The sequence below is a fragment of the Oreochromis niloticus genome, linkage group LG1, assembly GCF_001858045.2.
Source record: "Oreochromis niloticus isolate F11D_XX linkage group LG1, O_niloticus_UMD_NMBU, whole genome shotgun sequence".
NCBI lineage: Eukaryota > Metazoa > Chordata > Actinopteri > Cichliformes > Cichlidae > Oreochromis > Oreochromis niloticus.
Genome location: NC_031965.2, coordinates 39,163,991 through 39,236,079, shown reverse-complemented (window position 1 = coordinate 39,236,079; position 72,089 = coordinate 39,163,991). Strand labels below are relative to the sequence as shown.

The window sequence follows — 72,089 nt, the reverse complement described above, 5'->3', positions numbered from 1 at the left end:
GGCATTTGAGGAACTGCAGGTGTCCCCACATCAGCGGTGGCTTCATTTTCAGCCTCAGAGGTTGGTGCTTGACTGAAATAATTCTCTTTATCAAATTCGAATATTTTTCATAAATAGAAAAAGGGCTTCAAAAACAGCATGAATGATGAAACAATAAAAACAACTGAAGACCAAAAAACAATCAGAGGAGCTGCAAAACATCCACACAGAACTCATCAATGCACGTCAGCTGCAGACGCTAGAGAGCTCCTCACAAACCAGAGCTAAACCCAAAGAGAGCTGCTGCTCCCACAGTGACACTGCTCCACACACACACAGGGCACAGTGGGTAGCACTAACTCCTTGGCAACTGCTGCTGTCTGGTGAGGGCTTTCAAAGTTCAAGGCTACTGAGGGACGTGCCTTTATTCGGACTGCATGTAGGAAGGAAGGAAAGAAGGAATCTAGGAAGGAAAAAAGGATGGAGGAAGAGGGTGTTGGCCAGCGAACACCATCTGTCCGCGCTGTGATGGACCACTGAGCTGTCCACAGATATTAGACACCTGCTGTCAAACACAAACAGGTGGAGAGGAGGATCGAAGGAGAGGTTTGTTTTACACAACATACAGACCAAAGGCACCGCGCGCACACACACACACACACACACACACACACACACACACACACACACACGGCTGATTAACCTGTCCGTGTTCGGATCATCATCGCCGTTCTGGACCAAAGACAATCAGAGGCTGTAATTGGTGGTTAAGCTGCCGTCTCTCCGTCACTTTTTACGAGTTTCCACTAAAACAAAAACACGCGAATCATCAGTGACGTCCACATCGATTCTGACACGAGGCCAGCAGTCACACTCTCCCGCTTTCTTTATTTCCCTTCACCTCAATGGCTGCTTTATTGGCACCAGATGAGGGCTTCATAAATTAGCAGAGTGGGGAGGAGACTAAATCAATGGTTCTAAACCATCAGGCGCTGAAGGGACGGCTGGAGTTGAAGTACTTTTCCTTTAATGTTGACCTCCAAGTTCTCCAGGCATCTGCTGGATAATGAAGCTTTCTATCAAGAGTATCATGAAACAAATCAAACGTCTAACCTGCTTCAGCTCTCTCAGAAAAAGCATGGATGGCTTCTTGGGTGTGCAGCAGCTCGGTACCGTCAACATGGAATTTCACATTTCAAATGCAAACTGGTTCAGGTGGAGCTCCATGCAGATAGGAGTTCAAATGATTTTTTAGTCTATCAATTACATCGTTTTGCTGTCATAACTGGGATAATGATGACACTGTGGGAGTGGGGGTCACATGGAAGCTGCCACCGTATCACGTCTCACCTGAGCAGGAGTGGTCCACACGCATGTATTCAAACTCTGAAAGTAGTGAAAGACATCTGTAATAAACACCACCAACCTACATGCTGCAGCTGATCCTCACCTGTGACTCACTGATATGCTGATGAATCCAAACAATAAAGCTTTTTTAAGGGTTATAATGGCGACAAATGCACTGAAAGACTCTAATTATTCTGCATGTCTGCAGAGTTTAACACAAGACAAATCTGTTAGAGCAAGAAACTGAAAGGAGCATTTTATCTTCAGTGGTTCTTAAAGAACTGAAGACGATGGAAATTCAATGAATTCAATACAGATCAAAGTCTTTTACCTACATTATCCCACTGATCTCTAAATATGAAGCCCAAACCGAGCGCTCTGCACACTTTGTTTTGTTTCGTGTTTGACAGATTTTAGCTGCTGTCGTCACGGTGATATTCGCCCGCTACAGTGGCCAAACTAGACCTGCGAGACGGCCATGAATCTGAAGATCAGAAGTTCTGTCATCACTCTGAATCCAGCAGATACGGAGCCACAGACAGGAAGAGATACTGCAAAGTGTTTCTGCTACATCAACTTTGAAGTGCGTCAGTGTCACCGCAGGAAGCTCTACGGCACAGGCAAACGACATCTGCAACAATACTTTGCTTTTATTTTCTTCTATGAAAAGTAACCATTGAAACACAATGTGAGATTTAAAGAAACAACAACAACAAAATGACAGAGTCGTAATTTTGCCGCCGTCAGGCTGCTCTGAGCTGTGAAGCCTCGTGTGGCCCAAACTGAGGCTCTGTGAGGGACGCATGCTACAATAAATTCAAGCATTTCAATAAACCACACATGTCTGGCCTGTTTCACAGTCTGAAACCTACAAATACGCGATTACAGCCGGTCACTTTCTGTCATCATACGCAGGAACTTCACAGTTTCACCTCAGTTTCAGTCTTTGTGCCAAACCAACGTACACAGGTGCCGTTATAGAGACGAGACAGTTATTAATCTTCTGATCTGACTGCAGAATTTAAAAAAACAAACTTGCATATTTTCCCAAATGTCTGAACATTGCTTTCCATTCTTTCCTTATCTGCAGTCACGCTCCAGGAGAGACTCAGACACTCAGGCAGCAGCTGCTTTATCGGCTCATCAGCACCACGTGTGCAGAAAAATAACGACTCGATTATGCTGCGACCGCAGTTTGTGCGAGTCCACGCCGCGTTAATGTAATAATCAACGACTGCTTCGCTCCAAAACACAACCACCAGAAGCAGATCACTGCCAGGAAAACCGCCCAGAGACTCCAACGCGAGCACGCAGCCCACACCCGGCGCTCTCATCCCCGCTGTCAGAGTGTGACAGGTCGTGACTCAGCAGCACCGACGGTAATCGCACACGTCAGCCACAGAAACACGACAGAGCACGGGTGAACAGCTGCAGCATCGTTGCCCTCTTTCATTCATCTTTGTGCTGCAGAGCAGACAGCAACCACCAAAGCAGTTCTATGGACACGCAGCGTGTAACCACCAAAACATCAGACATCATAGACTTACTTATACTTATATAGTGCTTTCCTACTCAAAGCGCTTTATACTACGAGTCTCGTTCACCCAATCATCCAAGCAGCTCATCTAACATTCACATACTGTGATGCATTGTGGGCAGCTCAGTGTCTTATCCAATGGTACGTTCTGATTGGTAGAGAACCTACTACATGCACCAAAGCACTGAGACCTGCTCAGACACGAAGCTCCTGGTGCTCACAGTCTGTGCGGATGATAATGGCTCGGAGCTCCGCAGTCGTCGACCGTTACACACCGGCACCTCAGTACTCGGCGTCTCTGTAATGAGCTTCAGTCTCAATCATGGCTTCATGACTGAGCTGCAGTGATTCATCCGCCTGCATGTCAACGAGAGCAACTAACGATCCCCTGGCAACCTTTGGTCACTAGGGAAAGGTACGTATCCCACGACAGGTAATCAGTGATCACATAAGGACATTTTCAAATCAAAAGTCTCAGACGTGAAGCGTCATTTCATAAACTCCCTCTCATTGGCTCACATTGATTCATTTCAGGTTTCAGGCAGGTGCAGATGAAATATACATCACACTGCTGCTCTGTTGACTCGCTATCAAAAACAAAAAGAATGATTTATTATCAGCTGAGTTCTCTCTGTGGAGACTGTCACATGCAGGCTGATACAACGCCAGCCAATCAGAAATCAGTTTGACACCGAAGACAGACAGCCAGGAACCTTCCATCCATCACTGGGAGGAGTGTCTGAGCAGCAAATCACCACACACACACACACACACACACACACACACACACACACACACACAATGACCTGCTTTAAAGTGATGCTCTCTGAGGAGGAGGTTGAAGAATGAAATGAGTAAACTCACAAAACAACATATGAGGACTTTTTTGTCCCGCCGTGACCTCTGAGGCCGTCTCGAAGGACGAGTGTGATTCTGCTCTCTCCTTCCTGTCAGCTGTTCTATGAGAAGACCCAAACCAGCAGCTCATGCCTGCTTCTTTCAGGACAGGGACTCACTCAAGCATCCTTTTGGATTTTACATTCAAATACATTTAAATGTACTCTATTAGCACACATCACAGTCTGACTGATGCAGAAAAACACCAGCCAGGATGTAAAACTGATGAAACAGACAAAACCACCTCCATCCATCCATCCATCCATCCATCCGGGGCCCACTCACAGGGGCATCAGCCCAAGCAGAGAACCCAGTCCTCCCTCTCACCAGCCACCTCCTGCTGCTTATCTGAGGGAGGACTGAAACATTCCCAGACCAGCTGAGAGACTCCATTGAGTCCTGGGTCTGCCCCAGGGCCTCCTCCCAGGAGGGCATGCCCAGAATACCTCACCTAGGAGGCATCCTAGTCAGATGCCCAAACTACCTCAGCTAGAGAGGCTGCTATGACCCCTCTTAAATGACTGAACTCCTCACCATGTGTCTAAGGAGAGGCCAGCCACCCACAGGAGAGGATGTAGGCAAATGGACAGCTTTGCTTCAGCTTTCTGTTCACCACGATGGACCGGTGCAGCGTCTGCATCATTGCAGCCATGGCCCGAATCTGTCAATTTCCTCACTTGTGAACAAGACCCTGAGATACTGGGCACTCCACCCATTACTGGCTGAAGGCCATAGATTCAGACATGGAGGCACTGCTTCTCATGCTGAAGGCCACCACCTGACGAAGCCAACAGAACCACATCATCTGCAAAGATGAGATCCTTCTACCTTGACTATGCTAGAAATTCTGGAAATCCTGACCATAAAATTTATGAACAGAGTTTGTGACAAAGGGCAGCTTTAGTTTCTGTCCTGGAGAAACTAAAGCGAAAGCTTCCTGTCACATGTGTTCAGCTGTGTTAATGCACCGGCGAGGTCAAAAGTATTCAACCTGAGGACACCTGCTGGAACTAAACAACCTTCTGTGATGGGAAGCAAATGAGAGGAAGCAGGAACAGTTGGTGCGTTGACGAGCTAGTACATGAAAGGTGTGATGAACAAAAAGTGCCTTCATGTGACAGAACAATCAGGAGACGAGCTGACGACACGTCAGGTGACTTTTTTCTGCAGATATGAATTCAGCTGAACTTTGAAACTTTGCCTCGCTGCTCGGCTCACCTTGGGCACGAGATGTTTAAAAGTTCTGATGGTAAACGACACCGCTTGCCTTCTAATGTACGCTCAGCCTTAATGAACCAAAGAGAGAAGAGAAGCCCGAGATGTGAGCACATCAGTCTGCTGTTTCACCTTCAAAGAAGAATCAAATCTACTGCTGAATTTATACAAACGCCTGCGTTTAGGGACAGCTGACAGGATGATTTCAGTTGACTTGGAGTTCATGCAGATGAAGCCAAACTTATTTCTTTATTTATGTGGACGTCGGTAAAGGCAGGAGAGGAAAGTCTGCAGATACTCGACACCGTCCAGCAATAAAAACAGGAATCAAGGCACCGATGAGCTGTTTCCACTGATCTGAGATCAGCTGCAGTCTGATGTTTACGGCTCTTTCCAAAACCTTTGTGACTTTTTAAAAATGCATCTCACAAAGATGGAAATGTGTGTCGGAGCTGCTTAAGGACGGCGCTGCGGCGCACCTGTGATACAGCCACCTGTTTAAATGTTATCAGCCCATTACATGGCGGTTATCAGGTGTTATCACTCCACAGAAATGATTAGCAGGCAGCTTCCTCCTCCGACTAGCAGGCTCAGCGGGCTGTTGTCACCTCATTTACTGGAGATGGAGACATGCAGGAGCTGTGGTGGACTGGCCGCCGAGACCAAGGCGCAGCACTCCCTACCTGCTCCTGCACGTTAGACAGAGGGGTGGAGGAGAGCGCATTAAGAATGCTGGTTACAGAGCACCAAGGACATTTGTGTTGTTGTTGCTTGTGTCCAGTTGATCTGAATGACTGTTTTGTGTGTTGGTATCCTGTGATGTGGACTCCTCGTGTGGAGGAAATCTGTGAATGCTCTGAGCTCGGTCCTCCGCTGGGGCTACAAATACACTTGTGTAAAAGTTTGACACAGTGTTCGGGTCGACTGAGGCACAAACTGCATGATGTGAAGATGTTTGTCTGGTTGAATAAATCAGTTTTATGGTGTTAGCCACATTGAGAAAGCTTGTTTTGGGATTATAAACCTGGCTCAGCTGTAGCTGTTGTGTTATCAGACTGGGTTACGCTCACCTTTTGGCCTGGTAGGTGCATTTTTATGCGTATTAATCATACCTGTGAGCATGATAAAATTTATTACTGATAAAAAGCCATTTAATGCTCTAATCAAGGCAGCTAATGCAGCTGCACGCAGGTGAAAGATGAGGAATAAAAAACACTTTTGTCTCACTTTCTGTGATGATTTCTGTAAACGACACACTTTCGTAAGCATACAGATGGAGTATAGTTAATACACTGCACAGAAAACACAACACAGACACATGAAGAAGAAGCTGTAACATGGGATCGAGTGACGGCAGCTGCTTCGTGCACAAAAACTAGCTGCACGGTAAATTCACAGCTTAATAAGAAGAAGGGATTTGTGTCAGTGGGGGAGGAAGAGGAGGAGAGAGAGGAGTGAAGCACTTATCTGTCCTCTGGAGGTTTACACACTGAAACAACTGGAGGGCGAGAGACACTGACAGACAGAGAGAGCGAGAGAGAGAGACACTCTGTCATTTACAGATGTGGAATGTGGCAGTTGTTTGGCCTTGAGCACTAATTACAGACTCTCTCTCTCTCTCTCTCTCTCTCTCCGTCAAGGCCAGTCAACCAGAAGCTGAGTGCACCCACAATCCTTTGCAGTAAAAACACAGAGAGCTCTCTCTGCTCCACTTGTACTGATAGTCAGCCATTCTACAAATGCACCGCTGCTTTCACTTAAATAAGTCGCTCGTCTCGTTTATTTGAGGAGGAAACAGAAAGAAAACAAGCAGGCGGTGAGAGGACGGGGGCACGAAAGGGCAAAGAAAGGAGGATGTAAGGTTCGAGGTTTCGTGAACACCTCCCCACACGGAAATCTTTGAAGGATTATTCTAGTTTATTACAACTTTGCTCTCATTGTGACCCAGAACTTTCTGGGAGCGTCTCGGGATCCTGCAGGAGGAGGCGGAAAATCTTGCCTGGAAAAGCACATCTGGACTAGCCGCTTAGCCTGCTGCCACCATCTTCAGGTTTACAGAGGAGGATGGATGGATCATGTTCACAGTGTTGGGTGTCCACGCCACCGCCCACCTGCACGGTGGCGTGAGGACAATACCCAATCAGCCTTTCAGGGCTAAGAGATAAAAAAAAGAAAAGAAAAGAGGATACCTAATAATATATATATATATAATAAAATAATCAAAGGACTAAACCAAGAGACCAAAACTCATCAGCATGATCAAAACTCTGTTTGAAATGAGCTAAAGAACCTCCGTGAACTAGAAATCCCATCACGGCTACAATCAAACCTTTACATGAACAGGTGGGGGGCTGAACTCTGTGTTTCACCTTTGTGCCTTTTGGAGATCAGTTCATGATCAGCTCAGCTCCAGACTCCAGAGCACCATCATGAGGTTTCTCGTCAGTATGTGGAACCCTGTATGAGTCACTGATCATCATGTTTCAGGTTAGATCCCTTTAAAAACGAACGTGATGCCACAGTGACGTTTGATTCCACAGCACGGAGCACAGACCAGTCTGAGAAAACTCTCCAGGGTGGACGGTGTAACCACACTGCTGTGACAGCTGACATATGCACCCATAGGGTGCTACACGATGACATACTACCCCCCGTCCCACAGCTATCAGTCACAGCAATGTCATTCCCTCACCTCCTCCATCTCTCCTAAGCGTTTACCCTCCACCTCCTATCATCCATCTGCTGCTCCGCGTCTAACAAAACCTGTGCTGCTGCTCCTCAGCTGAAACTCCACTGCACCATAAATGTCTTTCACATGCAAAATGAGGGAAGAAACACCAAATATCACATGTCTTTGTTCAAACATGACATCTGGCAGCAACTAATTTGGCTGTGAAAAGCTTGCGGTCAGAAAGACTCGACATCCACGAGCACTGAGGGAAAACAAAGAGATGCTGAGGGCCAAAATAAGACAATTATTCCAAAACGAGCTAAATTTTGATTTTTCCCTCAAATATGTTGGTTTAATAATTGCTGGAAGCCAAAATGGAATCTGAAGTTAATGTTCGATAAATTGAACAGCTGATGTTATAAACCTGCAGGGAGCTCGGTGTTCAGGATGTCTGCAGGTTTTCATGACTTTTTTTTGCATATTTCTCACAAGTAAGAACATTGTTTGGTTTCAGTTTGGACTAATCAATAGAAGGATGACCCCCCCATGCTGAACAGGGGGGAGTTCTGGTTGAAGAACAGCTCCAAAATAAAAGTTGTCAGATGTGTAATCTCCAGCTCTGCTCGACAACAATTGTTTATCTGATCTTTTATTGATTACAATAAAATGAAACAAAAGACTCTGGGAGAAGCTAAACCACAGGAAAAACATCCTGATGTTGTGACTTCTTGGTCTGAAGAGTTAGAGCGAGAAGTCCACCTGGCTTTGGAAGAGACGGCTGGACTTCACCACCGTGATCCATTTGAAATGGACAGCGAGCATCTTCTGCACAAACTTCCTCCTAGTCAACATTAGTTATTCCAGTGTTACTCAGAATGTTTGCTGGACACACGTATTTGTGCTCATCTCACTGTACAAAGTGCTCAAGTAAAGATTTCTGATGGAAGACGGTGGAGCGATAACAGCTTCAGACTAAAGCCACAGCACGCTTATGTGCACGTGCACAAATGTGCATGCGTGCTTACACAAGTCTGGCAGACGTCATAAAGCAGAGGTCCATCTGAAGCCTAATAATCAGTCTGCCGGCACCCGAAAAAGGCTGTAATAAGCTGAAATGATAGCGTGCAGGACGAGACAAACACACACCTGTAATGTATCATCAGACAGGTGACACACGGGGCTCTGCAGCGAGTCAAACAGCTTCCACCAGCAGAGTGTTTTTAGGATGTGGCTGTCAGGTTTCATTTGTTATATGAAGACATTCCATAGTTATGCTGTTACACTGCTGCAAACACCAAAAACAACAATATCTCCGTTCACCTCACAAACTTTAATATTTCATGTCACTGCCTTTGGCTCCCACTGTCAGGAAAAGCAGTTTGACTCACTTTAAAATTCACACACCATGCAGGTCATTAACAGCACTAACCTTACCAACAAGTCTGAATATCCTGGATGATCACCACTTCCTCCTTAGTGGGATAGCTCATGTAGCCAAGAAGGCAAAAGTGAGCAACATTACCTCCAAATCAGGAGGGCAGGTATTTACCTGCTTAATACAGGTGTTAATGCAGGCGGGGCATCACAACGTCAATCTTAAAAGGCAGTTTGATTTAAAAATAGTCAACGCTACAACGTTACCAGCTACCTGCCATGTCAGAGCCACTTCTGAGCTAGGAGGCACCATATTTGGACGAGAGGGTTACGTTAGGAGCTAATATTAGCTAAATATACGTCTGCACCCACATCCTGTATGGGAGCACCAGATACCTGCTAATCAGTGCTCCGTTAACACCTAAAAGGTACAGTAACCTCACAGCAGCCATATTACTGCTCATATGATGTCTTTGAAAATTCAATTGAACTTTATTTATACAGCGCAACAAGATGCTTTATATTGTAAAGTAGACCCTAGAATAATACAACAGAGACAAACCAACAATCATATGACCCCCTATGAGCAAGCACTTTGGCGACAGTGGGAAGGAAAAACTCCCTTTTAACAGGAAGAAACCTCCGACAGAAACAGGCTCAGGGAGGGGCGGGGCCATCTGCTGCGACCGGTTGGGGTGAGAGAAGGAAGACAGGATAAAGACATGCTGTGGAGTAAGGCTCCAACAGCACAAACACGGTCCAGTTCAGGGACTCCAGTTAGCTGAGGTGAAGCCTAGCACACAGCAGCTACAGCCGCCTGTGTCACCACCCACCTGTCTCTAAAACCCCTAATCATACAATGCCCCCCACCCCTCCAACCCCCCCCCCCCCCCCCCCCCCACACACACACACACACACACACACACACCACATAGCGGTTATGAGGGGGGAAATGATCTCTTTAGACCAAACAGTGTGCTGGTACGTCGTCATTTTCAGCCCTGGTGCTTCGCACTTGGCTGGCAGTGATTTTTCCTTCACTCTGTTTGACTTCAAAGTATTTGTTTTACAGAGCAGCACAGGAAGCAGGATATTTGTGGTGAAAACACTTTAAATTCACAGTAACAATAACAAAGAGCTCCGGCTGCCCTAATTATTCAACTTGTGTATCGGCTGGTTTGTAATCCGCAGCAGGGATATTGGATAATTAGCAAGAGCCGAAAACACAACAGGACGTTTGTAGTGGAACTACAGAAGTACACCGGTCTATACAGTTACTGTAGCATCACCAATTAAAGCCTGTTAGAGAGACAGTGGGAATACTCCACACTCTCTCTCTCCTCAGTGTAAAGGCTCGTTCAGTCTGAGCCAGAGGAGCTGCTGTCAGAGCAAATTAGAGCAGGAAAAACACCGGAGAGAAGTCCTCCTCCTTATCTTCCTCCAGCTTCTCCTCACTCCCTCCTCCCAGCTCCCCAGTGTATCCCCCTTACTCATTCACCCAGAGACTGAGAAACACACACACACAGCACACACAAGCACACGCAAGCACACACACATATATAAATATATATCTTCACACACACACACACAGTCGTGTTTTCATATCTTAGTGGGGACATCTAATTGACATAATGCTTTCCCTAGCCGTTTACCCTGATCCTAACCATAGCCCAACTGTAGCCCTGACACTAAAACCACATTTTGAGCCTCAAAAATATCTTCAAACTCGTGGGGACCTGGATTTTGTCCCCATAAGAGCTGTTGGTCCCCACAAGTATGGTAAACTTTCAATTATTGGTCCCCACATAGATGTAAACACGGTGCACACGTATGCACACACACACACACACCCACAGGCATGATTGACACAGACCCAAATTGAGATTTGAATATGCATGAGCATATGCAGCCCTGCATGCACGTGCACACACACACACACACACACACACACAGAAACCGTATAAAAGCATGCGTTCGGGATTCATTGGCGGCTGCTGTGTGTGTCGTAGATCTGTCAAACTAACGAGATGCCTTCACCTTTGCTGCGTGTTTGCACCATTAGAGCTGTAAATTACACACAGCACACCTGATCCATCAGCACAGGAGGTCTGCGCTCTGACAATTACTCATGTTGTAGGGACATAAATCTATGAATTTGACTCAGCTTTGTGTTGGAGATGAAGAGCTGACGACAGGTCCCAATAACACAGCTCATGAAATTATGAAGGCCAGATTAATTGGAGGCACAAAGACCTGCTGAAATTCACCTGTGTGCAATATTAACCTCAGTGTCAGTTTAACTTATCTCTGATTATATCAGGTTAGGTTTGGACTTCCTGTGCCATCTACCAGACACATTTACGTCAATGCTAAAATGTGAAATTATTTTCAGATGATGGCTGATAGAAGTCTGCTCAAATGGGAAATGGACTGATTCCTACACCAACCAGACATAACATTATGACCACCTGCGTCGCTCCCCCTGACCCGTCGAGGCGTGGCCCCCGTTCGACCCTTGAAGGCGTGCTGTGGTATCTGCACCAACGTGTCAGCAGCAGGTCCTGTCAGTCCTGTAAGCTGTGAGGTTGGCCTCCGTGGATCGGTCTGTGTGTCCAGCACATCCCACAGATGCTCCACTGGACCGAGATCCGGGGAATCTGGAGGCCAAGTCAACACCTCAAACTGGTTGTTGTGCTCCTCAAACTGTTCCTGAACCGTTTCTGTGCATTAGTGCATTATCCTGCTGAAAGAGACTACAGCCATCAGGGAGCACCGTTTCCATGAAAGGGTGTACACGGTCTGCAACAGTGCTGACGTCGGTGGGACGTGTCAGAGTCACATGTAGATGGTTTCCCAGCAGAAGATCCCCCAAACTGTCACACTGCCTCTGCCGGCTCGCCTTCTTCCCATAATGCCATCACATGATATTTTGCCACCGCTGTGATGTTCCAGCAGTAACAGCGTGAAAGACTCTCATTGGAAACCCTCCCTTCTCTCCCCATCAGCCCCCTGTATTATCAGACTCACTACCAGCATCACTTTATGGCTGCTGAGATAACAGAGAGCCGCGGTTCATTAGCAGCTCTAAAGCAGAGGCTCCATTATCAGGCGGGGAGCAGTCCCAGGAGAAAACATCACCCTGTGATACTTTTCAGCAGGATCAGGATTAAGCTGCATGACTATGGAGTCACACCATCCACCAAACGAGCTGTGACTGTGGACCAAATCCACAGTTAGGGATTTTATTCAGTGACAAACACACAAACTCTTTCTGCTTCACATGTATTTCTCACTGAGGGAGGAGGACCTACGGGGGCATCACTTCCTCCAGAGGGAGGAGGTCCACACCTCCACCTGACCACCACACATCAAGGAGATCAGTGTTAGGTGATTGAGTGTAACTGACAGCACCTCTGCTGGACTGGCTCAAAGAAGGAAGCCAGCAGAAATTAAATTGAAATTAAGGTAAGATATTATTTATGCGTCTCAAATGTAGCCACGACATTAAAAACAACCTAGAAAATAAGATACCAGCTTCATAAAGTAGTGGAACAAAATGTGATTCAACAAAAGAGCCCCACGCGGGAAAAATGACCCAAAAGAAAGATTTTTTTTAAAGGTGCCCAATGAGTAAAAACGTAGATAAAATCTAATGAATGTCTTTAAGATCAGCGCTTTTCTCCTCTACCTGAGCCCCCACAGCGCACACGTGATGGACGCGCAGACAGCAGCTTGGGTTAGTATCGCGCCCAAGGATACTTTGTCATGCACACTGGAGCTGCCAGGAATCGAACCACCAACCTTCGGACCTGCTCGACCTCCTGACGCACTGGATATAAGAAAAACCTCAAAAACTGGAAGATAAGAGAAAAAATGCCCACGAAGTCAAATAAATATCACGACTATAGTGAGAGCGCAGATGTCAGGTGTCCACGCCGCACAGGTGACACAAACCCACCTACATGAGAGACAGCAGCTGATGGCTGAACGTGCTCTCCGAACACTTTCTGTAAATGGTTCGTCGGTTTATTGAAAATCGTGTTTTTACGAGGAAACACAGAAACAGACAAAAAAACGGAGCTTGAAATGAACGCGACGCTGTGACCTAACAAAAGAGACCGGGCTGGCGGAACCGGACGGGACATCGCCGTCACCGCTAACTCTGCCACACATGCGCGCGCGCACATCTGCAGTCTCCGTTACCTGGCTGACAGCTGCGGCTGTCCGGGCGGGGTTCCTCCCGGTGCTCGGACGGCTCTCGGTGCTCTCTCAGCCTCCTCCCTGCAGCTGGTAAATCCAACGGATCCGCGCGCGGGCGGTTCGGTTTGTGCGGATCAGCGTCCGTGTGCGCGCGCCTGTGTGCGCCGTTCCTCCCGGCCGAGCTGAGCCGAGCTGAGCTGAGCCGTACAGGAGGAGAGAGCCCGACAGGGCACACACACACACTCTCTCTCACACACACACACACTAAACACGCCCAGCCGGCCAGCCACGCTCCAGCAGGACCCGCCTCCTACCGTAACTCCCCCCAAAAAGGCTCAGGCAAAAAAGCGACGCTGATTTCCAGCATCAGACACAACAGAAGGCAGCTCAGAGGAAAGTCTTGATTTTATATTTCATCGTCTCCCTTAAAGCGTCCACACAAAATATTTGATCTGCTGTGAAGATGTAGAAATGTATTAAGAACCGCTGAGGCAGGGCATACATGGAACGCCATAACCAAGTGGCCGGCATAGTATAACATCTGTGAGAGTAAAGATTTGTTTCTATATACAAATCCAGATGTAATCCTTTATTTTCTGATGTAGTTCTCTCCGGGTACTCCGGCTTCCTCCCACAGTCCAAAGACATGCAGTTGTCTGGTTAATCGGAAACTCTAAAATGCCCGTAGGTGTGAGTGCGAACGGTTCTCTGTCTGTGTTAGCCCTGTGACAGACTGGCAACCTGTCCAGGGTGTACCCTGCCTCTCACCCTAAGACAGCTGGGATAGGCAGATGTGACATCTTTGGTCTTGGAGGAACGTTGTCTCGTTTTACTGTGTACTGTACCACTGCACATGGTTGGAATGACAATAAAGCCACTTGACCTTGATCATGAGCGCAGGGCAAGGGTGAGGTGGAAACGATGTGCACGGGTGGGGTGATGCGGTGACTTACCTGCGTCTGTGGCATCAGCTGGACGCGCTGCCAGGCTGTAGCGCAGGAAAAATGAATCTGATTGGCGACGTTTGCTATTAAACTGCCCATCAGTCTTAACTCGTCATCTATTCAAGTTTCCACTTGTTCTGACACATTTTAATATACACCTAACAGTTACAGTGAACCAACCTTTTAACAGCAATTATGGAGGTCAGGAGAGCGCGCACTAACACGAGTCTTTGGGAAGCGGCACAGTTTCACTGATGGACGGTTTGAGCGTGTCAACAGTGCAACTCGGGAGCCGAGCCTCACTATCAGAATGATAGATGAACCAGGTGCTCTCCTGCTCACTCTGTGCGCTGAGAAATGCTGATTGGGGGGTTTCAGGTGTCGCATCAGTGCGTTACCTTGGATATGTTGGATTTGAGCAGCGGTGCCATCAGTCACACTGACAGCCAGTCAATTAGCCAGCCAATCAGTTGAGAGCCTGAGTGAAAAATGCAGGCTGGTGACTCGATGCTCGGTGGGGTTGAAAGTGCGCTCAACAGCTCAGACCTGTCACCGTCAAGGTTTCATCTTCTGCAAAACACCAGAGAGGGAAGCTTCAGCGGCCGGCGGGAGGTGGACAAAATAATATGAACTTTTAATGAAGAAGAATTTGATTGCTCGGACAGCTCGACGGTTTTGCTGACTGATGCTCCTGCGGTTCAGCCTCCAGTGCCTCTGTGGGATCGCGGTAGTTGTCTCTTTGAAAACTCATACATCACTTTCTTGTTCCAGACAGGCCTCCTTACAGCTGAGAAAAGCTGCTAACCGGCCTGCGACCAGCTTAGTTTCGTCCCCTCCTGAGAGCCTTTCAACATCTTGACTCATTATGTTTTTATTAATGACACCTCAGTTTTAAAAAGCAACAAACAGAGAAGAACTGCAAATGTTAATTGGACAAACAGAAACATTACATCACATCATTTCAAAACAGATTGTAATGATTTAAAAATCTCATAAACACCAAATTTATTCACATAAATCACAGAAAACGTATCAAATGTTTAAACTGAGTAAATGTACCATTTTAGTAAGAGCTCTTTTTGAATTTGACAGCAACGTGTTTCTAAAAGTTGGGACGGGGGCCATGTAATCTACTGCGCAGCATCCTTAATTCTTCTTTTAGCTGGTGGATCCCAGGACCTTTAAACATTTATTTAAAAAAAATAATCAAGTATAATAACTTACATTATGAAGCGCCTTGAGGCGACTTTTGTTGTGATTTGGCGCTATATAGATAAAATTGAATTGAATTGAATTGACACGATAATTAAATTGTTTTATTGCACGTGTGAGGAATTACTAATAAAAAAAAATCCAATTGATCCTGAAAAAAAAACTGAGAAATTTTTTAAAACACAAAATCCTGAAGGCTTCGAGCTCCCCTGGTCAAAAAGATAGAGATGCTCTATTATAAGCGTTACGGTTTGGTTAATAACAAACCTTCTTTGGGCCGGATATAGAGTTTGTCTGTGTGTGTGTGTGTGTGTGTGTTCCCTGGTATTTAAGAGACTGTACAGGGATGACAGACTCACTCTGTCTGCTGCCCACACACACACACACACACACACACACACAGAGATACACAAAGCAGCAGCTGCCAGGTCTGAGAAATTAAAGGCCCCTCAAAACGCTGCAGTTCCTCTGACATCCAGCAGAGGCTTCTTATATCCAGTGTTGGGACTAACGCGTTATTAAGTAACGCGTTACAGTAACTACGTTATTATTGTGGTAACGAGCACGGTAACTAGTTATTATGCCAAAACCAGGAACGCGTTACTCGTTACTGGGATTTAGATAGGCTCGTTACTCGTTACTTCGTGTGGTGGATATCGCGGAGCTTCCACAGATTCAATAACATTAACAAGTGGTGGAGGCCAGCAGGTGGATGAAGGAAAAGGGAGGCAAGAGGAGAGACCCGAAGCGGCCGCCGGTCCGAGTGTCAGGTGAACTGAACTTCAGGTAAGAAGTTATGACCTGCAGTCTATCGGAGTCAGATATAAACCAAGTTTAGGTGGAGTTTATTTTCGGTATGCTGACTTTTTCGTACTGCGTGCTAGCTAGCATGACGGAGTTTCTATACAGCTGGGTGGGTGCTATGTTACTGATGTTGAACTTTATTTTGTTCATACGGTTAATTATTAGAGTTGCCAACCGTCCCGTAAAAAACAGAATCGTCTGGTATTCAGAGAAAATATTACGCGTTTCGTACTGAGGTGAAAAGGAACACAGTTTGTCCCGGACTTCAGCTACAATGAAAAAGACACAAAGCTGAAGCTGCACAGCTGCCTCTTCTTCTCTCATTCTCTCCCGTTTCTACTTCAATCACGAAACTGATCAATGATCAGCTGATCGGCTTTTCTCTCTTGTTTATTTATCGCACACTTTGCGCCAGAAAGAGGAAACCAGCGGATGTCGCGTTAAACAACAGCAGCACGTTTAAGCTTGATCAGCTGTTGTTAGAATTTATTTAATATTAATTTCTAGTATCAGCTGATGTTTGCTGGAGCCACAGCTGTAAAGCTGCTGGTCATGATATCGGTTTGGTTATCTGGTGAGAGGGAAACATGCAGATGAAACCAGGAGATGTCCTTACTGAATCATCAGAGCTGAACAGGTGATGGAGAAACAGGTTTACCTTTTAGGTGACATGGATGAGTTGAAGGGAAGTTATGAACTGTTTCTGAGAGACAAATAACACCAGGATCCTTTTCTACGTAGCTGACAGCTGGTAACTGTGCAGGGGCGGATCTAGCAAAGTGTTGCCAGGGGGGCAGGTAGGGCATTAACAGGGAAAGGGGGGCACAAGGAAATACTTTTCTTTCTTATTCTCATTTAAAATGTCTTGCTTTAAAAAAAAATTATTATCTGAGGCTTACAACAAACAATTGATAAATTGATACATATATACCATCAGAACAGTGTACATCACTGTCACAACAGTGTTTATTTTCATTCAAAGGCTTTATGATTTTTCCTATAATGGTGGGCCGGTCTCTAGTCAAAATGCCCGGGACGATTTTTTTGTCCCAGTCCAGCTCTGTATGCAGCTCATCTGCAGTCTGGTGTTACCTACATCTTCCTATTCAGAAGGCAGAATTTCCAAGTTCTGAGTACAATCGAAAGCACCACGACTGCAGTTTTTGTGTTGGATGTAAAAAGCAGGCTAGAATCATGGCAGCGGTCAACGACGGTCCAGGCGTGGGATTTCTCTTGTGGAAATGTGCACATTTTTTTTTCCTTTCTATTGGTAGGTGGCACAGTGCACTTGTGGCAAGTAAGCAAGCTAGAAGACTGGCACTCTTGCTGGGTATCCAGTTACGGAAGCAACACATTAACAAGAGAATTCTGAGTAAAACCAAAGTTACTTTCCCTAGTAACTAGTTACTTTGAAAGTAACGAGTAACTTGAAGTAACTGAGTTACTTTTTTAGAGAAGTAACTAGTAATGTAACTAAGTTACTAATTTAAAGTAACTTACCCAACACTGCTTATAACTCACCTGTTTAAGTTGTATTAAGGCTAAAAGTTTGCATTGGGGGCGTGGCCTCTCTGACTGAAGGGTGGATGGTGACACAGGCGGTTGTAGCTTCTAGCTGTCTGCCAGCTTCACCTGAACTGGACCTCTGCACCGTGTTTGTGCTGCTGGAGCCTTTTGGAGCATTTTAATGACATCATGTGACCAGTAGTATGGCTGCTGTGAGGTCACTGTACTAACAGACCTTCCAAGGAGGCGGAGCTACAGTTTTGGTGTTTTGGGATATGATTTTGACAATCCTGAGCTCATGTGGTTAGCATTAGCTGATAGCTTAGCACTACTCCCTCTCATTCAAATATGGCCACTCCTGGCTCCAAAAACCAACATGGCATCTGCTCAGGTTAAAGCTTCAAATGTGGAGCCCAGAACCCGTGACTGTGTCCATCTTTTATATACAGTCAAGTATAACTGTGACTGTGTGTGTGTGTGTGTGTGTGTGTGTGTGTGTGGTTTGGTGCCAGAGAGCTGATAAGGCTGTAATAGCACTGATACAGTGAGGCGTATGAGACAAAACACAGTGACTCACACTGACAGATCTCTGTAACACACACACACACACACACACACACACACACTGTGAACAGACTGCATGGCTAAATGTTGACACTCCATTATTTATTACATGACATATGTTCCTTCTGTACTGCTATCAGACGTGTTTTTGTGTTGCTGTATCATAACTACGTGTGTGTGTGTGTGTGTGTGTGTGTGTGTGTGTAGGTGTGTGTGTGTGTGTGTGTGTGTGTGTAGCTCTTGTACAATGTTCATAAATGGGTGTAATGGGCTCCATATGGTGAAGTTGGAGTAGACTGTGTCTGAGAGAAATATCACCCCTGTCTCCACCTTTCACACACCGCTGAGCGGGTGAACACACACACACACACACACACACACACACACAGCTTCCTGTGGGGATAAAGATGCTGTTTCTCCAGACGGTGTTTTCATGTTAGTGCAGCGTGTTGTCAAATGGAAATGATTGGAAGGAAACACAAAATTAGCACAGGGTGGGGGGCGGGAGGTGTGTGTGTGATGTGTAACCAGAGCTGGTTGGTGCAGAGACAGGAGGGAGAGCATCACCAGTCCTCACACAGGATACTGCTGACGTCTCAGAGTAATGATGGACTCAGACCCATGCTTCGAACATTAACTCTGCTTCCTGATCTAGCGACCCACTGACAGGTGTCGTGATTGAGAGATAATCAATTCGATTCTCTTATCGAGTCTCATTGGCTGCGCTTTGAGAGTCACCTTATCTCTAAGCACCTTTTCAAAGACATTATATAATATAGAGAGTCAGAGTCAGAGTTTATACCGATGATCAGGACCTGGAAACACAGGACAACTCAGTGTGAGCAGTCTGTCACCTGTGGCTAATGAATCTGTTTGATTCTAACAGCTTGTCTCTCTCCAAAGTGCGCCACGAGGAAGTCGGAGCGTCCCAACTTTTTCACGGTAGATTAAAGTGTGTTTGGCTACGTTCACACTGCAGGTCTTAATGCTCAATTCCGATTTTTTGATCAAATCCGATTTTTTTGTCTGCTTGTTCACACTACAAATAAAATGCGACAGCAAACGCGCGCTAGTGTGAACGCTCAAAGCGGCCCGCATGCGCAAAAGAAGACGTCACACACAACTCGCTCTGTTTAGACCCAGAGCAAACAATATTGTTTGACTGATGGCCCTTAATATAAAGACTTCGGACTTTATGTTTCCAGATTTTTGCTTTAAGTTATTTTGTTATTTACATAATAATGTAAATAACCTAATAATGATCCTTTTTGCTGTTTTAGAGGAGCGGTGCTTCAAAGGATAGTTGCAGATTTCTGTCAGAATCTGCAGAAAATACAGTAAAAATAAAATGTTCACATTTCTCCAACGTTGTCTTCCCAACAGTTTCACCGGATGGTAAGAAATCGTTCGCGATGTCCTATCGGGCGCTTCTCCGGCGCTGATAATTGGCGTCTGTCTTGTGTCAGTGACGTAAAAGACGGATTTAATGCGACATGACCGTTCACACAGCAGTCGCTTTCTAAAACATCGGATATGTATCAGATTCAGTACCACATACGAAAGTGACCCAGATCGGATTTGAAAATATCGGATTTGTGCCGTTCACACTGTCAGACCAAGATCGGATACGGGTCGCATAGGGGCGAAAAAATCGGATTTGATGCGCTTTCGCCTGCAGTGTGAACGTAGCCTTTGACTCCTTCAGATCTGTACGTTGTGTCGTACTCGGCAGGTAGCAGAACTTCAGGTCAACATAACAAAACAAGTTCAAAGTAACAAATGCAGTGGTCGTAAGCTGCTTTGATGAACTGTACACTCGCCATGTGAACTGTTTGCATGAGCAGGTGAGTTTGTTTTCATCCCCACCTGCACACCTTCCCACCAATGCAAGCAGAGCACTTTATTATCATCACAGGGCTCCCAGTAAATATTCTAAATCAGATGCACTCACAGTGCCACAGGTGCACATTTGACAGGGCGGTCGCAGCAGATGGCCCCGCCCCTCCCTGAGCCTGGTTCTGCCGGAGGTTTCTTCCTGTTAAAAGGGAGTTTTTCCTTCCCACTGTCGCCAAAGTACTTGCTCATAGGGGGTCATATGATTGTTGGGTTTTTCTCTGTATGTAATATTGTAGGGTCTACCTTACAGTATAAAGCACCTTGAGGTGACTGTTGTTGTGATTCAGTGCTGTATAAATGAATTTAACTCGGTGTCCTCCAGGGCCATACAACCCTTGTCCAAACTCCAATTTACTTGATTTTCAATCACTGATTTATTCTCTAATTTTTCACTTTTGGTTTTATTCACTGGTTATGTTTAGGAAATGGATGCATTTTATTCTGCCTCACAGCATTAATCCTGCACATTAAAAAACATCAATCTCATCCAGTGCCTTTAAATGTGAGGCCACAGGGTCTCTGACAACTGCCCATATGCAAAGAGCTGGGAGCCAAAGCATGACGGCAAAAGAAACATGCACGATCTGCAGACAGCAGCCACTTTAAAAAGCACACACAGGGAAAGAGCCGTGCTGCATCGGTGGGAAGGATGGGAATACGCTGCGTCTCTGTTTAATGTTTGAGGAGCATTCAAAGCGGGTCACCTTGAGCTGAGTCTTGAACCAGATGGGGAACCAAATCTGGAATTAATCTCCTGTGAGATGTTACATCTGCATTCTCTCACTTGGAAAATGACACACAAACACAGAAAAGTGAAAAAAATCACACAGTCCTGAGGGTGCCTGTGAGACGTGGCTTCTCATTAATGCTGTTATTTCAGAGTTAGCTTTCTGCATTTAAAACCCGGCCGAACAAAAGCCCCCATTCAGCTCAGGAATTCCTACAAGCCACTGCTAATTGATTGTAATCTAGCTAGGACCCACACAGCAATATTTCAGCTGGACGCTGGTAAACACAGCAGCATATAAAAAGGCTCCAAACATGGGAAAAGCCCAGTGTGGCTCCATGTGGGGCCTCAGCATGAGTCCAGGCCCCACATGGAGCATATCAGCACTATCGGCTTTGCATTGGCATGATTAGCATTAAATGCTGGAGCTGGAAGAGCAGATGATCAGTGTTTTTGCAGCCTAACTGAGCATCATGCAAGAATCATATATATTCCTCTGAGGTCGGCCAGTCAGGGGTGCGCTCCCTTCACGGGAAGCTGCAGATCCATGTGATTAGATCACCAACTAGGATGAAGAACATGAAATTTCAGTGTCCAACAAAAAAATCACAGCTTCAGGTTTAATAAAGAAGACCTGAAGCAATCGGAAAATCTCCAAAGGCCAACTGTCAGTGATGAGTCCTCAGAGCTGAGCCGTCACACAAGAAAAGGTCTCATTAAAAAAACTAGAGCTGATTAATACGAGGAGCACAGAAGGCAAGGAAAGCAGGACATGACAGAATCCACTGTCATCACTGTCGGCTTTTAATCTTGAAAATCAAAGTTCATCAACAGCAGATTCTTTCTCTGGATTCTTTAACTGCGTCGTGTGTTTGAGATGCGGTTTGGCTGCAGCCTCTCTCTAGTGTCAGCGAATGAGATTAGAAAATCGGCCTGAACGATTGGTCCTGGTCCTGGGATCGGGGCTTCTCTCTCCCGAGCTTCGGTCTTATTACTGTTTCCAATCGGGTCCTGTTATCGTCCGTCGGATCATCTTCCTGCTTTCAGTTATTCTGCTTTCTCTGTGCCTGGCTGGCAAATCTCTGACTCTGTGTTTGGGATTTTGTACTTCCTGTTTTATTTTGGTAACAACTTTGTGCTTTGTTTTCAGTTTGAAATCCTCATGAGTGTCTTTAAGCTTCAGTTTGTCCTTTGTTGGAGCGTCTGCCTGGCACCACATGGACTCTGGCTGCAATCTTAAATAAAGATCAGCTGAGAGTCTGCGTTCCTGCTCCAGCTGTGCCAGTCTGCTTTTAGTTTGTGTGTTAACAAGCAGATGAACAGTTTGAAGATGAGCTGGGAAAAAAAGTCTGCAAAACTTGGTGCTGCTCGCATCTTCATGGAGTAACATCTGCCCACATCTGTTTCCAGTGTTGAGCTCCTTCAGCTGTTTATGTTCATATACACTTCAGGAAGATGATGATTTTGCAGCTGATGCTTCCTCCTCCAGTCCAAAGATGAGGTTCTCATGGCTTTAAAAAATATCTGAGAGCTTTGGGAACAAACCAAAGATAAAACACTGTCATCGTTTTAAAGGAAAGGAGACTTTTTTTTAGCATAATTTGTTTACTGAAGTGAACCAGCTGAGCAGTTTTTAAAGAACAGTGAACATCATACAGTTCAGCCTTAAGGCTGCGAGAGCCGCTGTCTCAAGTGATCTGTGCGAACCGCAAACCAGTGAGCCGTGCAGATCATTCAACAGGCTGAACTGGGACAAAAGAAGAAAAGTCTGCAGAGAGTAATTATCTGAAAATAAAGAAAAATGTACAGAAGTTGGACCCGTGGCATCAGAGAAGAGCAAAGGGCACGTGAAGAGATCAAACACTGCAAATGGAGCAAACGAGTCACTTTAACAGGACGTGGAAGGATCATCATCATCATCATCATCTTATCTGTCTGTTCCAGCAGGCAGCCAAAGATAACAACATGAAGGATTTGACTTTCACCTGATCTCAGATGACCTTGTGCCCATTTTTAGTTTAAGCAGCAAAGATGAAAGTCGTTGGTGTATGAATATGTTTAAAAACACATATAATGAGTCTTTATTTGGTTATTGGATCCTTTCGCTTTGTGGTCACCTGAGCAGAGGTCATCGTTGTTGTTGGAAGCAGAGCGAGGCTGCAGGGCTGCCTTCAGTCCCCAGACTGGAAACAGAGAAATAAAATTAATTCTCTCGGTTTCGTTCACTTTGTCCTCGTTGCCTCGTTTATGATGATATTACCTAGCAAGAGCTTTTGTAAATGGAAATCTGAGAAATATCGATTGTTGAAACACTGCTGGATATAAACCTGATTCATATCCGCAGCCATGCCAATTTATTCCACAAAAAGATAAATTGTGTATGCAATATATGTTCGCACAGTCAGTTCTTATTATTCACTTCCTGTGAGTTCTCTCAGTCTACACATTACAAAGGCTGGCTCAATCATCAGGCCATAAAACTCTGTTAGAAAATATCTCTGGTGAGCCTGTGTGCACATGAAGTGCCAAAGCTCATCTGACAAGCAGAAGCCACGGATTACAAACTGACAGCACAGTCTGCAGCTCAGAGAAGCTCTCAGCTGATGTAGCAGCGCACTGTGAGATCCACAAAATCCCAAACCTCCTGTTTTCCTCTGGCTGTAACCCTCCTGACCAGATTTAGACTCCACATTTTCAAGCTTCAGTTTTGGTACAGACTTCTTGGATGGTCAGTGACCTCACAGCATATTATTGGTCACATGATGTCATTAAAAATGATCCAACAGCACAAACACGGGGCTGAACTGTAGGTAACACAAACAGTTCAGTGTGCAGACAGCTAGCAGCTACAGCTGCCTGTGTCACCATCCACCTGTAAGTCAAAGAGGCCACGCCCCTAATAATGAATCAACTTAATCCAGGTGAGTTACAGAAACATCCTCGTCCCATACAGGTAAACATGTTTATTTCTGCTGTAAAGTTTTAACATGGGAGTCTACGGGGACTGACTCACTGCTGCCTCTGCTGGACGTCAGAGGAACTGCAGGTTCAAGAGCTTCAGTGTTGGCTTCATTTTTCAGCTCAGAAGTCGACACTAAGCTGAAGAAGCGTTTTGCTAACCACCAAAAAACCCAAACAAAACAACAAAAACCATGTTTGCTTTGCTGAATAGTTCCTAGGAAATACTCGACAGTATTTTTTCCTTTATGTGTCTGCTGCTAAAAATATATTTTCTTAAATATCAAAACTTGCTGCTCTCTTTAGGAGTTAATCCTCCAGGAAAAAGCTGACAGTGAGGAAGGAGTTTTTCAGAAAATAAAGACTTTGGGAATAGTTTGGACCTGGGATTAAGCTGTGCAGCTACTTGATTTGTTAAGCTTTTTGAAGAAGATGTACAGTAACATGGACGTAATTCAGATGGGTATTAGCGCTCTGTTTTTATTGGTCCTACCTATCTCAAAGCAGCTCCAGTTGACACGCAGGGCAGCAGATAATAACTGCATTTTCATTTTGAGGAGCACTCTTCTTTTCAAATGGACAGTTTTTGCAGTGTAAGCAGCCGTGGTTGATAGAAACAGTGAAGCCTTCCACACATTATCCTGTCCCTGACACAGCAGGAGCAGAAAACTGATTCAGCTCCCTCTGATTCTCTCATCTCTCCCTCCCAACACTGAATGAAACTCCAGAATCACCTCAAAACTATCCAAAGATGAGATCTGAGGTACTACACTGGTTTACCTTCATTATGATGTCACAGTTCTCTGCTGTGTAGTAAAACTGTGATTTTAGGCCTGAATCTGGATCCAGCTTCAGCTTCCTGAAGCCTCCAGCCTTCTGTAAAGGTCCACTTTAAGGTCATCATGGGTGACATCACAGACAGCATTTTAAGTAGATCCAGTGAGACTGGATTTGCTGGCTTGTCCCTCTCTGTCCTTGTTTAAGCGTCACAGACATCATCCAGTGAGACACCTGCAAGGATGGGCTGGACTTGCTCTTCAGACCCGTTATTGTCTGTGACATCAGGGGACGTACAGGTAACACGAAGGACGTGCTCAGCCCTCAGTCAATGGGTTCGCTTCCTCTTTAACTCGGCCAAGTTTGACACGAAGCTTCTGACACACCTGTGAAATGAGAACACATGAACCTCAAGGAAACATGTCGATCAACCCAGAACTCCTGGCAGAGTTGTGGGAACGCTCTTTTGGAAGCGGGCCCACCGAACAGACAGACAACGACTGGCCCGAAGTCACATGACCAAACACACCTTTACAGGTGTCTCATTGGACTGTATTTTACTTCACATCTTTTTTTATTTAAACTGTTTTTGAAAAGCTTTCATGATGATGTCACAACCAAAGCAACCGTTAGTTTTGATCAGTTTATAATCCAGTGAAAGATGTGCCGAGTGCCCCACGCTGAAGCTCGAACACGCGGCCCAAACAGTCTTTAATGCTTTAATACTGTCTTCATCTGGGGGATTTAATATAAAGGCAATATTAAATATAGTCGCTTCTCATTTCGTTTCCCTTCTCTCCGACACGGTGGCTGTATTTACTGTGTTTGCTGGGCCGTGAGATTGAATGTGAATAAATGTCGAGCGGAGACAGATAAACAAATCGGCGCACCGAGCAGTCACTCAGCTGAGCGGCAGCGTGGGACGGAACCGTCTCCGTTTCCTACGAAAACCTTTTGTTTCCTCTCCAGATTCAGCTGCTCCAGGAGTTTATTAAGAAGGAAGTCTCCCTGACTCAGTGACACGCTGAACAAATGACACAAAACAAACCATTATTTTGTTATCAGGACACACAATCACCAGGTTTATCATCTATTAGACTGGAGAGCACCCCCGTGGTGTCATGGTTTAATGACCCGGGCCACGTTAGTTTCATTCATCATTGGGGAGGCTGAAGCCATGTAACAAACTTTAAGCCTTAATACATTTTAAACAGGGGGCTCCTCCCCCCGTACGGTCTTTATGAAGGGAAACATGATCCACAGAGACCAGTCAGTTTGTGTATCAGGCTGTAAACATGTTTATTTCTGCTGGAAGGTTTTAACATGGGAGTCTATGGGGAACGACTCACTGCTGCCTCTGCTGGACGTTGGCTAAACTGCAGGTTTTGGTGCTTCCGGTTCTAGCATGAAATCCCGGTGGCTGCTATCCTTCCTCAGCCTATGGGGAACGACTCACTGCTGCCTCTGCTGGACGGCAGAGGAACCGCAGCTTTTGGGACTTGCATGCTGCATTGCTCATTTCTGAATCTAACGAATGATTTTCTGAGGAAACTGTTGTGTGACGTTACATCTACTCTAAAATAAGTAGAACACGCGGGGACACTGGCTGCTGTGTTTGAACGAGGGGACGATAAAGTTCTTAAAACAAACGGATGCAGACAGAGCAACCCCAAAACAGGAGTGGACGGTTTTAATACCAATCCCTGAATAACTGAGGCCTGATTTAACCTAACAGGAGAGGACAGACTGACATTAGACGCGATGAAGAATCTACCTGAGCTGCAGGTGAAAGAGAAGGACTCCTTTCAGTCAGTCACCTGGGCGATGTTTGGGAGAGGAGGGAGGAGGCTGAGTGATAATCAGGCAGACAGACTTATGTGTATCATGTCAGGATTTCCACGGGGTTAAAGACACTATGCACTCCTATGTCTGAGCAGAAATGTCAGCGGCGTTATATAACGGGCTCGGTTAGAACTGTGATCGGCGCACTTTGCGCTCTGAGGGCATTTATGTCAAAACCATAATCCCCGTCACAGTGACGGGCACACTGGAGTAATTTACATCCATGAAACTGGCTGGCTCCGATTTCAGAGCCAAATGCAAAATGCAGGCATTGGCAAAATAAACAGAAAGTGAAGCTTTTCAATCACTGATCAATGAAAACAAGCTTGATAAGACACAACGAGGGCGGGGCAGACTGTGTGTGTAGAGGCTGTAAATGAGCTGGTAACACTTTATAATACAGTATACAGTAATTATATTCACCCACACATATGTAGAGGTAGGTAGACCAGAATAATGGGCAACAAGTCAGGTTTTTACAGGAAACAAGGAAATACTTTTTTTATTTTAAAGGGTCACCAGCGAAAATAAAAACACTGATGAAGCCACAGAAACCTGTGATTTATTGAACCTTTATAATAAAACGTCTGGTTGTCTCTCACTGTTCACTGTTGTTTTCCTCCTCTCTGCCTCGTTTCACTGTAAAGATAAAGGTTTCCTCCTTTATCTCTGAAACGGTTTAACTGAGGATGAAAGTTTAATAGGCCATTAACAGAAACTGGGTCATTGCAGCAGCAAATAATGGGACACAACAAGAAACAAGATCACACAGACGTCCTGTCTTTCGTTGCACAGAGTAAAATCCGAGGTGGGAATGTCAGATATTTGTATCCGTGTCGCTCAGACATTAATGGAAACTGCTGACGGTGCTGCTGCGAACGCAGGATGTTCGTTTGATGCAGTGTAATGTGACGGATGGCTCTGAAAGCGTCATATGGTGGCAGCACTGACATTTTCATTATCTGATCTCTCCCTTAGAGCAATACCTACACATCCCACGAAACAGTCTCACTGACACGGAGATGAAATCTGTCTCGTGCTCGTGTGCTGAGGCCCTGCAGCTGGGAGGAGATCTGCTTCGTTTAGCATAAAAGGTGGAGGCAGCAGGTAAAAGTAAGTCTGAGTGCACAAAATAAAGCTAATCACATCCTAACATCAGCTCTCTGCTCAACACAGACGGCTCACATTTAAAAGCCAAGAGTCTCACGACAGAGATCAAAGTTACAGAAGATTCAACACATGACAAAAACAATCCAGATTAATGATTAATATAACACACGTGCCAACAGCAACATTACACCTGTGAGTGAATAAAGTGGGCTGCAGGAGAAGAAGACTGTGAGAGGGATTTTTATGGACTGTTCTCTGAATTTGCTCATCAGACCATCTTTAACACCAACAGATAAAATGATCAACGTGGCTGTTCTCCCAGCTGGTACATACAGCTGATACTGGTCAGAAGAAGGCGTCAGTGGGATGAGAAGCTACAAACGTGTCCTCTGGTGTGTGAACGGTCATCAGCTGGGCTACATTTACCTGCATAAATCTAGATCTGATCAAGGCTATCACACTTCTGCAGGTTCAAGGATTTGGATAAAGTACTTACACAAATAAGTAGGTCCTGCAAATTCACAAGGCAACACTTCTTATCTTGATAATTAAATTACATTGCGATAAATACAAGTGTGTGATTTCACACAGCCAGTATTGACAGATTTGGACTGGAGCAAACACCATTCTGACACACACAAATATCTACTTGATGCTAATTTTGAACCACGAAGTTGTGACAGTGGATTTAAACATATTATAAAGAGAGAAGGAGACACACAGACGTGAGAAAGTGAGAGCTGAAACGTGCGTGACGCGAAGACGTGAGCGCGAACAAGTCGGTGCCAGTGAGTGGATGCTGCTCCGCAGCCAAGAACCCGTTTAATACATAATGCTGCAGAAGTACCATAGCTCTGCTCCTCCCTCCTCATCCATCATCTGCACACACACACACACACACGCACGCACACACACGCGCGCGCACGCACGCACGCACACACACACACACGCACACACACACACGCACGCGCACGCACGCACACGCACGCACGCACGCACGCACGCACACACACACACACGCACGCACACACACGCACGCGCACGCACGCACACACACGTACGCACACACACGCACACGCACGCACGCACACGCACGCACGCACGCACGCACGCACACACACACACACAGGAAGAGCAGGGAGCCTGGCTGGCAGTGCAGAGCTCCATCTCCAGAGCTGATGAGGTGAAAGCTGCTCTGTCAGAGCTGGCAGAGGACGCGACTCAACACCCGAGCTGTCAGAACAACATCAAGCAGCATCTTCACACTCGCCGCCTCACTTCATGCACGTCACACTCCACAGTTTGATTCCCTGTTACTTATAAAATGTTCTATTATTTAGACAGAAAGAAGCAGATTATTCATGACTGCAGGACTGGTTCCTCTTTAAAACCTGCTTCTGGTAAATAAGAACCCACGGCACGGTGACATGGTCCACATGGGTTTGTGTTCTTACTGGTTAAAATAATCAAGTTCTTTAGGAGCTACATTTCTCCACATTGACTTCTATGAGTTTATATCTATGTGTTTAAGCAGCTGGATGACGGAGTGGAAGAACTGAAGCTGAAGTGGTCGCAGCAGAACAAGAGGCAGTCATCATCACCGAATCCAGCCCTCAGACAACGAGTCCCAGGAACCGACATGATCCATGTCTGCTGGCCAAAACTTAAGCAAGAGGATGACCACGAAGGAACCTCACGAGAGTAAAACACATCAAACTACCAGCCAATAACCAGCTGATAACATGACCTTTATAACAGGATTGGCCAAACCAAACGTGATCTCAGGTCCTCCTGAATTTATGGTCTCAGCTGCTGTTTCAAGTCTTAGTGAATACAAAATGATGTTTACTTTGAAAGTTGTCACCAAGGAGCAGGAGGCAGACGGTAGACTCTGGTTACAGCCCCTGATGGACCCTCTGGAACCTCTTTGGACTTCACGTCCACACCTGTTCCAGGTGTTTTCAATCTTCTGGTGCCGCTGATTCGACAGGTGGAAACGGAGGCTGCGGCTCATCGTTGCCTTCGTTACCTGCTGAAGATCGAGCTCTGTCCAGATGTTGTGTTAGCACCTTAACACAGTTTCTTTGTGCTCTGGACGCAGATTGAACTTTTCCTTTTGTGCAATAAAAATAAAAGTCCAAATATCCACTCCTCAAAAGCTGAACATTGCTGCACCATTGTCCTCCTCCCTGCACACAAACTGAACCAGCTGACCGTAGCACAAGTGCACAGGCAGAAGCCTGATGGTTTTCCTTTTCTATCCTCCAGCATGCAGATAACTGAAGAGCCTTTAATGCAAATAACGGCATGATTGTAAATGTAATGTGATTACTAAGTGCAGTAAAAAGGTAATGGGATTACAGTAACACTGCTACTCAGTGACTGCCTGGGGGTTTCCACAGTATGTGTGGCTTCAGTTGGATCACTTTCCAGCAGGTGTGTTACAGCAGACTGAGGATGCTGCACCAGCTCCACACCCACCCCAGCGAAGCTCCCTGTGCCATTGATTTTCCAGCGTTTTTCAGGGGAAGAACAGTCTAGACGGCCCACTGCCCACTAACTGATCCCACTGGGCCGAGAGAGAAACCTCAAAGACTCCACAGAGACAGCGAGACCGAGAACCTGAGACTAACCACACTTTGTTACAGGAACTCTCACAACAGAGGCGACACACACACACACACACACACACACACATTGTGCATTTGCCAACGTGGAAGTGTCCAGAGCGCTTACAAAGAGCCAATCAGGAGCTACAACCTGCATAGCGGAAGCACAACCAAAAACAGGTGAACCTCGGGCGACTGACGAAGGTTCACGATCAGCTCTCAGGTAGCGTTATTTCCACCAGTAACCAGCACAGGGTGAACGCTCCATTACTGAACACCTCATGACACAGTCTGCATGTTGTGTCCAAGAAGTGATCGAGTGTAAATGAAGTCTGAACGTGCTGCTCAATCAGAGTAACACACACACACACACACACACACACACACACAGGAGGAGCTTCATCTTTTCCATTATCTGAAGAATATGAACCCAGCCACTTGAAACATACTTCTGTTATGAGCTTCCAACAGTGTGTGACCTTCTTCTTTAAACTGCGTGCATGTTAAGTGTGTGCAGGCTGTGCGATGTGTGAATGCATTTCTGCGGTTTGGAGGCCACTCGTCCTGCCTGCAGCTGGTGTCTCTGCAGAGATGAATGGACACAGACAATATAAGCAGATTACAGGCCCGCTGCCTATCAGCAGAGGAGGGAGGTTTTCTCCTACAGAGGACTTTATTCAACCCAAGAACATGCTTTTCATTTTCCACAATTCCTGAGAAACTCATGCAATCATCTGTCACATGTCCAATTAAATTCAGTTTGTTCAGGCTCACATGTGAGAACTGGCATCATCACAGTGTTTCTAAAGCAGCAGTGTGCACTCATTCTGAATTTACGGCTATATCAACAATATTGCTTCGACAATAATTGAGCTCTCTCTGCACAGACGGCGTTAAGCTAAAAAAGTAAAGACATTATAGTTCACATGGCAGGATGTCCCAGAGCCCAGACAGCATTCTGCCGTCACAGTACTTCATTGCTGCTTTCTATCAATCACTCAGTCTCGCCTTTTTGTTTTCTCTGGCAAATAAAATGACGTGATGAAGTTTACTTTCACTTTGTGCCGGATCTTTTTCCTTGCAGTAATCTGTAACAGCTGCTAAAGTCATTCTTCTGTTAGTTCTGATTTATCTGCTAAACAGCTCCTATGATTGAGGCTGAGGAAGGATAGCAGCCACCGGGATTTCATGCTAGAACCGGAAGCACCAAAACCTGCAGTTTAGCCAACGTCCAGCAGAGGCAGCAGTGAGTCAGTCCCCATAGACTCCCATGTTAAAACTTTCCATCAGAAATAAACGTGTTTACAGCCTGATACACAAACTGTCTGTGTAGAGGTAATTCCCCCCTTTGTAATAACTTCTTTTAGGTTTCTCTCTCCCCAACCGGACGCAGTAGATGGCCCCGCCCCTCCCTGAGCCTGGTTCTGCCACTACAATATAAAGCACACTAAAAAACCAAGGGTATACCAAGGTGCTTGACAAAATAAGATAGGAAAAAGGAGATGGGAGGGAAAAGAGAAAGGACCTGACACGTATCAATTATAAAACCATGTCAATCACAATACATAAAAGTAGTTAACAAAGCATAACGGATAAAAATGTATCAACGCACACCAAATATTAGCTAGGTGTAAAAGCAAGATTAAATAAATACGTCTTATCCTTCATCACCCTAACCTGCTGCACATCCTTTCCAGCTCCATCCTGTCAAGTCCTTCTCTCCTTCCTGGTAGCCCAACCTCACATACACGTCACTAAAAGCCTTTTCCTTCGTTACATAACAGTATGTTTGCATTATTAGGGGCGTGGCCTCTTTGACTGACAGGTGGATGGTGACAACAGGGTGCTGCTAGCTGTCTTCCTATCTCTCATCACATTTCTGAGGGTGTTAAAAGTGAAAATTGTCCAAGCAAAGAAACTGTTTTCAGACCAACAACATTAAAGTTTTCCTTAAATTACACCAAAGTCTTCGAGCAGCCTGAACTACAGAGACTTGATGAATATATGACTCTGCACTGTCTCGTTGTTGTGAACACATCAGCTCCTGACATCCCCGAGTCTTTTTTAACATTTCTATCTTGGCGTCAGGGTGATAAAGCCTCTTTGTTGTATGAATCATCAGTTTCTTTAGTTTCTATCCAAAAAATAAAAACCTTTTCACACACTGATGTCAAAACTTTGTGTTACTGAGAACGGTGAGAGCGAAGGAGGCTGAGATTTCTTTGGGAGAGTGCTGTAATTGCAGCACTTTAGAGCTGCGCTGAGATGCAGCAATAAAGAGCATTGTGGTTAATTCATGCTACACACACACACACACACACAGATTTTATTACTCTCTGGGAGAATGAGTCAGTCTGGTCAGGAGAGAAAAGCAGGGACGTAAACAAATAAATGACAGAGTGATGGAGGGATTGATAATGACCAGACTGGAGGAGGAGGAGGAGGAGGTGAAGATAGAAAGAAGTGCAGCCTCTGACAGCGGACGTGTGGAGGAGGGCCGCGTCCTGCCAGGTTTGATTCCTGCGTGGCTTCAGAGTCAGCAGGATGAAGTGAAGTGAGCGGGGGAGGAAGAAGAGCAAGAAATTAGAGGAGTGGAAGAGGAAGGTGGAAAGGTCAGAGCTGTAATTAACCTTCAGAGTTGGCGGCGCTGCAGAATAAACAGACAAACTTGGTGCTGCGCTGCTGCTTTGTTTAACCTTGCTGCCATTTTGTTTCAGACGCTGCTGCAGGTGAGGACAAGTTTTCACATTTATGTCTTTATGTTTGAGCCACAGGTTATTCATTTAGCATTAGTTTGCTAACAACACGTAACCTTTGTCGTGTGCATTTGAAGCAGCTGCTCCCTGAGAGCATCCTCGGGCTGCGGAGGCCTCAGCCTGTTCCGAGCATGCTCACTGAGTCGCCGAGGACGGCGAGCTCTCTGCGGATTTACAGCCGTGTCGAACTGAAACGATGAACCGAGCAGGGAAATGTTCTCGGGGCGTCTCAGCCACTGCAGCAAGTTTACACTGATGTAACTCTGGATCTATGAGTGCATTATGAACCTGGGCAGCATCTACAAACAGACATAAGTGATATGAAAATGCACGATCAATAGATGATCTTTGGTTTCTGTTTGCAGTCGACTGACCAATCACATGCTGGGCAGGCTTTGGGTACCTGTAGAAAAATCCTAGAGGAACAAAGCATTTATGGAAATGACATCTTAAAATCTTCAGCTTTTATCTGACAGTGATTTAGGATTTAAATTTTTGTGTGTGTTCTTACAGCGGGATGGCACAGGAAGTCTGGACCTTATATGTGCTGTTATGCTGAAAGTCCTGATGTACTGGATCGGTGACTCTGCTCTCAGCTCCTGAATGTCTGAGCCTCTCATTCTACCTGCAAGGCCGACCCTGGATGGGCTCTTTTATCCTGGAGAGTCACACCCACAGTTTGTGGTTAGAAACATATCCACCAGTATAAGGATCTTCACCTTCATGCATATTAAAGTGGCCAAGTCAACATTTTCTAGCAGAGAACCATGGCCTCAGACTCAAAGGACCCGCTTCAGGATCCTGGTTCAGCAGCAGTGACCTGCACTGATGTTTCTGTGAGTCTGTCTCATCTCTGTGGACAAACTTTGGTCCTCTCTTCTTCTCAGCGATGCTTCAGCTCGTTCAGGTTCGCAGCATTGGTTCATGCACAGCCTCTCAGTCAGGCTCAGGTCTGGACCTTGGACCACTGCAGCAGCTCCGTTCTTTGCTGCTGTGCTGGGATCGCTGTCCTGTTTGGTCCAAGCTTCAGCTGTGGGACAGACGGCCTCACGCTGACTCTAGAGCACTTTGGAATACAGAGGAGTTCCACTCAGTTTGTTTCCTCCAAACGTGCTGCTGTGCATTATGGGAAAACACCTCACTTTGCTTTTTGGTTCCAGAAGTCTTTGTTTTGTTCTGATTCAGTGTTGCAAACCCAAACCGTGCTGTTCTGCTCCTTTAGGGAGAAGAGGCTTTCTCCTGCAGACTTCCAAACAAGCCATACTTCAGTCTGTTTCTAATTCTGCTCTTATGAACTTTGACCTTTAACCTGCTGACTGAGGCCAGCAGAGTATAGAGCTCTTGGGTTTATCTCCACACTCGGACCTCACGATGAATTTGCTGGGATGTCCGATTGTGGCTCTGTGCTAACACACACCTGAATGCTCCAGAGCAGCAAACAGGTGCTCTCACCTGCTGACGATCATTTATTCAGGTGCATTTGATCAGCAGCACCTGGCTGCTTTCTGCCTGCTCAATTCAAATGGAAGCACGGATGGTTTAGTTAAATCTTCACGGGACTGCAGAGTCCTGTCAACATGTTTGTTTTTATGCATTTTATAGATGCATAAAACGTGATGTTCTAACATCGGTCGTAACAAATGAAAGACTCGAGATGATGCAAGAGGAAGAGACATCATCAGGACTTATAATGTCTGTAGAAAACTCAGTGCCAGTCCATCTACTAAATGTTACACCAAACATGAAGCTGTTGACCTGCTGGTGCCAAAATGGGTGACCTCTTCAGTGTGAGGCTGAGGATGGAGGTACAGCTGAGGCCTGCAGGACATTTAAATGATGGCGTGTGAGTCTTTTGATCTAAAACATCGACCCATCGGCCCAAAGGGAAACTGCCACCGAGAGCCACGCCGGGCTTTTAGGCGCTCACCGCAGAGAGCACGTGTACGCTACGTTTTTCACACGCTGACATTCAAAACGAGCTAAAAGACCAAAGAAACAAAAAACGTCGTCTTCACTTCAAACACGAAGAGATAAATTTCATATACGACGGCCTGCATTACAGCTTCTCTGCGGCCGCCCGCTTCACTGTAATCACCGGGCTACAGTTTGGATGTCTGCTCTGAGCTTTCTGCCCATTATCCTGCTGCCCACACACACACACATACACACACACACACACACACACACACACACACGGCCTCTGAGCACCTTTAAACATTGTTTCGGTCTCACAGGCTTCAGAGTGGTGATGTTTCTTTTATTTATCTGTTTATTTCTCACAGTAACAAACGGCTGAACAGGGCAGCCGGCGCCATCTGTTACTGTTGAGGCTGATAGCTGCTCTAATGGGCTGGGACTGAGGTCCACTCTGCTCTCTCTCTCACACACACACACACACACACACACACACACACACACTGAATCGTCGGGTTTAGCGTACACACACTTGTCAGTCGTAAATGTAAAATCCATAGTCTTAATGAAGCACAAACAACATCTGACGGTGTTTATCGGTAACATAACTGCTGATAAGTTCCTTCTTTCCTATCTCGTCTATTGATTTTTATGTGTAAGTGTTTGGTTTCGTCTCATTTTCTCCCTGATCCTTGCATCCTTCCATCCTTGCATCCTTCCATCCTTGCATTAAAAAAGCTCAGAAAGCTGTTTGTTGACTGCTCTTCATCAGAGCAGAGGAACCACACGGTCTGATGGGAGTTCATGGAAACCATGAAGTTTAATCTCCTGATTCGTGTCCTTGGACACTCACCTGTACTTTTTTTGTCTATGTGAACATGATTATTTCACAGTTCAGTCTCACACATGATAACTTCTTTCCACGTTTACCACAAAAACATTTTCCCGGGTCATCGACAGAGTTTCCTCCATCACACTGATGACAGTTGTTTTCATTGCACCAAAGTTAGCGTTTAGCACTAAAACCTACTTGGTTAGATTCATTTACAGTTTACAGATGACTGATTTGGGATTGTAGCACTGCAGTGTTGTAATCGACCCAAAATATAATGTCGTTACTGCGGTTTAAAAAACAAGACTATAGCTTTGCAGTGACAACGATGAAGCCTGCTAGGAACACATTTCTTTTTCCCGCTGAAGAAAATAACCATGTTGACTCTTCCTTCACTGAACCTCTGAACGCAAATTAATCTCTGAAAGCTGCTCAGAATCAGGACATAACCAGTAAAAACTTTTACTTTCATCACTTTATTCTGACTAATTATCTGCATTTATAGAGCAGCTTCCTAAACCCTGGCAGGAAGCTCTCTAGAAGATTAAGATCTGAACAGAGTAAGATTTATGGGTCAGCTGTGGCTTTAGCAGCTGTTTAAAGTTCAGAAGGAAGCTGCACATTGTAAAGGTGTGTTAGAAGGTGGAAAGCTCTTTTAAATGATGGTGCTTTGTTTCCATGAGATTTGATGGTGAATCCCTGTGAAGCAGGTTTAGGACACTTCAGGGTCTCATCACTCAGTCAGGAAACATCAAGATCAAAAGTGACCAGCCCTGCTTTCAGGTGCTGACAGACGATGAGACCGAGGCACACCTTTCAGCATGTGAACCACCAAGAGAACATTTAACCATCTCTGAACGCAGCACAACGTTTTGATCCAAAAGTCCAAAAAGACGAATGAGCAAAGATGTGTCCTTCAAGACTTTAAACAAGAATTCAAACCCTGAAGAATGGGACAGTGCAAACGGTTTAGGCATTAAACTCAAAGTGAGGCATGAACAGTTTAAACAATGAACTTCACAAACCCTGTGAGCATTTCTGAGCACTGTGAATCTGTAAAGCATCAGGGGGAGAGTTTGAAGCTTGTTGGCTGGTAGGCAGCCACAGTCGTGTGGACTTTGTCTCCATGTCTTCTGTGTCTTCATGTTATTTCAGACTGGCTTCGTGATGCTGAGATCTGGACTCTGCTGGGCCGCGCCATCTGTTCTTGTGGCTGTTCGAGTTCATTATGAATACATTTGGGATGGATCAAATGCCTTCGTAATGGCAGTGCTTAAGGATAAGACTCTAAACATCAGAAGACTCACTGCCCACTCCTCTATATGCAACATCAGGAAACACAGCAGGAGATATCACAGCTATGCCGATGATGCTCAGTTATTCTTTCAAGTATGTTTAATTAGTTTAAAGTAATACATTTTGCCAAAAAGTAAGAATGATTTGATTGAGTGTTAACTTTTATTTTTAACCAAGTTTTAAAGTCTTCAAACCTGCAGTTCCTCTAACGTCCAGCAGAGGCTCCAGCAGCGAGTCCACATAGATGTAACATAGATGCTCTTGGTTGGAGGACTCCATCTCACAAAGGAGATTTGTCTGGTCCACTGCTGCGGTGGACCTGGCTCCTCGTGTTGCTCTGTTGTCTTTCCACCATGGGTCATATTCTCTTTACTTTTACTTCTGACACCACCTGTCAGCTTGGTCGAGTGGCTGTGGAGGCAGACATCCAGCACAAGAACTAAAGAGTCAGGATGACCTTTTTTAGAAGTATATTTATGCACCGCGTGATCCAGAAACCTTCCACATCACCATCCTACAGCCTGAGCCAGGAAGCAGCAGAGGTGAAAGTAAAAGGCTGAAGAATCTTTCTGTGACGTTTAGCTGACAGCTAACATTTATACTTGTTAACATGCAGATTACTTAACCAAGAGAATTTGTGGTATGTTAATATAGATCTCTGTCTGTGCTTGTATTCCGTAGGCGTGGCGATGAGGCGCACGCCGACGCCGAGCGCGCCCACAAACACGCACGGATAACAACTGCTCATGTAACTCTGATATCCTGATAATGATATCAGGATATCATTATCAGGATATCCTGATATCATTATCAGGATATCCTCCAGTTACTGCCTGTTTACTTCAATGCAGTATAAGCATGCACTGAAGTATTTATTGAGTGGAGGTAATGGCAGCACGCCGTTACATTTGGTCTGATCAGTTTCACTTTGAGACACAATAAGCAGCTGTGCCGACACACCAGCACACACATGTAAAGGCTCACAGTGCAGTCGTCTCTCATAACTTCACTGAGTATAAATCAAACCAATCGAGATCGCTGCAGCGACTTCTGTGCTCCATTAGAGAAACACTCAGCCTGACCTTTCATGACCTCAAATATACACAGAGGCTTCGAGGCTTCATTCACAGGCTTTAAAACACTCTATTAACAGGCTGCGAGTGATTCATAACTCCAACACGATGGATAAAATAATACATCAATATTTCTTGCTTTCAGTGGAATTGATTTAAAAGTCAGTCCTGTCAGCTGAATAAGAGCACAGAATCAGAGCCGGAGAGATTCATCGCTTCGAGTCAGAATAAAGGTCTTCAATTAGCTGCAGACATGAGAAGCAGTTACAGATGTCTGTTTAACTCCACCTCCACCCCCAAACTGATGAAATCTGCAGATCCACTTTAAGAAGGCTTTAAGTTTCTCTCTACTTTTGATACGACAGACTAGAGAACAGGTGAACTCAGGTGCAGACGGAGACTCGAGAGGCCAAACTCATTTATTAGAAAGTGCAGGAGGATGTGGGAGGAGGGCTGAGCAGCGGAGAGCCAGAGGCGGCGGCTGGGCTGTCGACTATGGGAGCCAAAGCAGAGGGAGGCGAGGCTGGCTGGCAGGTGGAGAGCGTGAGGATGAGGCTGGGCTGGATGGATGGAGGCCCAGAGGACGAGCGAGGCAAGCTGGCTGGCAGCAGAGACGAGTGGATCCACAAAGAGCAGGAGAGGGGCCGGACACCGAGCTGGCACAGCGGAGCATGAGTACAGGTCTTGATTACTGAGATGAGATGCAGCTGGTGAGGCAGGAAGAGGGAGAGCTGGTCGGGCTGACCCAGAATGGGATGCTCCTGATGTGTTGGAACAACCTTTATAGACACTTCCTGCAGCTGAGGAACCTTTAAAGGCTCACTGTGTAACTGCATGTGTAAGAGGAATTTTACTGAAAACATATTCAGTGATTTTTTAAAATAACTGGTCAGTCAGAATTTAATTGGTACAGAACCAACAAAGCACTGGAAAAGGTTTCTAAAACGATCAAAATCAGCTGGTGGAAAAGCTCATAATTAAGTTGTGACACGACTGCATCTGAAGAGATCATCACAGGCATGAAGGACGGCTGCAGAGCTGCTGGACTCGGGAACATGTCTGAACAACGTCCCTGCTGGGGGGGTTGGGGGCATTAATGCCGAACCACATCTCCGGGTTTAGGAGCAACACAAACTGCCATCCTAGTGTCTTCTCAGGGAAGGCCTTGCAGTTTGCAGTCTGATGCGACTCCCACAGGAACACTACAAGAACATTGTCTGTGATAATATTACAGCTGCAAATCAGGGATGCTCTCTCGCTTTGTGTGGTTATCTAAACCCTGCACCCACCTTCACCTTATCAGTTTTTCTTATTGCGCGCTCTCATGCATAGCTGCGTAGATGACAAATGGTAGAAATGACTTTCACAGAGCAGGAGTATATGCCCAAATCGATTCTCTCAAACAGAAATGTGTTTTCAGCGAGCGCTGGAAGTGGAACAGAGGCTGTGATTGGCTGCCAAACAAACAGAGATTCATGCAGCAGCTTTTATTTGGAGAGGGACAGGCAGGCGATGTGGTTACTGTGAGCCTGACAGGTGTGGTCCCATCGGGGGTGACCGGTTGGCCTCGACTGTGGGGGGGCCTGAGGCAAAGAAGCACATCGATCTGACACCACCCACCCGCAGCACCCACATCACCATAAAAATGTGTTCAGCCACAGAAAAAGGCCTTCTGGTCAGTGGCAGTTTGAGGGTTTATTCTGTAGCTGTCATCTGAAAATGTGCCAAACCCCCAGGGTTATGTATTTTTTATTATCAGATTTGATTTCAGTTCTTTTGTTTCCTTTCAGTTTCCATCGTGTGTTTGCTCATTTCGTTAAAGATGTTTGGTTTTAGCGTTAGCTTTAAACGTTTGTATAACGTTGATACGGACGAGCGTTTGTCAAGACTGAAGTTCAGACTGTCCCAACATAAACACTTTGTTGCCAAACTGACAGACACGGAACCTAAAAACGTTTGATTTCAGAAGTGCGCCGCATCGTTTCATTAGTTGTTACAAAGTCTAATAATTATTCCAGTTCAGTGCACTCTCAGGCTTTAACCTGCTTATTCATGTTTCCCAACATTCTTTCATGTCCCTGAACGCTCCCTGTCACTGATTCATGTCAATGTGCAATAAAATAATATTTTCCACTTGGAGAAAATAAATCCACATGGAGTTTCTCTTCAGAGGCCAAAATTCCAGTTGCAGATTTTCACGCGTTAATTATTCAGTTTTTAAATGTGTGACAAATTGAATGAATATGTTGCTTTGGTAAGTTTTGGTACTCAACTTGAGTTATTTGGTTTGATTTAATAATTAATAATTAGTGAGTGAGGTTTACATAAAACTCACAATTTGGGTTAAAAGTCAACAGCTGGCACATCTGTCTAAGCTGAACGGAAACCGTTCGGTCGTCTTACTCCACCCCTGGTTTAAGTTTGGACTCCATCGCTTTTCGTGGGTGGGGTTTAACATTTAGGTGTATGTTCCACACTGAGATTCTTTGCTCTTTATCAGATATTCACAATATCTGTAGTACTCAATAGTTTGTCTCTCCACATGAGGCCGGGCATCGTCGCGCCCCAGCAGGAAGCCAGGAGCGACTGCACCAGCGTGGAGTCTGACGGTGAGTCCGTCCTGATACTCGATGGCAGTCAGGCTGTCGTTCCCCGTAGAGGTCGTGTGTCCCTCCACTGATCAGATCAACAGAAGTTTAACTGAGTTGACAAAAGTGTTCCTTGAATGTTTCTGAGCAGTTTACTCATTCCTCCTTTTATTCTGTAGTTCTTATATGCAGTATCATTTCCTGTCCATACGTAGACACTGACTGATTGTAGCTGTAAAGCATCAGCACTGAGCTGTGGGAATATGTAGGATTTAATGTGTTGCATCTTTAAGCTGAGCTGCCTGTAAAATGATTCTTACAGTGTGGTTTGATGTCTTCTCTTAAATCTGCTGAAGTAAAATGATCCTGCAGGAGGAGGAGCCGCCTCAGCTCTCTGCTGTGATAACGTTTAAAGTCTGAACTGATGGAAGCCTCCTCTGAAACCTTCGCTGTCTGCTGCTCTGGCCCTCCGTGACTGTCATCTAACCAAAACTGGCTTTCCTGCTTAGTGGGGACGTAATGTTTGTGGTTATATCTGCAACATATTTCACTGGATTTACTTCTTAGAAACCTAAACAACTGATCTCTAACACACTGTGATAGTAGCTTTACTTGTCTGGATTTGTACTTTCTATGTCTGGAAACTGAGGAATAAAAAATTCAAAAGCTGACCTTTAAAAAGTTTTATTAGACATTAATCTGGAGTTTGAAGGACTGTCAAGCAACAGGAATGACGAACGACTTAAAACTGCTTACTGGAGTCTGTGGTTCAGCTCATTAAGGTTGTCACATCAGTCATAAGTCAGAGGTTTGTCAGACGGCAGACCACGGCCTCCTCGCCGAGGTGTTTCATGTCCAACTGGGAGGAGACCCCGGGGCAGAGGAGAGGCTGCAGGGATCAGGTCTCTCTGTTGGTTTGGGAACACCTTGATGTCCCACAGGAGGAGGTGGAGGAGGTGGCTGGGAAGAGGGAGGCTCTGCATAGACTGCTCCCCCCCGAGACCAGGATAAAAGGCGAATGCATGGATTTTTAAATCTTCAGTTTCAGTCGGGAGTCCTGAAAATGATTCAGCAGGTTCATTTCTGGACTTTTTCTACATCTGTTTTTGACATTTTCTTCTGATGTCAGTCTCTTCACCATCCTGTTAAACCACCCGCCTTCTGCCTCACAATGAAGCTAAAGATGGAGGATCACCACTCTGGCACAGCGGAGGAGGTCCCACGGCCGCCACAGATGAGCAATCAACTGATCAGACGGGGACTTCCAGGGACAAATCTAAATCTTCTGCTGCACTTTATGACCACACAGTGGAGAATCAACTGAACCAGAGCTTCTGCTGTTAAAGACCTACTGCCTGAAATGAAGACTTTATTGTTAGCACATCAATTCATGATGAGATGCAGCAGAAGAAAAGCTCAAGGCCAAACATCGTGGTGAATGTACCTGAGCCAAACTGAAATCAGAGCTGCAGTTGGTGAGGCTCAATGGAGCTGAGGAGAAAAGAGCTCTAAAGGTGGAGCTGGTGGTGTCACAGCTGTGGCAGCAGCTGTCCAGGTGATGCTGCATGCCTTCATCCCACACAGTGACACATCATCGTCATCCAACGAGGCTGAATGTGACATGGCGAGCGAGGAAGGTTTGCAGCTGGTTTGGGAACATTACACAGAGGGAACACGTGTCAGCAGCAGCAGCTCCAGACGACTGCTCAGTGAGTTTAAAGCAGCAGCGGCCTCACCAGTGAGCAGCCATCACGGAGAGGTTAGCTCAGAGCTTTCAGAGCAGCCGTGACTACAGCTTTTTTCTTGTTTCTCCAACACAGTTACAGAGCAAAGCTGTTTAGAGATGATGGTGTTGTTACCTCAGAATAACAGCGTGCTGCTGCGCACGAGGACAGAAGAAGCACGAGACATCTCAATCCAATTCAGTTTTATTCATACAGCGCCAAATCACAACAACAGTCGCCTCAGGGTGCTTTATACTGTAAGGTAGACCCTACAATAATACATCAGAGAAAAACCCAACAATCATATGACCCCCTATGAGCAAGCACTTTGGCGACAGTGGGAAGGAAAAACTCCCTTTTAACAGGAAGAAACCTCCAGCAGAACCAGGCTCAGGGAGGGGCGGGGCCATCTGCTATGATTGGTAGAGGTGAGAGAAGGAAGACAGGATAAAGACATGCTGTGGAAGAGAGACAGAGTGGATGTGGGTCCTTCAGACCTCCAGCTTATACTGCAGTGAACCTGAGTGGACGACTAACGCGGAGCGTCCACTGACCTCGGTGTCTGTGCTTCTCTTCTGTGCATTATTAATGATGTTTATACTTTTGAACATCAAAAGAAACTTCCCAACCAATCACTGTGCGACCTACATACAGTCTGACTGTAGGATAATAACTATGTTATTACATTATTACTGTAAATGTTCACCAGTTTCTGTGATTTGAACACTATTACACTGTAATATCAAATGTAAGCTATTGTAATAGGCTCATACAGTGATATAGTCCAAACAAGTAACAGCAGACTATTGCAATTTAAACTTTACTGTAAATACAATCAGAGAAAGATATGTTTGTGTTTACAGTACTGCAGTAATCACCGTGTTATGTTATGAGTGTACATGTTTGGCACCATATTCGCACAGTTTGAGCCTAAAGGAACAAAAAGAGTTGAGTTCACTCTGACTTGGATCACGCTGCGGGCCTCTGCTGTAGCTCCATCCTGAGCTCTGTTTTCATGACTCTCACTTTCATAAAATATGGTTTCTAATAAGATTTCTGTGTTGTAATTAAGTTGAATTATGTCACTGACAGTTTTTACTTCTTTTAGATGTAATTTTAATGTTGGATTCGGGACTAAAGGGTTTGTTAAATAAGCATTTTTTTTGCACGCTGCTCGCTCTGAAGCCCACGCATTTCAGTGTGAACCAGTGAACAAGGTAATTAGTATCATAATGTAGAAGTCATAAAAAATGAATCTGTAATCATAAAGAGCCTTCGCAGACTCAGAGTGCTGAGATGCATGGGGCTTTATTGCAGACAATGAAACGTGCATGCACACATGCACACCAACAGGAACATTAGCAGGCATAACAGAATGGTATTAAAGCTGCTATTAAACGCTCTCTGGCAGAGCAAACGCAGAGGTGCTGATGGGAGTCATATCACGTCCTCACCGCGGTGAACAGATGGACGAGCGACTGCAACCAGGAGATCAAGAAGGAACCCTAAAAGCAGCTTTGTGCCTCGGAGGACTCGCTGCAGCATCTCTGCGTGCTCTTCATCCTCCTGCCTCACACAAACATTTAGACTGAGCGGCCCAGTGTGACCGCAGTGCTGATATCTGGGAGCATCACCCAGACACAGATAGCAGCTCAGTGCTCATGACATCCAATCAAATCCTTGAATTTCACTAAAACTGGAGCTCCGCCTTCTTAGACGGTCTGTTAGTACAGTGACCTCACAGCAGCCATACTATTGGTCACATGATGTCATTAAAATGCTCCAAAAAGCTCCAACAGCACAAACACAGTGCAGAGGTCCAGTTCAGGTGAAGCTAGCAGCTACAGCCGCCTGTGTCACCATCCACCTGTTAGTCAGAGGCCACGCCCCTAATAATGCAAACTTTAAACAGGTGAGTTATAAAAACATCCTCCTCTGTACAGGCGTTAATAAGGAGGGAAAGATCCACAGACCAGTCAGTTTGTGTATCAGGCTGTAAACATGTTTATTTCTGCGGTGAAGTTTTAACATAGGAGTCTGTGGGGACTGACTCACTGCTGCCCCTGCTGGACATCAGAGGAACTGCAGCTTTAAGGACCTGTGGATGAAACTGAACGAGTCCTTATAGAAGTTTGAATGCTCTACTCCAACCACTGAAAACAACATAAATGTCCTGCTGTTCGCTTTCTGTGCTGTTTGACTTTGTTGTTCATCATTTTATTTCTGATGTTGTGATTTTCTCAGCTTTCCCACTGTTTCGTGTTTGTGTTAGACTCATTTCCTGTTTCACTCTCAGTTTTCCAGTGACTGTAAGAACCAGTCTGTGTTTTACTTCCTGTCTCTGTCATCCCTCCTTGTCTTCACCTGTTCAGAGCTCGCTCTTTGTTCCCACTTCCTGTTTTGTTTTATGTGAATTTGCTGGTCAGCATCACTTGTTGTCTGTTTCCTCGCGGTCCTCCGTGTCATACGATCTCTGATCCACGCAGGCTCAACACTAAACGTGCTTCCAGCTGGTCATCAGGCTCACGCTGTTTGTTAGCTGTTGTGTTTTTTTATTGCACCTTTGGACTTAATCACATGTGTGTTTCCACTGCGTAGCTGCACACATTTTTCCCCATGGACCTCGTTAAAGTTTCATGTTGTCTTAATGATAAAAAAAAAAAGCTAAGCTCTGCAGCAGTGCTCACCACGTGTTTGTTTCCGACATAAACAGCCAGCTGCTTTGCATGTCGTAAATACACCCACACAATTCATTCACGCACGAACTGCACGGTGTGTGTGAGTGTGTGAGACGTCCTGTGACGTCCTCTGATGTTTGCTGGATGCAAAGCAGCAGTCGGCCTGATAACAGTGTTTGAGCTGTGTGTGTGTGTGTGTGTGTGTGTGTGTGTAATAGTAGGCCAGCGCAGCCAGGTGACAGCGCCTGTAATTACAGCCAGTGACACCAGACAGCTTGTCTTCTAAAAAAGCCCATCAGGACGGAGGAGAGGAGACGCTTTCACACCCACCGATGTGCTGATCGTGAGTCAGCTCAGTTCAAACTGAAGCACTAAAATCAGCCACTGGAACCTTTCAGATGAGGCCGCAGCCTTCGCACGGTTAAACATGGAGGTCAGCTGCACAGCTTTCTTTAACTACACGTCTGATAGAAGAAGAGAAGCTTTCACAGGGTGATCTGCTTTTAGAGAACTAAACACACTAAAGATGAACTTTGTTTGCTGACAACACAGTGACACGGCCCACAGCGAAGGGCTGTAATTACACTGTAATTAAATGGAAATTACAACGTAATTATTTTTACCAACAAATACTTAAGAGTTAGGTACACTAGAAAAATGGTAACAACTCAGGAAACAAAGAATAAATTATTGTGTAAGTTTATGTAACTAGTTTTAAGTACTGCAGAAGCAATTTTAGGTAGTGTATAACTCCTGTGTATTTTTATTTTTTATTTACATCAGTTAAAAATGTAAAAAGGCACGGTTAGTCCAGCCCATAATACGAGCAGTGCTGCAAAGACACAGTGTGTTTAACATGTAAGATGAGTGTGTGTGTGTGTGTGGGGGGGGGGGGGGGGGGGGGGGGGGTCACCACGCATTGCATCAATTACTTAAATTTACTTACAGTATAATTTTTTTGTTTCCTTTAAAAACACATATTTAGTGCACCTATCTTTAAGTATTTGTAGGTAAATATAATTACACTGTAATTTTAAACAAAATACATTGAAATTCCATTTAATTACTGAGGAATTACATCCTTAATCATGGCTTGAACTGTTAAAGTGTTCCTGGCTAAATTTAAATGTGCTACTAAAGACTGATCACAAAAAGACATCGGCACATTCAGTCACAGCGCTCCTCCTGTCCAGGTCTTTGTCCTTCATCTGTGGGCATGAAGTGCACACGTTTATGATGTGCAGGGCCACGAGGAGGCGGTGGGAGTGATTTATAGGCATCCTTTACTGATCCATAACATCTAATATCTTATCTTTCCTGTTTGGGCAGGAAGCATGCTGATAAAAGTTTGAAGCGTCTTTTTAAGTGAGACATGATTAAAATCAGCTGGAATAAAGTTTGGTCTGTGTAGTGAAAGAGACCATATCATGAACTGTGCTGGAAGCAGAGACAGCGTTTGTCTTTGGGTGGTTGTAGAAAGATAGAAAGGACGTAATGATGCTGATAAACGTTCTACATCTGCTGTGCAAATTTGTTCTGTGACAGTTTTCACAACACCATCTTTTCTTCATCACTTCAGCCTTTTAGTCCAAATGAAATGTTACTCCTCCCTCATCTCACCAATAGTTTCATTAGAAGCATCGATATCTGTCACACAAGCTCACCTGTGGAAGTTCAGACCCAGCCATACGTCTCTGATGACACGATAAATGATAAACCCCTTCACATGGCACTCGGTATAACAGAGCCCACAAAATGACCACACAGTGCAGATCCATCAAAGATAAAAACCTTTAAAGCACATACAAAAATACTGATGAACTGTACAACATGCATGAACAAGATGCATGTAAGTTGGCGACAGTGGGAAGGAAAAACTCCCTTTTAACAGGAAGAAACCTCCAGCAGAACCAGGCTCAGGGAGGTGCGGCCATCCGTCACGACCGGTCAGGGTGAGGGGAGGAGGAGAGGACAAAGACACGCTGTGGAAGAGAGCCAGAGATTAATAATAACTAATGATTAGATGCAGAGAGGTGTATTAACACATGGTGAGTGAAGAAGAAACAACCAGTGCATCATGGGAATCCCCCAGCAGCCTCCACCTATAGCAGCATAACTAAGGGAGGATTTTTCTGGGGTGATACTAACAGGTCTTTAAGATAAGCCGGGCCCTGATGGTTCAGAACGGTACGCCGTAAACTGTCCATGGACTTAAAAGTCATTTAAATTCATATTTTCAGGTTGTTCTTGGGGTGCTTCCATTTTCCTCAGTGACATACATCCCACAGAATCCTGGACTGCAGAGATACACGAAAGATGCTGAGATGAGACCACCATCCTCCTCCTCCTCTTCATTAGCGAGAGCAGGTCTAAAGGCAATCAAAGCATCTGAAAGCGCGTGCAGACGTTTGAAGTAATGCGTGCGTGCTTGCTGAGGTTCCCCGTGGAAACACTGCTGTCACCCACAGTGCGAAGCTGCCATCGTCTTCATCTCTGCTGTTTTCATCCGCCCTTCAGACCGTTGGCGCTGAGGCTCGGTCCTCTCGACTCTGACAGCCCTGAAGGGGACAATTATTTTATTGGCTTCACTTGCGTCTTCATCGTTCTCGGTGTCTGTGGAGAAATCCCAGCATACGCTCTGAGAAATAAGAGCCACTGAAAATGGGATTCTTCGCCCTCTGTGTATTGTCTCGACTCATTATTCCCCCTGAGCCGTGCTTATAAAGATGATTTATGATCATATTTTCTGTCAGTGCTGCAGTGTGTGTGTGAGTGGCTCCATGCATGTTGCTGTGTAAAAATCTTTAGTTTCTAAAACGCTCTCAAGTGACGGCCTCTGGCTGCCATATTGAAGGCACTCAGCCTCTGGCAATGGCCGTTAGCAACAGCAGCTCAAGCCTGTGCATCTTAAACCCGGCAGCTCGGCACAGTGTCTGTTTAAGTGACTTCTGTCAGTGCCAATGCCATTTGCACCTGTGTTAGGACCTTCTTACCTTTTTGTTTAATGTGGCTGCAGCTTCAGTGCAGGATTGTCGATTTTATGCATAATGTTCCATAAATTTCCTAAACAGTTACAGCAAGGTCATTGTAGGAGGAACACCTGTCCAGAAGACGCACAGGTGCAGAGATGTCCAACCTGGGCAGCACCTCAATCGCTCTCCCCTCCTCTCAGTGGGACTACGAGCTCCCTCTGCTGTTCCAGGACAGGATCTGCACATGCCGACGGTGCACACCGTGCAGGGGCAAGTCCTTCCATGATTCGTCGTCCTCTTGCTCTTTTTCTTTCTCGGGTTTCTCCTGCCTGAGGTATTCACTAAGCATGTGATCATGTCAACATGTGTGCTTGTTGTCTCATCCTGGATCCCGGTTTTGACACTCACCAGTCCTCGGCCAGCTTTCTTTTGGTTACCGTACAGTCTTAGGGTGCTGGACTTGGGTGAAACCTTCCTCACATGGTGAGGACGTTTCTTGCATTGATGTCAGTGACTTCTATCTCCTCCTCCGGCCAGCTGATTATCCCAGCAGAGTACCTGATTACCAGCAGGGCGTAGGTGTTGATAGCCCAGATCTTGTTCTTCCCATTCAACCGATGGTGGTTGCATCTTTCCTAGTGGCCCTTTCATGGTTCCCACTTGCCTGAAGGTTTCCCAGGTACTTGTAGCTGTCCTCATTGTCTGCAGTGTTGCCTTCTGATAGTGCCATCCCCTCATTTCTGACTACCTTCCCTCTCTTTGTTACCATCGGACTACACTTCTCCAGACTGAATGACTGTTGTTGCTGTAGATCCTCAAGTCTCGTGGAGGAGGTGGCTGACGATTCAGTATCCGTAGTCGGTATCCGTAGTCGGTATCCGTAGCCACTCTCGTCAGTGATCTCAGTGAGGGGGTTTAGGTCTATGCAGAACAGCAGTGGGGACAGAGCGTCTCCTGCACTTGATGGTGACTTGTGCTATTGGCATAAAGTTGGCCTGTAGTGTCGTTCGCCTGACAGGAGCTTCATGTGGTGCTGAGGCAGGTTATTGGCCAGTATTTGGATGGGACCGGTCTGGGGATCCTTGGCGATGAGGACTGTCTGGTTGTGTCTCATCTGTTAGCAGCTGGTTCATTTTTGCTGCTCATGAAATGAAGCCAGTGTGTGAGTTCAATAAGGAAGCTCTGTAGTCACACATCTGTCTGCTTCCCAGGTGTTGCAATCTAAACTTTACATCACTTGCACTTTCCCACGCTGTCAAGCTGATTGTGACATCACTGGTCTAGTCCAATCATCCTTCTGCCGGCCTTCTTCAGGCCAATCAACTCCGTGTGTTTTAAATCTCACCGCACATCTGTGACTCTCCCTTGCAGACTCCTTTGTGAAACCCACCTTCTCCACATCACCGCCTCTCTCTTGTCACTCAGGCTGCATTCAAGCCTTCATCTTTATCTCCACCATATTTGTTCTCATATTGTTCCCCTGCCACTGAGAGTACACCTTGGATGGTTCAGTGGAGAACAGCTGGTTTATTCTCTTGCCTTCTGTCTCTTAGGTATACCTCTTCAAGCAGCTGGCCAGGGCTGTGAGTCTTTGATTGGCAGTTTTTAAGGCCTCAGGTGTGAGCTTCTGTGCTTCTTAGGCATCCCTTTCTTCATCACACCTTGCTGCAGCTCCAACAGTTGGCTGAATTCCCTTCCTCCTGCCTTCATCCTGGCCTCTAGTCTCCATCTCCATGGAGGATACTGGTCCTGGTGGCTGTTCATCTTGTAGCCAAGCATCTCAATAATCACTGCTGCCATGGTGTAGATCGGCTAGCTGGTTTTGGTGATGGTCACAGTTGGGATTGTCTGTAATGCTGCATTCACATTTTCTAGTAGACCATCAGAGGGTTCACATGTTGGTGTCTGCTTCACGTTGAAGCGTCGGGCGAGCTGCTTCCACAGACTGTATGAACCGGGTCATGAGAACACTGCACCTGTAATCTAAACTTGGACCGACAGAGTGTGGAACGCTTGTTATGTGGCACTAAGTGCCACTGCAGTTAGGATACCATCAATCGCAAACTTTCACACAAAAAAGTCCTTTTAAAGGTACTTTTTGTAATCAAACTGTAGACATTTTTAATTTCAACACCAGGAGGCGCTGTTCTAGATGCTGTTGTGTTTAGATGTTTGGGATTTTTTTACTTTTAAACGTTCTTTTTAAGTCCATTACGAGGTTTCGGATTTTTCCAGCCAGACCTTATGAAGACGAATGACTGCCGACTGACTCACTGCACCACCTTGTGGTACAAACTGGTATTACAGCCCAGCCCAAGATCAGCTGCTCACGATGCTCATTTCTTCAGTCTGTTAATGCTTCATTCCACTCTGGAAGGTTTTAAACAGCTTTTCAAACAAATGAGCACATTTTAATATCTGTGAGCGTGCAAACAGAAGGCCTGCACTGATTAAAGACCTCTGTGTGAGCCGGCCTCGTTCACGTGCAGTCACACTTAAATAGGTTTATTACAAAGAGACGACAGCAGTTTAGAACCAGAGTGACAAGAAAACAGCCAACGACATCAGACGGGCGCCATACAGTTATTCCTCACAACACAAAGAATAACCTGCACGCATACACACACACACACACACATCGATTACTGCATGCAAACATGGAGATCCTGCGAGCTGTAGAATAATTATAGAGACCTCAGTGTAATGTTGTGCCATCCTGCTGTCAGCCATTACTGCCCTAATGAGAAAGACAGGGGGAGAATTAACATAATGAACCACACACACACACACACAGAGTGCAGTACAGTGTGTGTTATGCTTAGCTGACAGTTTTCAGCATTATCGCTTCTCTACTGTACTTATGGGATCAGGCTAAACACACACACAGACTCACACACAGCGTTGGTTGATTGTGTGGGCGCTCTGTGAGTTTGGCATCATCCTGCGGCTCCACAGTGAATATGTGAACAAGTTTATATGTCTATAATGTTCATATACAGCTGTGTGTTTTATGCACAGTAAGTGAGCACACACACACACACGCACACAGTGTGCAGTGAGATTTGCGTGATTTCCTGCAGGAGGGTAAAACACTCATTATCAGTCTCCTCTGTGAGACGCACACGCTCAGTAATGGATGTTATGTCAGAGGAGTGGCGGCGGTGGCGTGCTGTGTGGGGACAAGCTTCAGTCTCATTACTGCGCAGCACCAAGACGCTCCCTCTGCGTCTCCACCGCAGAAACTTTCTGCCGGTGTTCAGAAAGTTCTAACGACCTGCTCACCTGTCTGCAGTGCTTTTCCTGTTTACTTTTTACTCTGTACTCACAGAGCACATCACACCGCCTGGCCTGAACCCGCAGATTTGGTCCACGCTTCCTCACCTGTGACCGTCAACTGTGGGTAGAGAGCCGAAGACTCTCCTCCAGACTGACTCTGGAGCAGAGCTGCTGCTCCTCCAACACAACAAGAAAAAGCTCCATGACAGGAAGTGTGAGCGTTTCCACACATCCGTCCATTTCCTGCTGCTTATCTGTCTAATCAGGAACGCCCGGACTTCCCTCTGCCAGTCATCTCATGCAGCTCCTATGGAGGGTGGAGGACACTGAGGCGTTCCCAAACCAGCAGAGATCTCTGGAGAGCGTCCCGGATCCGTCCTGGAGTCTCCCAGTGAAGCACCGACCCAAAGACGGTCCGGTCAGCCGAACCCCCTCAGCGGGTTCCTTTTGATGCAGAAACACTCGCCGTGTATCAAACATGGATGCAGACATCATGATGTCACAGGCCTCATGACAGCATTTAAGCTGTCGCCATGTTGGATTTCTGGAGTGAGACGTGGTCAACAAATGCATCACTTCATGAAGATGTTAGTATGATATTCATAGAAACTGAAAAAAGTTTATTATGGAAAAAAATGGAGGCGGTAACTAAACTGTACAAAAGGAACAATCGTTTGCAACGTTGTTAGCAATGGTCGCAGTCAACACATGGTTACCATGACAACTTTAATACAGACGACTTGTTTGGTATGAGGCCACGGATGTGGACACGAGCTGAGGTGTGTGACCCCGACCTTCAGGTCACGGAGGAACCAGGAAGACGAGGACAGGAAGTCAGACACAGGAAGGAGCCGAAATGTGCGCTCTTTTCAAAATAAAAGACCCCCAATCACTCCTAAATGCTGCTGCTGAAAGCTCCGTCACAGACGGGTGTGCTGCTGAAGACCTTTCACAGTGCTTGGATGTTCGTGTCCTGTACAGAAGTAAGATTAGATTTAAACTCGACCCTGCTTCTGTCTCATTAGTGCCTGTCTGGAGCTAAAGCCGAGGCTAATTACGGCGTTCTGTCATTACTGTGACACACACATGAATAAATCACAGAGCACACAGAGGAAAAACACACGGGGACTCGTGTTTGTATGTACAGCTGACATTTATAGAGCTAATAGAAAACACGGTGGTACAGATCATTTATAAAAACTAAACCAGAACAACAACATAAATAGCAGGAATACAGAATCCTGGTCAGTACAAATGTCTTGGTCCCCTTCCAGCATCAGAGTTGAGGCAGAGTGAAGGCGAGGCTGGTGGAAGATGAACGAATGAATGAATGAATGAATGGATGAATGGTTTATTGCTGTCACAGCGGCATCGTGTGACTGTTTCATGAGTGGATCTTTTTGAAGCGTTTGGTTCTCAGGTCGTGGTCTCAGAGCTTCTTTGGAGCGTTTCCCATCCTCCCTCACAACATCTGGACACTCAACATGAAAATGTTAAATACTGAGTCATTACAGGAAGCTTCAGCTCCCAGACTGTGACGGGTGATCATTTGGGTCTAAATCGTCTTTGTCTCAGGAATGTTTCACCTCAAAATCCAAAGCGCTCCTTCCTGTTGTTAGTGCAGTGTCAGAAACACTCATTGGGAATGCTTTTTTTGCAGCTATCTACGGTGGCCCTGAAAGGCCAAACGGACTGCAACTTAAGAAAACACCAGCAATGAAAAAAACGCTGCAAAAGCACACAAAACACAACGGAAATAGGAAAAAAAACAGGTTTGCAAAAGCACAAGTGTTTCCGGGGAGACAATAACCCGACGGACCAGTTGCAGGAACCAAAACATGTTAGGTAAGCGTGTTATATTCTCATGATTCATTGAATACTGATGACGAATTTTTAGGCTAATAGTTAGGCTAACATACTTACCTCTCATCATTTCTTTCCTCACAAAATCAATAGATCCTCCACTTCTTTTGTCTCCCAGCGCAATTCTTAGCATATTCTGGTCCGTCGGGCTATTGTCTCCCCAGAAACACTTCCCTTGTGCTTTTGGAAACCTGTTTTTTTTTCCTATTTCCGTTGTGTTTTGTGTGCTTTTGCAGCGTTTTTCTCATTGCTGGTGTTTTCTTAAGTTGTAGTCAGTTTGGTCTCTCAGGGCCACCGTAGGTATCTCACCCACTTACTCAAAAATTAAGAAAAACACACACCCTGCAGTTTCATTTAGGGACTACTTACTTTCCACCGTCTACATCCGCTAAAGCAAAGAAGCGCGCAGCGAGCTGACGTCGCAGCTCGGCCGACCCGTTCACACTGCAGGGCGTCAAATTGTGCCGTCAGCGACGCAGCTGCAGCAGGATGTGACGCTCCGAGGTAAGAAGGCTCAGATGGATGCACACTGACATGGTTGGTGGGTGCAGTTTGGTGGAGAAGAAGGGTTAGGATGGAGGTTCCTCCACGAAACCGCTCACAGAGGATTTGGTTTGTGGATGTTTTCTAGCATGAAACTGAGAACTTATAGGAAGCCTGCACAGGTGGATCAACAGGAGACACGTGTGCATTTGATTTGGGGAACACCTGAACTCCAGGTGAGAGGCTGATCCCAGGTGTACCCTGAGTTAATGCTAGCGTTAGTGATTATCTCTCTGGAAGCGAGCAGAAAGCAGCTCAGGTTAAATAAAAGCAGACACACAGCCGGAGCTACAGGTGCTTCTGCTCACCACCTAAACGCTCCAAACGCTCTGACTCCGCCCTGCCACGCCTCTCTCCCTTACTCCTCCCTCATAGATGTGAAACTTTCTCACACACTTTAAACTTCACTGAGCTTCAGTCCTGCTGAGAACACATTATACGGCTCAGCGGGTGTTCTGAATATCTGCTGTTGGTAGGACTTCTTCCTGCAGCCTGGCCCCGCCCACTCACCTACAGAGACTTAAATCTTTCCGAGTGGCCTCAGAAGGGGAGCAGAGGAAAGTGAACGTCTTACATCTGCAAACCTGTGATTCCTGCAGGTGTACAGGTGCACAGCGTCATGTGTCGTGACATCGTCGCGTGGAGCAGCGTCACACTCCTCAGCCGCCTGTTTCCTGCGTGTGAATGCTGCGTTCGAGTGCTCTCAGCGAGGCCGTGAACTTTAAACACTTTGGTATTTGGCAGAAAAACTTAAATTCAGAAACACTGCGTAAAATAATTTCTCTGTTTGAACTCTTCGAACCTCAGAGGGTGCGAAAGGCTTTTCTCCCTCTGGGCGGAGTTCTAATACTGCAGATGTGAATATAGCATCACAGCTGGAGCAGCTGTGATGCTCGTGATGATGACGTGAGGTACGAATGAGCGAGTACGTGGAAAGGATAAAAACATGTCGGCTTGTCCTGCAGTTCAGCCTGAGTTAAGTTCTTTTAATCAGGATCAGACGATCCGGACTTCCTGTTCACGCCGGTCACACTCCGGCTGGGCTTCATCCTGCTGTGTGTGTGTGTGCGCGCGCGTGTGTGTGTGCGTGCGTGTTTGCACGGATAACATCTGTTGTTGAAGCTTCTTTGTTCTGTTAAATGGTGATTGGTCGAAGACACCGTCACCTGTCGCTGCAGGCGCATGCACAGGTGCGCTGTAAAGATCAGCTGATCGGATTCGGGCTGAAATGTTGCTCGCTGGTTGGGACGGATTTGCTTTGTGTTGCCAAACGTCAGCTTTCAGCCGAGAGCGACAATCTTCGCCATCACCACGCGACTGATGATGTCTGTGTGTGTGCGTGTGGTGTGTGCGTGTGTGCGTGCAGGTGTGTGTGTATGTCATGGGATCTGGAGCTGCAGTTCCTCGTCCTCCTCGTCCACGTCGCTGCTGGGACCGTCGGGGTTCTCAGGACCAAAGCGAGCCGATCGCATCTTCCCGAAAAGACCGGGACTCTGCTGCTGCCGCCGCAGTCTGACAGGAAGACAGAGAGAGGGTTAAAATAACGTCCGCTCACTTCAGTCACACGGGCTGAGAGACCGCTCAGCGACTTCGGGAAAAGTGTTTTCCAGACACTGCGTGAAATCAGTCGGCGGGCGATTCACCCCAAAAAAAAACAGACTTAACATGCGAGAGTGCTAAAAACCTGCAGTTCCTCTGACGCCCAGCAGGGGCAGCAGTGAGTCAGTCCCCATAGACTCCCATGTTAAAGCTTTCCAGCAGAAATAACCAATTTTTACAGCCTGATACACAAACTGATTGGCCTCTATAGATAATATCCTCTGTAACACCTGCACGAGATGAGGATGTTTGAACTGTATGAAGTCGACACAGTTCCTGTGTGACTGTTTGATAGCTGGTGTCTCCAAGTTGAGGCTGTGCATGTAAAGGAGATGGATCACAGCGCTCTCGGGCACGCTCTGTTTGACTGACACTTTCACTCAGACGCAGAGGGGAGAGCGGCTGGTTTGTGGTCTGAAAGCAGGACTGAGCGGCACCAACGCGAGCAGCCGTCGGCTGAAAGACAAGCGTGTGTGTGTTTGTGTGTAAATCGATACGGGAATGGTTTCCTGACGTGGTCAGCACAGCCTGACAGTACGATAACTGCAGCTCGTCCCAGACTGAACCAGGGACTCTGTACAACTATAAAACACTTTCAGCAGGGGTGCGACGCACTTCAGCTGCAAGAGGTCTTGAACGAGCCCCTTTTGTCATAATTTTAAACAAGCTCATTGCAAAGTTGGTAGTTCCCACTGTTTGCATCACTAAAATAAAATGGACTTCATTAAATGTTCAAATTATGAAACTGGATGATGCACAAAGACAAAGTCGGTGAACACGCGGACTCAGGTGAGCCGCGACTCAGCCGTGGGTCTGAGGTAAGAAACGACACAGGCGTCACAACTGCAACAGATCTCTCAGCTTTCATCCTCGACCACTCTTACTGTTTATTCACGGGGTCACCACAGCGACCATCGCCACACGTTTGATGTGGAAAAGTTTTACAGTGGGCATAACCTCAGGGCTACTTTTACCCTCTTTATTTTCCAGGAAACGGTTCACCAGGTTGAGAGGCATCGCCCCCTGCTGGATGGTAGACAGGCCGCAGGCTTCAGATGCTTTGCAGACCCGGTGTACGACGACCCGGCACGCTGTGAGCAGCACAGACAGCCGAGCAGCCGCCGACAAACTGAATGAAAGCACGAAGAGAAGCGGTGCCCTCAACAAAACCTCAAAACACAAAGATTGTGTCAGTCTTCTCAAGCTGTTGCCATGCCGACATGCCTGTCATTCCGCGACATCAGCAGAGGCATGAGAGAGAGCGAGCTCCCTGTTACTACGGCAACCTGTGACCGGGAGCTCAGTGATTGGCTGCTGGGTGCTGGAGCAACAGCATGGAGAAAATGGGAGAGAGAGCATAGAGGAGAGGAAGAGAGGAGCGGAGGACTGTGCAAAGCTGATAGAGCTGAGTGACAGGCACACACACACACACACACACACACAGCAAAGCTAATCTCTGAACAATAAATGAAGGCAGTGCCGAGACTCACATTGAGCCTGGCAGCTACAAGTAGGCTGTCAGCTTCACGTCACACACACACACACACACACACACACACACACTCACACACACACACGTGCGCGCTCCTGAAGGTGGTGTGTTTTGAGTAAGAGCCCGTAGAGCTTTTCAGGAGTGTGAGAAGTGTTACTAAACATGCTGACACTCTTGCTGAGTGTAAGTCTTTGTGTCAGAAACGGGACAGACTGAGCTGAGCTGTGGGAGCTGTGGGAGCTGTGGGAGCTGTGGGCTGGCAGGGAAGGAACAGAAGATGCTAAAGTACAAAATCAACAGACTGTATCTCAAAGATGGATGTTGTCCATGCGGTCAGAAGCGAGATGCTTGCATGAACTGCCGATTTCTCCATCCCGGCATTCCAACATTAGCAGCTTTCAGCACTGGCTTAATTTTTCAGGCCCAGCTGTCGTTGCTTGGATAAAACTACAACACCTAAAAACTACAACTCCCCTACTGCCACAGGGCAACATTAACAAGCTGTTTACAAGCTCAGCATCAGGTTTACATGAACCAAATTTGCTACAATGTTTTTCATCAAAACTTGTGAGTCAAATGTTTTAAGAAATTTTTCTAACATTTTAGTGATACGAGTCATAAATGTCACGCCGCCGTCGGCCATCATGTTTCAGTCAAGTCTGCTTCAGCAAATAGTGACTGAGTTTGTATTACAACAGGAAATGAGACACAGGTGTAGGACACCGGGTGCAAAGAGATTTACGCATATCTTACCTCGACTGTAAGTGTTCCAGCTGCACCTGCAGGTTCTCCGTCTGCTCCACCTGCTCATCCAGAGACCTCTGCAGCTTCCGGGTCTGATTTTGAGACTCATCCAGCTGGAAATGCAAAAAATGCAGACGCATAAATCCCGCTTCAGACTGCACGATATCAGCCTGACGGCACAACTCAAACACATAAGACACTGCTGTGGCGCCAAAACACAGCGGTCGATGTGCAAAACATGTCATAAGGCACAAAAACCGAAGCTGTAGCAGCTAGTATGCTTCCATTCAGCACTGTGGAATATTCTCCACACAGACAGCTTCAAAATGAATGTTTAACACTTTAAATACACCAGACGTTTTTTTATCACCTTAAATTGTCCTGAAAATATTAAGAGGAAAACCCCACACCTAGTCACAGAAGTATTTATCGGTCAGCTGTTCGATTAATTCAGTCTGTCAGAATGGAGGTTCATAAAGTTTTGAACTGGCTGCTTGTTGGTTTGTCTGTTGCTGTCTGGAATAACTAACAAAATCTGTTTGTAGGTGTCAGATCTGATTGGTTGGCTGGTCTGATGGTTAGCTGATTGGTTTGGCCAGTTGTCTGGTCGTTTGTGTTGTTAGTCTGCTGCTCGTTTGTCATTTGCTGCCGGGTCGGCTGGTTTGGTGGAAGGAGGCTCAGTTTTTAACTGACTAGTTGTCTTTTGGTTAGTTGGTCACATGACTGGCTGGTTTGTTTGTGTGTTGGTTGTTTTTTCGGGAATGACTGGTAGGGATCAGATCTGGTCAGTCGGTCGGTTGTTTGGAATGAGTAATGGAGATGTGGGCGGGGTCAGCAGTCAGAAGCTGGATAAGCAGATGAGATCAACCATAATCTGTGACCCAGCCGTATACCTGCGTAGCCATGTTCCTACCTCATCCTCAGCCTGTCCCAGTTCTTTCTTAAGCTCCTCGACCCTCAGTCGTAACTTTTTAACTTCGGCCTCGTGGCTCTCGACCCTCCGGTTGGCGTGGGCGAGCTCTGCCGTCTTCTCCTGGAACTGCTTCTTTAGCTTAGCGTGAATGTGGCGAAGGTCGGCCAGCTCCTGAGGACAGAGAAAGAGTTCAGATGTTGGCGTTTCCACCTCAGATTCTCACAGCTGTCACTGATTAACCACGATCTGGAACGGCTTCACTCATTTATCAACCAGGTAACGTTTTTTTTAATGGAAAAGTGATGTTAGAGCAACGGTTTGATTTTTTTCTTGTTTTGTGGTTGTTGGCATATTTCATGACATCCTGTCAGATGATCTCTGGCTAAATGCTAATGTTAAATGCTTCAACGTTTTAAAAGAATCTGAGTTCTGAGTAAATAACCGACGGACGTTTACACGAACACGTCAGGAGCCTTGTGCTCTTGTGTGAGGATTATATGAAACTCTGACAGATGAAGGACTTTAAAGCGTGCACTTCCTTATCGTGTGCTGCACGCCGCAGACTTCAGGTTTCTGAAGCAGCTGCAGGCAGAAGCAACCGCAGCCTCTCCGAGGAGCATCGGAACGTGAAATCGTGTCTTTACGAGGGTGTAATTGCAGGTAGTTGTGGTCACAGTCAGGTTTAGCACAACAAAAGCTCCATTTGACTGGTTTGCACTTGGAGCTAATGGCATGATTAATAATGCACCACTGCCGCTCACTGCACTTTCATGCCCCCCCCCCGCAGCCTAATGGCTCCCCAGACAGCAGGAAGCTTTTCTGAACTTACGATGGACAGAAATGAGACGCATACAGTGATAATAAAAGCCGGGGAGTGGGAACATCCTTATTTATCTACATCTGTACTTCTGATCCATCTCTCAGCGTTATTAGATATTACATTTTTATCTTATTACTAACTTCGATCTCTATGTCCTCAGTGAGACGGCGCACGGACAGCAGTTTGATTGGAGGAGGAATTCAGGTCCAATCTGTTGTTCAAATAATGACAAATTCCTTCAGACTCTGCACACACACCTCCTCCCCTCCCCCCTCAGTCAGTATTTAAATGACAAATACAAGTGCAAGCTCAGAGCCAGATCAAACAAAGAGAACGGATGATTAAAAGAGGGGGTGGGGTCTGGAGATGAGGGGTTGAGGAAGATGAAGAGTGGAGGGTGGTAATTGGAGAGGTGGTGTTTCACAGGACGGGAAAGGTGAAGCATAAGAACAAAGATAAGTGCAGCCTGTCTGCGGGAGAGGGAGGCGAGAGAGTGGGACGAGGCAGAAATCCAGGAGGTCAGAAACATGTCTGACATGACTGCTCTGCTTTGGCGAGCTCCTTACTGGTAACGTCTTTAAAAAGGGGCAACACAGTACTTGCTTATATGACACACTGCATATTTTCTTGGATTACTTTTCCAGCAAAAACAATTCTGGAAATGTTCAAACCCAGAAATGACCTTTTCCATCCTCTCAAAGTCAGAAGGTTGGACGTCTGGAGTAAAGAGTTTGACACGAGCTTCACATCTGCATGTTTGGTCCTCCAACATAAAATATGTCAGTAGATCCATGAACATGTCCCAGTCAGGGACAGTCATCCTGGGAAACACAGGAGCTCAGCCACGCTCGAGTCATGTGACGATGCTTCATCTATTAGACTAAAACAGTAGCGCCTGTTTATGGATTATCATAAACTTTTACCTCCAACAGAGATTATTTTCTGTGATAATCCAAACACCTGTGGGATAATCCCAGTGGATCTGTATCACAGGAACCACAGCAATGCTAACTGACCCCCCCAGAGCAGCTTTGCATGATTCACAGTCCAAAATAATCCTTCTGTACCTGATCCTCTGTGCAGCCCCTCAGTTCATCCTCCATCTGAAACCAGCTGTTTTAGCTCCTCCCCTTTTAAGACAACTTTCTTTTGATTGGTTGCCCCTCATAAACATGCGTGAGCAGTTGGTGGGTGGGGCTTCTATCCCCTCTCAGCGCCATCATCCGTATCCAGGGGTAGAAAAAACTGTGACAAACTGCGTATTTAGATTAATCTGAGTTTTTGTCTTGCAGAGATTACTGCACATACAGCGAGCTCATTATTAGAAAGGTTGGACATGTTTATCATGAACATCCAACACAGGAACAGGTCCGCTCGATCAGCTACAGATCAGTCTACAGCCTTCACTGTAACATTTAATTTTATGTAACCCTAGCTGTGCAGTTTCATCCGTTATCTTTGGCTTATCCTTATCAGGGTCACAGGGGCCTATAACCAGCTACCACCATGCATGAGATGGGTGTGGCAGGGGTGTGGTCTCTGGCTCTGCCTTTTCAGTGTCTGGGGTTGGGAAGGTGCTGGAAAGCTGGCTTCCTGGTTGAATACAAAGTGCTGAAACAGCGGAAAACACTGTGGGTCAAAATAAAAGTGCTGTAACCAACAATTGCACGCTGCGCGGGTCCTGATCAGACTGGGAACCTGTCCAGGGTGGCCACTGTCACTCCTGTGGCCACTAACTGCATGTCTTTGGACTGTGGGAGCCGGAGTACCCGAGATCCCACGCAAACACGGGGAGAACACGCAAACGCCACACAGAGTCGACCCAGGACCCTCTTGCTGTGAACCAACAGTGCTAACCACCGTGCTGCCCCATACAGTTTCATATCCAGGAAAAAATATAATCATATTTCCAAGTTTAATGAATATGACTTATTTAATAAAATATGGTTACATTCAAGAGATAATTACACTTTATACTTCACTCCGACCCTTCGTGTGTCTCCGAACTCTACATTTCCCTCTCGATGAAGCTTGTTGTTGAGCTGGATCAGGTGATTCTCTGCCACGTCTCAGTGATGCTGCTGCATTTACCACTCTCACTCTGACACGTTAGGGGCAGAAAACACAATAGAGGGCGACCCGGGTTCATCCTCCCCGAGTGCGGCTCACAGAGGACCGTCTGATTGTTGGTTTGTGCTAATTTGCTGCTAAATAAATAAAACTGTTTTCTCCATGATGACTTTCTGATACTGCAGAACAAACATGCTTTTACACACGGTGAGCCGTCCCTCGCCGCCTCCATCTTTCCTCATAAACGCTGCTCTGAAATTAATAAAGAACCAGACCTGCGAACAGAATCTAGAACGACACATCTCTAAAATCTTACCCGTCCTTATTTCAGTTAACCGTGCTCAATGTGAACTCAGTTAATTTGCTGCAGGTGATTTAATTTTAATATCTGCGGCCAGAGAAGTGTGAGGACTTCCTGCTTTTATCTTTAGCAGGTCAGAGACCTCAATATCCCCCCAGTCTTATCATTTCCAGACGATGACTGTCTGAGAGGGTGGAAGAAGAGGAGAGGACGGGGAGGGCAGGGAGGCAAGGGGGGAGGGCGGGGAGTCCCTGACTCCATAAACATGGATTACAGGACGGCGTATGAGCAGGAATGTTTGCCTTCCTACAAATGTGTGTGTGTGTGTGTTTCTGTGTGTTACGCTGTGCTGCCTGTTAAATGTTTCTCCTTGACTGCAAAGACCCTGAAGTCTGCTGCTACGTCTGCTCACAGAAAACAAAGACACGCACACACACACGCACACACACACGCACACACACACGCACACGCACACACAGAGGTGTTTACACATGCATCACCTTAACAAAACGCTGCTTTATTGTGAAGAGGAAAAGAAAAAGAAGCCCCCAAAATCACCACAGCTATTTTACCCCGCCCCCCTCTCACACACAGACACACACACACACACACACACACACACACACACACACACACACTCTTCCTTCACCCTCTGTCATGCAGAATTTAGCATTAATTTAGACAGCAGTCCCACAGACGATGAAGAGGAGAATTGGCTTTATAACGAGGGCTGCCCGGGAGTCGTACAGTGGGGGAGGGGCTTGTGCGCGCTTCTCGGAGCGGTTTGACGATATCGGCTCAATGAAACACAAAGAGGAAGAAAATGTAAAGAGAGACAAAGAAAAGATGGAGCAGAAGGAAGTAAAATGAAAGGTTGGGAACAAAAAGAGAGCGGCTCACCAATCAGACGCCTCGCTCTTATTTTGAAGCTCTAATCACAATTAACCAGCAAATTCTGCCATTTCCTGTCCCACATTTTTTTTTTATTAAATAGCTCGTTGAACAGGTCCTTGACAGAAGTCCACCAGGACAAACTTCTTCCTTGTCCTTCTGCCATCTTTTCCTCCTCTTCATCAGAGTCTTCCTCACAGACTACGAGCTCAGTCACACTCTTCAGCTCACAGTGTCTAATTATTATTCTCTGTCTGACTTCCTTTGATTCATTAGGCTGAATTTTTACTGTGTGTGTGTGTGTGTGTGTGTGTGTGTGTGTGTGTGTGTTAAATGCAGCATTAAATAAGCCTGACATCTTCATAAATAACCCTGTGGGATGGGCGGTAATGGAGGCCACTTACACTGACAAACACACACACACACGCTTCTGCCACCCATCCTGCTGCTTAATGAGGCCATTTAAAAGGACCAGAGATCACCACACACACACACACACACACACACACACCCTCTCAGTCTGGACCTCGGCCCACTGCAGCAGCTCCGTTCTTTGCTGCTGTGCTGGGATCGTTGTCCTGTTTGGTCCAAGCTGTGGGACGGGCGGCCCACAGAGGAGTGACCTGTATTTGAAGCGTGAACCCGTCTCTCTGTTTCCCTTGTAATCATTTATTCCTGATGTTTCTCTAACTGGTTACCGTCCTTGCAGACTTGTTCCTACAGGCCGTATCAGGTTTATTTGCAGTGTAACATTTTGAGGAAAAACCTAAATAACCTCCTCATATGGAGACAGTTTATCCACTCATTGATTTTCTTCCAGATGTTTCTTTGATGCAGCATCCAACCCTGCTGAACTCTGGGATGCACACCGTTCGGCCTGACCTGACCTCAGACGACTCGACCGATCGAAGCGCTTACAGCACGGGGTGGCTCGCCGTGTGATGCCATGCTTGTCGGCAGTAATGAAAGAAGATGAAAGGCTGCATCATTCCTGATGTAGAGTGGCCTCTGCGCTCTGTGCGGTTCCTCCGACGTCTTTGCTGACTGTTCATTTTGTGTTTGTAGTTCTCTGATACTCTGAGAGTTTTGTATTCTTTGTGTTTTATCCTGGATCTTTACCTGTGATGGACGGTGTTTAGACTTATGTGTGATTCCTGGTTATTCAGTTCATTCCCAGTATCCTCTCATGTCTCGTCGATGTTACTTCCTGTTTTATTTTGATAGTCTCTTACTCTGTGTGTATGTAGTTTGTCCTTTGTGTCTCCACCCCGAGCCTGTTCGTGTTTGTCTGCTGTCTTCATTTTTGGAGTTCTGAAGTTGTTGAACTCTGAATTCTCTGTTTGGATGTTTGCAGCCTTTTCCCTCGAGAGTCCTGCGTTTGTGTTGTGCTGCCAGGATCGTGACTCATGATTCAGATTTGGACTTATTTCAGCCTCTCAGCCAAAACTTAAACGTGCTGATAAAGCAGGAGTGTTTCCTGCCCTGGGAAGGTTCAGATGTTGACTGATCATTGATCCGATTGTTTCGCCTGAGTCTGACCTGCGAACTGCAGCAGCATCACACACTTTCACAGGAAGCTGAAAAAAAATCGGCCTCAGCTCCGTGCGGAGGCGCGCACAGAGCTCAGCACCTCTCAGATGAACTATGAACCCGCCTGAGCCCTCGGGTCACCTGGATCAGGCTTTTAATGCTTCAACCTGCTGGATCATAACTCCAGCTGTGCTCAGTTCCTCTTTAGGAAGTCTCACCTAAATTATTATTTTATTTCATTTCTGCTTCTTTTGCTGATTTCTGTTTGGGCGTTTAATAATTTGCTTTTTATTATCAGTTAATTGTATTTATCCTTGTGTTGGTTTGATCATTTTCAAAGACCTGTGATTAGTTTTTGCTGGATTTCTTCTTCTGTCAGGAATTTAAATGATGAGTTTTTATTATCTTTGGTGTTTTCTGCTTGTTTTTTATCGGTTTGCTGTTATTAAGTATTTTATGAATTCACTTGGTTACAACTGTCAGCTGATTGGACGGTGGGGATGGCACACAGGAAGTGATTCAGTCTGGTGAATCACTCCTCCCGCTGGAGGTCGCTTCGATAACTCGCCTCGAATATTTGGGAACAGTTCAAAAGTTTAACCCCGCCCACTTTGGTTAACCGGCGCCAAAGTCGCTCCTTAAACCTCCTCGCACCTCAGCCTACCTCACCTCATCATCACGCCTCACTGTGATCAGGTGACTTATCCGACCAATGATGGGAAGATGCTGTTTTTTACACTTTGAAACGTTCGTGCAGCCGAATCTCGCACACAGACACGACGAGCAGCGAGCTGACAGCGATGGCGGTGTGATGGACCTCGATTAATGCAAACATGCACAGACGGAGGGTCACACAGGTATCACACGCTGCACACACACACCATCTATTAGCAGCTCAAATGATGAATCACACACACACTGTCCATGTGTGTGTGTGTGTGTGTGTGTGTGTGTGTGTGTGTGTGTGAGACAGTGAACATCAATCTGTGCCGTAGTATCCACAGCCTCGACTTTGGATGAAGATGATTCTGCTATCAATCAACCTGTGTGTGTGTGTGTGTGTGTGTGTGTGTGTGTGTGTGTGTGTGCGTTTCAATCACTCGCCATGTTTGTTGTTCGCTGTGCGGATCAATACTGTGGTTTTAACACTAAACACAATCAATCTTTCTGTTTTCGAACACACACACACACACACACACACACACACACACGCACGCCTTCCTGAAAGACAAGGTCGGGGCACAAACACGCAGAGCGATCTCTTCGGTGTGCAGGAAACCAAACTTCCTGCACTTTAAACCTCGTTTGTGACTCAGTAAAAATGTGAGAGGCAGCAGCTGCTGGTGGAAACATCTCTGTGTCCGTAACGTCGACACAAACACGGCATAAAGCCTGCGGCCGCTCTGCATGTGCAGCACGTGACCAGCGTCAGCTGCAGGAAACACCACAGTGAGCTTTGTGTGTTGGGCCTAAGTAACGTCTGATCGTCACAGGTGGAAGGCACCTGATGAGACTCAGGTTAACTCTGAGCTGCCAAAGAAATCTTTTCTCTTTTTAACTCATCACTTTATTTAACGAGCTGTGGGAGAAGCAGGATGAGCGTCGGGCGCTCGGAGGGCGTCTGGCTTTAACGACCACCTGACCTAAGGTTACAGGTACGCTATTTCACCTGAATGAAACTTTCTCATCTTCCACTTGAAGTAAATAAAAGCTGAAGTTTGTTAGTCTTCTACTTTTTATCTCCAACCCTTTGAAACGGGTTAAAGCTGATGAACCTGCAGCGCCTTTCACCGTCTCTGCCCATTTACAAGTTTCTCCATCTTTATTATTGGATGCCAGTTAACCTGCATGTAACCACGACGACAGGGACACCCCGTGACCCAGCGTTGTCTCCCCCCTTCAGCAGGACCTCAGACTGTCATGAAGTTTTGATTAGACTTGGTTTACTTCTATGATTTCCTTGTTATTCAGCCGGCTGATGCCCGCCTCGGACCAAACGCCGCCTGTCTCTACATCTGTGGAGGGATTTCCATGGTGTCGGTGAAATAAAGGACCTAAAACCCCTGACAGCTGTGCAGCGTGAGGGATGACACCGTGGAGGAACACGTGAGGAAAAGGAAAGAAGAGAGGGAAGTAAGCACACAGAAAGCCCCGCCCACCTTGTTCCTCTCAAACAGCTCGGTCTGGATGGCCTTGAGGTCGCTGTCGAGTGCGGAGGCGGCCTGCCGGCGCTGCTTGGCTAATTGCTCTTCCAGGTCTTCAACCTGAGCTCGCAGTTTCTTGTTGTCCCTCTCCAGGGCCAGCTTCTCGGTCTCCAGGCGCTCTCTACGCCCCCACTCTGCGGCGTTCTCCACCTGGAGCCGCTCCATCTGTAGGAAACACACAACACGCTTCAGATTTCACAGCAAACGCCGGTGCACACAGGATCGACAGTCTGACATTTTTAATCTAATTCTGTATGAAATTGTTTATAAATGTTAGAGACATGTCCGTTCACGGCTTTCACTTTCACGGCTCTTCTCGGGGTCATGATTCTCGCACGCTGCTGTCAGGTTTCCCTCACCTCAGCTCGTAGTTCGGCCAGTTTCTTGTCCATGCTGGTTCGAGCCCCCAGTTCGTCCTCCAAGTCCTCAGAGATGCGTCCCAGCTCGTCCTGGTGCATCTCCTTCAGCAGGTTCAGCTGCAGGATGAAGACATTGAACATTTGATCTTTCAGTGACTCTCAGGCTTTCCCGGCATCGTTCAGGCTGATGTTAGAAATAAATCCACGTCTCATCTTTAAGCCGCCTGACATTTAATGTTATTTGGACATTTTTCGGGGGAGGCGCCTGTTTCTTTAAAGCAGACACTGTGAGACGCCTCCTGTGATGTTGGAGGATCTGAAACAGCATGCGTGGAGATAAGAGTGACCCCCCGCCCCCACTCATATCTCCTCATCTCTGCCTCTCGCCTCCTCCAACCTGCAGCGCGATCCCGCTTTCATCTGCATCTTCTAACAATCTCCAAACCCCGTCACCTTCATCATCATCATCTACACATCTCTCACATCTTCTGCCCCCCCCGCCCGCTCCCTTTGCTGCTTTTATTAAACTCATGTTTGTCAGACCTGCCGTCTGCAGGGCTGTGCTGCCCCCTAGTGGTTCGACACAGACAGATCGTCACACTCGGCTTTATGATTTGGACCGTGATCATCTTTACGCTGCTGAGCACAGCAGGCCTCCTGCAGCAGAAGACTTGCCGGGACATTTGAAACGATTTTAAGGGCACTTTTATGACTCGTAGTGACTGACGATCACTGCGCGATCATCACAGAGGCCACAGGTTTGAACATTTTCACACCAGAAATAAAAACATTCAAAGACCCGAAAATTTTAACACAAAAGCAAAATTATGATTTAAACAAAAGCAAAACTGTGATCACTGAAATGTTTAACAACTCGTGTTTCTATTTATTTGTAACAGCTGCTGCTGTTGTTGTTGTTATTATTATTGATATTGTTGTTATTATTGCTGAATTGAAGGTCAGCTGTGCACATTAGCTGCGCCTGTCCTGTTGCATCAGTTGCATGCTGTTTGACAGTAACTGTTGTATAAAGAAGTAAAAACAGAAAATTCAAACTGAACACACGTAGCGGACGCGTGATGTCTGAACCGTGCAGCTGCTGCACACTGGGTTATCTTCCTTTTGTTGTTTCATGATCACTGGAGCTATAAATGAAATTCAAATGTGAAAAATGCAGACTTGTTATTTTACTGTTTGTGAAACGCCGTCAGCAGCTCTCACATTCAGCTCGTTTGCTGACTAAATGTTATGAACACTAATTATTTGTGGACCGTCTGCGAGCGTCATGTGGACCAAACTGTGTGTAAGAATCTGAAGTGAGGAACATTTTCTATGAAATTCAAGCTGTAAGTCGAGCGCTGAGAATCACGCAGTCTGACTTCCTTTGTTGCACTTTTGATGTATTTCTCATGTTTGCTCCTTTTGGTTTCTTTTGGTTCGGCTGCTTTGCTCCGTCTTTGTTTTCTCGTTGTGCGACAGCAGGTCAGTGATCGATGAACCACAGAGCTCAGAGACACGAGCGCTCGTCTGTTAGCAGAAAAACAGTCAGAGCGCACGTTTAAAGAAGACGGACCGTCCCGCGAAGCAGCGTCCGCTGTGCTCAGGTGACCCTGTGCTGTGCCTCACCTGTTTGAGAGCCTCCTGCTTGCTCTTGCTCAGCTCCTCGTACTTCAGTTTCCACTGACTGAGCTCAGCCTCGAGTCTCTCGATGCTCTTACTCAGAGCCAGCTTGTCTCTGCAGGGAAACACAGACAGCACGAATGAGTGACGCCACACTCCCCGTCACTCCCCACTCGTGCTAGAACAGAGTATTAAAATAATAAATAAATGTAATGGCAGAAGACTTCCTGTTTCTGTACGATCTGTCGTGTGTTTGCGGTTTGTTTGCTTTCTTGTTTACAGCGGATCCAAAAAAAGACTTTTCCTGTGAAACGTTCTGTTTTTAATGACAGGACAACGAGCTGACGCCATTTCTCTGTGATCTTCACGTTCTTACAGCTTCAGCTCAGAGTCGAGCCGACAGGTTTCTGTCTTTACAGATTTCTGATGGTGTGGAAACGATAACATAACTCACGACGTAAAATGAGTTTCGATGAGCGTCGATAAAAAACAATACAGACAAGATGGAAACTGTTTGATTTTTAAGGTGAAATGCTGATTTATGACTAGATTATGTTACTCTGATGGTTCGACCTCGGGTGTCCCTGCATGTAGCAGAATGAATCGTCCCTGCTGACAGAACCAGAAACAGAAGTCGTGTTTTTCACGCTTCAGCGTCTCTTACTCTCTCTCCTTCAGCAGGACTTTCTGAGACTCGTCCAGGCGAAGCTGCAGGGCATTCAGTTTGCTCGAGTCCTCCTCCGTCGTCCCCATGTCCTCCCACAGCTGACGGCTTCGCTCCTGCCGGCGCGAGCCGGCCGGGTTGACGGCGCCGCGGCCATCCCAGGCCTCCTGAGCGTCGGCGCCCGGAGCTCGGGAGCGCAGCACGGAATCGAGCTGCTCCAGGTCCTGACAGAGAAGGAGACAAAGAGACCAGGAGGTCAGACGGTGACATGAAGGCTAAACCACACACAGGTGGGAGATACGGACGCACGCTGGCAGGTAAAGAGAGAGAGAGCGACGATGTGACAGACATGCTGTGTTTTACTCAGAGAACAGATCAACGACTTGAAACATGGAACAGTTTCTGCAATTTGGTGTAAACTTTGACAGCCCTGAAAATCTCATGTGGATGTTTCCTCATGAAGTTATGATGGAAAATAACATGAAAAAAAGCACCAAATCTGGACCCACCCAACTGGAATTTCTGAGGTTGCTGCCAGCGAAGTCTCACATCATTTTCACGTGGCGTGTTTTTAATGACCTTAACAGAAATCAAACTAAGCGTAGCGCTCGTCCTGCTGCATGCAGTAAATCTGTCCCCTCTGGCAGGCGGACAGCAAAGATCTCCTCCTTATTTCCTCCACAGAGGTCAAAGAATAATCACTCGTCTCCCGCACGATCCAGAGCTGCTCGTTTCTAAGACATCCAGCACGCTGCCTTCAAGTGCTCCCTCAAAAGTAAGGACATTCTGGCATCAAAGCTGAGACCATTGCAGGCGTTCGGAGATAAACTAAAGCAGCTGAGATTTACTGAAGTAAATGTCGATCGATATATCAATCACACTGATAGACAGTTTAAACTGGGAGGTGCCGGCACTGAAGAGGAGAGCAGGAAAGTCAGAAACCTGATTTATCAATAACCTGCCGTCACGTCCAATCAGAGTTTATGATTTTACTTCAGCAGATAAAAAATTTCATGCTTTGTTTTATTGATCAAGCGTCCAACAGAAGTTCAGTCTGAGGCGTCACGATATCATCACAATATCAGGTTTTTACAACACGATTATCAGCGTCACAAAAATTCATGCTACCATAATAACTTATAGAAGAAATTTAAAAAAGAAAACAGCCTCAACCTTATTTAGTTTATACACAAACTGCTGAGACAGCAACACGTGTACAGCAGTAAGAACACCTGTGGCTGACGTGTGCAGCTTCTGTAGATGACGGAGGGTCAAAATGCAGAAACACCTGCAAGTCAAGACTCGGGGCATCTCCACGCTTCTTAATCAGTGTAAAGCTTTCGGTTTTTGCACTGATCATGGGTCCGAATATCTGATGGGCATCCCGGGCGCGGACCAGGAGCCGCCCACAGTCAGGGCCGAGAAGCAGGAGACAAACCAATCAAGCACACAGTAAATGTAAACAGCTGAATAAACACCCAACATAAAGCTGATGTATGTGAGCACAGCTCCCAGTCTGACCACCACCTGCTGGCCCTGCTGACACCAGCTGCGTGTGCTTCTGTGCTTTAATCATCAAACAGGCTTTTTCCCACAAGGACTCTAAATCAGCTGGAACGCCAACACGTTTCCTTCCCCCTGTAAGCTGACTTACACCCCCCGGGTGTTTCCACAGCATGTCTTTATCCTGTCTTCCTTCTCTCACCCCAACCAGTCACAGCAGATGGCCCCGCCCCTCCCTGAGCCTGGTTCTGCCAGAGGTTTCTTCCTGTTAAAAGGGGGTTTTTCCTTCCCACTGTCGCCAAGGTGCTTGCTCATAGGGGGTCATATGATTGTTGGAGGTTTCTCTGTATTATTGTAAATGGTAAATGGCCTGTATTTGTATAGCGCTTTCTAGTCCCTAAGGACCCCAAAGCGCTTTACACAACCAGTCATCCACCCATTCACACACACATTCACACACACATTGTAGGGTCTCTGAAGCACTGTTGTTGTGTTTTGTCGCTGTCATAATAAAGTTTGCAGAACCTTTAAAAGTACCAAACTGTTTATCTATTTATTTATGTTATATATACTCCTTTCATTTTATTCTATTCATTACATTCTATTCTATTCTATTCTATTCTATTACTATTCTATACATTCTATTCATGAGAGTATATATATATATATATATATATACTCTCCTTCACTGAAACAACTCCCCCTCCTCCCCCATAGCTTCACCTGCAGGCAACGACAAGATGGAGACGGCAGCTATTAAAGAGCAGCTCGTCTGTAAAAAGAAAACATTTGGAGATTACTATTTTAGTGCTGTCAGCGTGACGTTAACGCCATAACTGCATTAACGGGGCAAATCTCAGACGGCGCTAACGAGCTAACCGGGCTAACGTGTTGACGCCTAAAATCCTTTCATTCCCTCAAAAGTTGACTGCGCGCCTTTTGTATGAATTCTGGTTGTGCTTACTGACCGCGAACCGATTTTATGTGATACACAGCGCTCAGCAATCTGTCAATAAATGTTTGAGTTCGACTTTGCTAAGCTAAGCTGCACCGCTTGATGGATTGTCGGAGCATTACGGCTACCGAGGAGCCTCGCGGAGTGATACGTACTGTGCTTCAACGTAATATTACCGTACTGTGTGTATAAGGACCATAAATGGCTCCTGTTAAGACTCATGGTTACAAAGAGGATTTCAGACTCCAGGCTGTCAGTCACGCAGTAGAAGTTGGGAACAGAGCAGCTGCTTGTTATTATGCTCAGCTTTAGTTTACATTTTGACTGCACAATTGTGAGCTCTTTGTTATGTTATTTTTCATGTACATCTGCGCTGTATGTTAATAAAGGTGCCTGTGTGACATCTGGGACACAGTGTGACTAAGAACTCTCTTTTTGTTCTTACTTTATGGCTTTAAAAAAATATCGAGATGTATATCTTATATCGCCATCCAGCTAAAGAATATCGAGATATGAATTTTGGGTCATATCGCCCAGCCCTACCACTGCTCTTCTGACTGAAAGCTTAAAGATCACGACTCAGTCAAATGTCACTGTTTTCACTGAGTGCTCCAGTTTGGATTATTGTAAGATGACAGCAAACCCTCCAGTGTGGACGACACACTAACACAAACAGCACTGTGTCGTCCAGACTCACGCGTGAGGAAAAGCGACACAACGTCACGGAGCACGCTCTGTCC

General features: G+C 46.1%; 2 protein-coding genes and 2 long non-coding RNA genes across 7 annotated transcripts in view; 1 reads left to right on the top strand and 3 right to left on the bottom strand.

Moving 5' to 3' along the window:
* The window catches only part of dok4 (docking protein 4), a 55,738-nt gene extending 42,254 nt beyond the window's left edge, over positions 1-13,484 (bottom strand). For 2 of the 3 annotated variants that reach the window (XM_005447839.4, XM_005447838.4), the window contains exon 1: positions 13,224-13,484. The gene's annotated coding sequence lies outside the window, so the exon portion shown is untranslated. Of the gene's footprint in view, positions 1-682; positions 880-13,223 lie in introns of those variants that run through there. The other variant, XM_019361682.2, reaches the window with a different exon arrangement.
* A 12,842-nt stretch (positions 13,485-26,326) lies between these two features.
* On the top strand, positions 26,327-31,268 carry LOC109202914 (uncharacterized). The gene is made up of 3 exons (XR_002062913.2): positions 26,327-26,393; positions 27,429-27,563; positions 29,092-31,268. It is a non-coding gene; the product is annotated as an uncharacterized LOC109202914 (long non-coding RNA).
* Positions 31,269-32,195: 927 nt separating this feature from the next.
* LOC102080937 (uncharacterized) lies at positions 32,196-34,347 on the bottom strand. The gene is made up of 3 exons (XR_003220928.1): positions 33,746-34,347; positions 33,437-33,583; positions 32,196-33,341 (listed from the first exon to the last, which is right to left on the bottom strand). It is a non-coding gene; the product is annotated as an uncharacterized LOC102080937 (long non-coding RNA).
* Positions 34,348-53,560: 19,213 nt separating this feature from the next.
* Positions 53,561-72,089, bottom strand: part of ccdc102a (coiled-coil domain containing 102A) — a 51,452-nt gene continuing 32,923 nt past the window's right edge. For both annotated transcript variants that reach the window (XM_005447836.4, XM_003437514.5), the window contains exons 4-10: positions 68,892-69,115; positions 68,234-68,342; positions 66,608-66,724; positions 66,204-66,413; positions 58,433-58,603; positions 57,529-57,632; positions 53,561-55,196 (exon numbers count right to left, since the gene is read on the bottom strand). In XM_005447836.4, the coding sequence (XP_005447893.2) occupies positions 55,064-55,196; positions 57,529-57,632; positions 58,433-58,603; positions 66,204-66,413; positions 66,608-66,724; positions 68,234-68,342; positions 68,892-69,115 (1,068 nt within the window). In that variant the 3' untranslated portion in view covers positions 53,561-55,063. The remainder of the gene's footprint in view (positions 55,197-57,528; positions 57,633-58,432; positions 58,604-66,203; positions 66,414-66,607; positions 66,725-68,233; positions 68,343-68,891; positions 69,116-72,089) is intronic.